We start from the raw sequence: 72,089 nt of genomic DNA on the forward strand, positions 1-72,089 counted from the left end.
GTATGTTTCTGGCCTTCGCAATCAATAGAGTCTATCACATTATAAGACTGTTTCTGGCGAGTACGCAGTACCAACTGTTTTCCTACCCTCTCCCCGTTTTCATAAATTTTAGTTTGATTTCTCTGGAAGATTTCCGCTGCCCTTCGAGTGAGAGCGCTGTTAAACTCAGTTTTAAGAACTAGTATTTTGCGCAGGCTGTTTCCCCCATCTTCCCCTCGCATTATCTGAGTGGCGTGTTGTTCTTCTAGTTTTGCTAGCTCATAGATATGTTGATGATTGAGTTTATCCTGAACTTTCTTGCGCTTGGCTACAAAGCCAATAGTCTCTCCCCTCAGTGCCGCTTTAAAGCAGTCCCAGACCATCATTCTATGCGCACTATATTGGTTATAATCAAAAAATTCCTGCGCCCAGACAGTTATATGCTGTATATATTCTCTATTGGCCAGTAGCTTCCTATTGAATGACCACTGGGAGTAAGGCCTATTAAAATTGGCAATATTAAGTGTGAGAGCAAGCGAATGATGGTCCGAGATTGTTTTTGGAGATTTAGTTATCTCCACATATATGGAGTATTCCTTTGTTGTCATAACATAATCAATCCGCACATATTTATTGTGGGGATACGAAAATTAGGTATATCCCGGGTCATTTTTGTGTTTATGATCCCATATATCTATTAGGTCGTAGCTATCCATGAGTTGTTTTATTGCCCTAAAAACTTTAGGCTTGCGACCAGTGCATTTCTGCTGTATTTGACTATCCCACATCGAGCCCAAAGATATATTAAAGTCCCCACAAACAATCAGTGTTTTAGCCCCGGAAGCCAACTCCAATTCCAAAACTTGAAATATCTGAGGGTTGTCCTGATTCGAGCCATACAGTGAAAAAATAGTAATGCCCATCTCTAGTTCAACTATGACCCATCTACCTAAGGGATCAACTAACCTGCGCTTAGCTTGTCCAAGAAAAGTTTTTGCTAAAATAGCCACTCCTCGTATTTTAGAGGTTTGTGGCTATTTTGAGGCAGAGGCAGTGGACATCATACGAATTCAGCCTAATTATTTCGCAAAAGCGAGCCCTTTTTCCCCTGTCATTCAGCCCAGCAACATTCCAGGAACATAGGCTTAGCTTCCCCATTGCAGTTTTTTCAAAAACAGACTATCAGCAACATTAGACCTGCTTCTTTTACTTTTAGTATCTGAGATCAAAATCTTAGTTCTGCAGTAAATTATGTTTTCACGTGCACTTCTTTTTGCAGGTCTTATTACGTATCTCATACCTCTGAGATTGCTCTTTTTTTAAATTTCTTCCTCACCTTCCACCCACCCCCCACTCCATCCCCCCCACAACACCAACCTACCCCCTCGCACCCAGAAAAGGGCAGTTAGACTCCATCAGAGTCTGTAATGATGGAAAAGTGCTTCCTAACCGGTGCTCAATTGAATCAGAGCATTTGTCTTTACTATTGGGGGTGGGGTCGCACACTACTCACACACCAGCGGTATCACCCCTAAGGACTACGGTAAATGTAGTTACGTCTTCCGCGATGCATCTTCTTTCGATTCTCTGCTATCTTCGCTGTCTTCGCCATCCCTGGACACGTGTTTCAGGGTATCACCACTCGTCAGCAGGGATAGGCCGTGTTCTGGGGTTGCCGGTGGCTGCCAAATATCTGCCAGGTTTAGTACCACTCAGGCGCGTAGGTGCGGGGTCCCAGGCTCGTCAGCCAACTGCTCGAGGGAGCTTTAACATGACAATTGGGGGTGGGGTCGCACACTACTCACACACCAGCGGTATTGCCCTTAAGGACTATGGTAAATGTAGTTACGTGTTCCACGATGCATCTTCTTTCGATTCTCTGCTATCTTCGCTGTCTTCGCCATCCCTGGATACGTGTTTCGGGGTATCACCCCTCGTCAGCAGGGATAGGCCGTGTTTTAGGGTTGCCGGTGGCTGACAAATATCTGCCAGGTTTAGTACCACTCAGGCGCGAAGGTGCGGGGTCCCAGGCTCGTCAGCCAACTGCTCGAGGGAACTTTAACATTACAATTGGGGGTGGGGTCGCACACTACTCACACACCAGCGGTATCACCCCTAAGGGCTATGGTAAATGTAATTACGTGTTCTGCGATGCATCTTCTTTCGATTCTCTGCTATCTTCGCTGTCTTCGCCATCCCTGGACACGTGTTTCGGGGTATCACCCCTCGTCAGCAGGGATAGGCCGTGTTCTGGGGTTGCCGGTGGCTGCCAAATATCTGCCAGGTTTAGTACCACTCAGACGCGTAGGTGCGGGGTCCCAGGCTCGTCAGCCAACTGCTCGAGGGAGCTTTAACATTACAATTGGGGGTGGGGTCGCACACTACTCACACACCAGCGGTATCGCCCCTAAGGAATATGGTAAATATAGTTACGTGTTCCGCGATGCATCTTCTTTCGATTCTCTGCTATCTTCGCTGTCTTCGCCATCCCTGGACACGTGTTTCGGGGTATCACCCCTCGTCAGCAGGGATAGGCCGTGTTCTGGGGTTGCCGGTGGCTGCCAAATATCTGCCAGGTTTAGTACCACTCAGGCGCGTAGGTGCGGGGTCCCAGGCTCGTCAGCAAACTGCTCAAGGGAGCTTTAACATTACAATTGGGGTTGGGGTCGCACACTACTCACACACCAGGGGTATCGCCCCTAAGGACTATGGTAAATGAAGTTACGTGTTCCGCGATGCATCTTCTTTCGATTCTATGCTGTCTTCGCTGTCTTCTCCATCCCTGGACAAGTGTTTTGGGGTATCACCCCTCGTCAGCAGGGATAGGCCGTGTTCTGGGGTTGCCGGTGGCTGCCAAATATCTGCCAGGTTTAGTACCACTCAGGCGCGTAGGTGCGGGGTCCCAGGCTCATCAGCCAACTGCTCGAGGGAGCTTTAACATTACAATTGGGGGTGGGGTCGCACACTACTCACACACCAGCGGTATTGCCCCTAAGGACTATGGTACATGTAGTTACGTGTTCCGCGATGCATCTTCTTTCGATTCTCTGCTATCTTCGCTGTCTTCGCCATCCCTGGACACGTGTTACTGGGTATCACCCCTCGTCAGCAGGGATAGGCCGTGTTCTGGGGTTGCCGGTGGCTGCCAAATATCTGCCAGGTTTAGTACCACTCAGGCGCGTAGGTGCGGGGTCCCATGCTCGTCATCCAACTGCTCGAGGGAGCTTTAACATTACAATTGGGGGTGGGGTCGCACACTACTCACACACCAGCGGTATCGCCCCTAAGGACTACGGTAAATGTAGTTACGTGTTCCGCGATGCATCTTCTTTCGATTCTCTGCTATCTTCGCTGTCTTCGCCATCCATGGACACGTGTTTCAGGGTATCACCACTCGTCAGCAGGGATAGGCCGTGTTCTGGGGTTGCCGGTGGCTGCCAAATATCTGCCAGGTTTAGTACCACTCAGGCGCGTAGGTGCGGGGTCCCAGGCTCGTCAGCCAACTGCTCGAGGGAGCTTTAACATGACAATTGGGGGTGGGGTCGCACACTACTCACACACCAGCGGTATTGCCCTTAAGGACTATGGTAAATGTAGTTACGTGTTCCGCGATGCATCTTCTTTAGATTCTCTGCTATCTTCGCTTTCTTCGCCATCCCTGTTAGGTTGTGCCTAGAGTCAGCGCGCAAGCGCTGCTCTGGTGAAGATCTGCTGTAGTTCAGTATGTGAGGGAAGCCCCACCCACTCCCCCGCCCATATTTTTCATTGGTTTGTGTCCTTGTCCTTTGTAAATGCTGCCTTTAGATTCGTTTATAGGCTTGTTAGTCCCTCCTTGTTATGGCCATGTCATCATTTGCATCCTCCCATGGCTACTAGCCCCTTTACTTCGAGTGTTACACAGTATGTGTTATTTTGACTGTGAGCACTATTTTCTCAAATAAGGTTCTCCTACTGCCTTCGCTACCCCCCCCTCCCGTTGTCCATGCATTCTCACCCCCTGCCCGCACTCCCATTGTCGGTGCCTTCTCGCCCCCTCCTCCCCCTTCCCCTCGCCCGCACTCGCGTTGTCCATTTCTTCTCCCCGTTGTCTATGATGACTACCATTTGCAATGCGATAGGTCTCTCGTAAATGTCACTTAAATGTGAGTTCTATTGCATTGCAAATGCTTGTTTAAAGAGCCTGTGGCTTTAAAAATCTGGCATTCCTAACAACAGCCAATCTTTTTCCATACATCGTCGGGACACTGATGCTCCGCCAACGACTTTACGGCAGCCCGCTAACAAGATTCCCAGTGCTCTGTCCTCTGATGCGCTGCAACCTAACCTCTTCCATTTTTCAATAACACCCACCAGGAAATTTGAAACTCTTAATAACTGCAGCTCTATCAATATCTTATTAGCACAATACAACAAATTGTTTCAGGAACATTAGTTCTGCCTCTTCACCAGTCAAGAGCTGAGGAGACGGGTATTTGTCAAAAGGGGTAATGGGCTGGATTACTAAGGAGCCAAGATTTGTGGCCGTGGCCAAATGGGTTAAAATTATCAACGCTCCCTGATGGGCTGCATAAAGCTGGCACCCCAGCCCCCCTAAAATGTCCTGAAAAACTGCATAATGTACTTTTACCGAAAAAGTTGGAGGAACACAAACGTGAGGGTGAGGGGGGTGACTGGGCGAAGCGGGAATGGTGACAGTCCTGACAGCTAGTACCAATAGACCCGGTTTTTTTGCATGGTCCTGACTCCACGAAAACCATTCCTTCCCCGTGCTCAAGGACCCTTAAAGTTTTAATAGAAATTAGTATATTTCATTGTATGCTTTATGCGCTATGTATATTACGTGTAACACTATCGCAGATATAAAATATTAATTTTTTCAGTTTGCTAAATTAGACAACTATCTTCTATTTTCTATCATACTCAATTCAATAATAATTGTTGAAATGCGTTTTAATGAATTCTATGTGAAATGTGAATAATTATGTTTTTGTGTTCATGAAATGATACATTATATGTGAAACGAGAATAATTATGTTCTCTGTTCATGAAATGTGATTCAAGTGAATCTTTTAGCAAATGGAAAAAAATATAGATATCATTATATATTTTTTTATACATAACTACTGAAATGCCATTTATAATGCACAATGCATTCAGTACAAATTGAATGCTAATAATTTTTTTGAACTTTTAAGGGTCCTTGAAGTCTGAGGGGAACAATTTTCGTTGAGTGATGAACCTGCCCCTTTCGGTTTAGAGGTCGTACTCTTTTTGTAGTTGTTTGTTCATCACACCCTACCTGTATTCATACGCATATACATGATTTTGAAATAAAATGTAAGAAAAAGGGAAATAGTCTTTGCGAAATTGTGATAGCATGGTTTGTGGCACAGGGAATGCTCTATAGTGGAGACAATATAATCACAGTGGCAGAAGGATCTCCCATTGCTCAAGTACATTTTCTGGGGTGGTGAACACTGCAAACTAAGCAGCTTCTAGGCACTCTTACATTCTTAGCAGGTCAGGGAGCAGAGTTAAAGTCAATAACTTAGGGGCATATTAACAAGGGCTTTATCTCCGCTTTTTTGGCTTTAAAAGCCAAAAAAGCAGAGATAAAACTATCACCCTATTTACAAGAGGGTGCTAACATGCATAATTGCATGTTAGCACCCTTTTCTCGATGCTTCCCTTTGCATGAGATGCAAAGTGGGCATCACTGGGCAGTACATCCTTGCAAATATCGCTGATGTGCACATCGTGATATTTACAAGGCTGACCCAGCATTTTAGCAGATGTTAGTTTTTGGAGAAAACTGGTGTTTTCTCCAAAAACGAACCTCTGCTAAAATCCTGACTTACCCATCCCTAACATAGGGGGTGGATTATGCTGCTACGACCACAGGGTCGTATCAGCAAGGTTATCGCCCTTTTGTAGGGAACATCGCTGGAAAACCAGCGATGTTCCCTGCAAAGCGACGATTTCCCCCACTATCTCTGGAATTTGTATCACCCTGGAGCAACGCGTTGTTGATAACGCGCTACCAGGGTGATAAATTCCAGAGATAGACGGCGATGAATAACAAAGCACTAAGCACGCTTTGTGTTATTCATCGCCGTTCCTTGCTGATATGCCCCTTAGTTGCCCAAGGTCACATAATCTGATCTCAAGGGGAAGCCAGGAAAACAGGCTGCTGAAATTTTCAGTTTAGTAGCTAGATGGCTTGCCCTCATAAGCAATCCACACTTTGAATCATACTAGTACGCTTCAACCTTATACACTCATTGCACCACCTGCAACCATTAGTTCAAAGACTAATGGATTCACAGGGTTGATCTTTTTTGTGTGTAATGATTTCCTAATATTGTAGTTATGTATTTCACATCAATCCCAAAACAGTGAATGTTAACATTTTCACCAGATTGTGCACAAATTTCAGAAGCAAATATTAATCCAAAATTAACTGCTTATTTTTGTGGCTTGGTTGTAGCCAAGGTGCGTGCAGGTAACAGTGGTGTGGCCGTGTGGTGGGGATTTTGTGGACGATGCAAATGGAAAATTAAATAAATAATTATTTTCCCTCAGCATCTTCCCTCGAAATTCCCCCCGCCCCAACGTGGCCCCACCGATGCTACCTGCATGGACTGCGGCTGCTTGGTTGAAGAGAGCAGGGGCCTTATTTATGAAAGCCTTGCGCCACCGGTGCGTCACTTTTTCCCATGTTAAAAGTGACGCACCGGCGGCGCAAGGCCTTCATAAATAAGGCCGCAGGTATATAAAAGGCCTATTGCTTACAATATACACAGGGTGTGTTTAGGACCAGTTGTCTTCAGCAACTGGTTTATTTGGATCAGCTTTATTTTGACCATTGTCAATCACACCATAGATGAGTCCACAGGTGAATTTCCCTCTCATGTCCTCCCGTTGGCAGTTAGATGTAACATTCCGTCATTTATAGAGTAATTGTATTGCAGTGCTTGAAGTAGTATTTAAAGTAAAAATATAATCCCACCACCATCACCGATAATAAAGCTACAGTGCCTTCTGAGGATTTATCTTTGGTGGCAGCTCCTCTGAAAGCACCGCAGTGCTCTCTCCAGGCAGCCATAGATCTCTAAATATGGTTTGAGGGTGGGATGCCTGCCAAACCGTGGAAAAGGTGCAGACTCCTAGTCTCCAGTTGAAGTTGATGATTAAGGGCATGTCCAAAACCAAGACAATTCAAAGCATAAGCGATGCATGAAGGGAAAAAGTGGAGGGTTGGAAGGAGATCAACGAAATTATAAACGATAACTGCAAAAGAAAAGGAGATTTGTGCAACTTTTGAATAAGAGGCACAGTGATAAAGATCAATTCAAAATGGTCAGGCGATTTAGTTGATGTTTCCTAGGTTAAATTTGCCCGGCGTAAAACGCCTCTAATACCATACGAAGTTATCCAATAAAGAGGCAGGCGCTGGAGACAGGAAGACAGGAAGACAGGAAACAAGTTTTATTCCGACGGATTGGAACACGTCAGATCGGACAACAAGGTATCGTCTCGAGGTGCTCTCTCAGCCTCTCTGGGGCCTGGTCTTTTATACACTGGTTTAAGACATGTGAACGTTCTTTATTACAACAAAGACATTGTGAAGTATGAGGATGACATCCCCGGCACCCCCCCAGTTCCGGCCCACTCCGACACATGACAACAGTAGAGGCCCTTACCCCTCATACAATGGGAGGGGGCCATCACGTAGCTGAGTGTTCTGCCGATTCCTTTGGAATGTGTGCGCCTGATCGAATCTCAGGGGTTGGGGAGGTCATGATCAATAGTGGCTCCTTTCAAGAGAGGCGAGTGCATACAGTAGTGGGTAATAAACTGTATCCTCGGGCTAAGGGATGACCAGCGGTCCGTGCAAACAATCGGGCTCAGAGGAAGGGGTCATCAAAGGAGAGATATTCATGAAAGGAAGGATCGGTGTGGACAATCGAGCGTGGAGGAAGGGTTTATCCAAAGAGGGGTATTCATGGAAGGAAAGGAGGTGTTGGTCAGGCGCGGGGTGTGATTCATTCATGAAAGCGTCATGCAGAAGGAGAACGGTTCATGACTTGTGCATGTGAGAGCGGGGGCGGTCAGGGTGCATGGGGGATGCTTGCAGGGTCAGGGAAGTGTGCTGACGGGTGATCGTGAACAGGGAGGCCATGGTACCTAAAATGGCTGTCGTGTATGTTCATACGTGAGTCTGCAAGATGGCGTAGATGATGTTCAGTACACGAACTAAAATTCCACAGTCCTCCCTTTTAACATGTCTCGCCAGCTTGTCAGTTCGGATCGATCCCCATGAGACCACGCACCTCTATCTCGTATAGGGGACTCATGTGCTCAGTTTTAAAGTCCAAAGTCTTAGGGCACATACAGTTGGAAACGAGTGAACACAGAGGTGGCAAACATTGAATACCCAAGCAACACCCACATAGCATCATGATTGGTATCAATATAAACGTAAACAATTTCCATCCCCAGTCCTTCAAAGTGTCCCAGAACCAGCCTCCAAGCGACCATCCTTCCTGCTCCTGGTGAACCTCCGAGGACAGTCTGTGGAGGTGTTCGATTGCTTTGTAGACTGAAGGTGAGTTATCTGGCACGTAGGTGCAACAGCTGGAGCCGATGATGCTGCATGCTCCTCCACGGTCGGCCAGAATCACATCTAGAACAAGGCGGTTTTGGAAAGCCACCAGGCGGACTGCCTGAAGCTCAGCCGTGTTGTTAGCGAGGATGCCAGCCGTGATGTTAATGGTTGTTTCTATTGCCTGAGTTAGGTGTCGGATAGCGCGGCTGTTTGCCATTGGTCCCCACAGAGGAACAAGTCCCTTTGCTGCATCTAGGAACTGTGCTCCGGTGGAGTCGGCTTGTTCAACATCTCCGGCGTGCTTTTGCCGATGGTGGTAGGCTGAGGCCACATACGTGGGAGGAAGAATGAAGGCGATGTAGCACGTACCCCTCCAACCTTTCGGGAGCCAGGTGTAAGCTTTGGTGCCACAAACAAAATACATATTCGGAGAAGCAACAAAGGAAGGAGGATCAACTGAGACCAGGGTTCTGGTGGTGCGGCAGGAACTGTGACCCACCAGCTGTGTTCCCTGGCCTTCAAGACACACAAGTCCTGTGACATTGATGACAGACAGAGCCACGGTCAGGGTGGCAGCTGTTTGCTTCCGTAGGTGGGAGAAGGTGGGTCTGGCTGGATTGTGGAGTACTTGCATTTCGACTCTTTCTTTGGCAGGAATGTTCATAAGGAAGGCGGAACCTGAGACCGCAGGACAAATGGGGGCAGACGTTCTTCCTGTTTTGTTCAGCCAGAACCCATAGTAGAAGTGTGAAACTGTCTGACCAGAAGCGGCGTTGTCCTTGTTGCTCTCCTGCAAGAGGATCAACCAGGCGAGGCAGGAGCCGTGAACTGAGAAAGGAGAAGGGATGAAAGGTATAGAGTGTTCAGTGGCATGCGGGAGCAACCCGCAGATCCAGCAGTTCGTGGCATTTGTAGCAAGGTTGTGCTGGTGCAGCAGTTGCACGAAGGAATTGTTCCAGAACTCCCTACGCCTTACTCGGAGCTGAGGCGAAAGGGGGATCAAATGATGCTCTTTCACGGTGATTGGCTGTACAGTGGCCAGCAATGTCTGGTGAGCGGGTGTGCTGTCCTCCAAGATCCAGAAGGAGGTCATGAGGAGGAGGCAAAAGAGGAAAAGGATGAAGTAGGCGATTGTCTTTGATTGGTGCAAATTGTCAGTCTTTGGGTTCCTGTAGTGGGTATTTCCGGTTGCTTCCGACGTCTTCTTATCTGGCGCTTCCATCATCTTCTTATCTGGCGCTTCCATCATCTTCATCTTCAAGGTGCTCGGTAGTGGGCAGAACCACAGACTTTGTTTAGTTTCTCTCTGGGTAACCCTTGGTTGCTTTGGGTCACCGTTCTGAGATTTTTAACTTAGTCAGTGGCCTACTTAGCCGAAGCTCCCTCCTTTCGACGCAGGAAATACCCTTCTCGGGATGGCACAGTGGGATCAGAGTGTTTTGCAAGTTCAAGTGCCTCGGTATCAGGATAACAGTTCAGTGATGGTCGGTCTTTGTTCAGGAGCTCCTCTTGGGTGCTGACGTTGTCTGTCGTGGCCAGGGTCGAGGAAACCTTCTTGCAGTGGTGTGCGTGCAGCCAGTGCTTCTTCCCCTCCACTCGAAGAGCCGTCCGAGTGGTGATCAGTACTTGCCAGGGGCCCGTCCACCGGGGTTCCAGACACTTCGCCCGTTGAAAATTCCGGACTAGGACGTACTCTCCCGGTTGGATATCGTGACCGGGACCCCTGGAAGCATCGGGGATGGCCTGCTGCACCTGTTGATGAATGACAGACAATGTTTTATTTAACTTGTATAAATAATCTGACAGCAGGACGTCGGGGACGTCGTGAATGGAGGTCGGTTTGGGGGCAGTCCACAGGTTCATTGGTCGCCCAAATACAACCTCGTAGGGGGTCAGGTGGTGCTTAGTGGGAGTGGAGCGCATCGATAGTAATGCCAGTGGGAGGGCATCTGGCCACTTAAGTCCTGTGGTGGCCACTATCTTTGACAGTTTCAGTTTCAGTGTAGCGTTGTGTCGCTCAACCAGGCCAGCGGATTGGGGGTGGAAGACTGCATGGAATCTCTGTTTTACCCCCAACCCCTTCAGGATCAGTTGGATAACTTCAGCTATGCAGTGAGGGCCATTGTCGCTCCATAAAATTCGACAAAGGCCGTAGCGAGGGAAAAACTCTTTCAGTAGTACTTTGGCAGTAGTCATGGCAGTGTTATCTCGGGTCGGATAGGCCTCCACCCATTTGCTGAAGGCACATACAATGACTAATACGTACTTCAAGCCTTGGCACCTCTCTAGCTGGATGTAATCCATCTGGAGGACCTCAAAGGGGTGGTCGGGGATCCCAAACCCTCCCCGGGGTACTACAGTTCCTTTCCCGGGGTTGTGTTGTAGGCAAATAAGGCACTGCTGGACCAGGCGTTTGGCTGAGTCGGGGATCTTGTTGTTGTGCCAGACTTTGGAAATGAGTTCAATCATGGGGGCAGAACCTATGTGTGCAGGGGAGTGTGCCATGGTCAGTATGGGGATCAAGTATGCATCAGGCAGCAACCATTTGTTTGTATCTTTTGTTCGCCAGCAGCCCTCATCGTCCCTTAGACCCACCCGTGCCCACTCAGTCAGTTCGTGAGGTGTGCTGGCCGACTGGATGTCCTTAATCGTTTCCCTAGCGTCAGTCCATTTTTCTGCTTGTGACCTAGTCACATACATGCGTGTCGTTGCCCTATTCTCAGCTGTGGTTCGGGCAGTGATGTCGGCCAGTGCGTTTCCCTGTCCAACTAAGTCCGTCACCTTCTTGTGTGCCTGGCATTTGATTACTGCTAATCGTTTGGGGAGGAGAACTGCTTCAATTAGGGCATAGACTAGATCTCCATGAAGGATCGGCGTGCCGTGGGACGTCAGGAATCCCCTTTCCCTCCACAAGAGCCCAAAATGATGAACCACCCCGAAGGCATACTGGCTGTCCGTGTAAATGTTTGCCGTGGTTCCCGCTGCTATGATACATGCTCGTGTGAGGGCAATTAGCTCTGCTGCCTGTGCGGATCGTTGTGTGATGCGAGCTGTTTCAACTACTGTTTGAGCTGTCGTCACCGCATAGGCAGCAGAAGTGGTGCCGTTTGGGAGTTTGATACAAGAGCCATCTACCCATAGTTCTCCATCAGGGTCTGTAAAAGCAACGTCTCGGAGGTCAATTCTACTCCTGGTCTGTTCGTCCGTGAGGGTCACACAGTCGTGTATAGGGGGCTCATCGGGGTCATTTTCAGGCAAGGGCAACAGTGTAGCAGGATTCAATGTCGTGCATCTCTTCAGGGTGATGTGGGGTGCAAGTAGAGTCAATTCGTACCCTGTCAGTCGTGCACTAGTCAGGTGTTGAGTCTTGTTCTGGTTCAAAAGGGTGTCAACTGCATGGGGTACTAGTACCGTGAGAGAGTTCGAAAGTACAATTCCCTCACTCTGGCGGATAGAGACGGCAACAGCGGCTACTGCTCGAAGGCAGGCAGGTAGAGCTCTGGCGACTGGATCAAGAGTGGCAGAAAAATAGGCACAAGGGCGTTGTTTGGTGCCGATGGGTTGAGTTTGAACAGACAATGCGCATCCCTCCCTTTCGTGAGTGAAGAGGGAGAAGGGCTTGGAGTAATCTGGTGTTCCTAGAACGGGTGCCGAGCAAAGGGCATCCCGCAACTCCTTAAAGGATGCTTGGCATTCGGGAGTCCAAGGGAGTGGGAAAGGGGCATCTTTGGTCAGCAGGGAAAGTAGGGGTTTTATGATGAGACTGAAATTCGGTAACCATTGTCGGCAGAAAGAGGTAAGGCCCACTAATGAACGGACTTGTTTCTGTGTTTTGGGAATGGGGGTGTCTAGGATGGTTTGGATTCGGTCGGGCGTAAGTTTCCTCCCTTCTTTGGACAGGAGATGACCTAGGTATGTTACTTGGGACTGGCAGAACTGCAGTTTCTTTTTGGAGACTTTGTGGCCATTTTCCGCAAGAAAGTGCAAGAGTTGGATAGTGGCTGTGATTGCAAGCGGAGTGGTGTCGGCCGCCAAAAGGATATCATCGACATATTGGATCAACACCACTCCATCTGGTAGCTGGACGGCGTCCAGCTGTCTTTTGAGGGCCTGGCTGTAAATGCTGGGACTTTCAGTGTAGCCCTGGGGAGCTCTACAAAATCGGTATGAACGGTTTTTTAAAGTGAAGCCGAAGAGATAGCGGCTGTCTGGATGGATGGGGATAGAGAAAAATGCATTTTTAAGATCAATAACGGTGAAGGTGGTGGCGGTGGACGGGATGAGAGTCAGAATGGTGGCGATGTCTGAGACTACGGGGTATTGTGGTACCACCACTTTGTTGACTTCTCGCAGGTCGATGATGAAGCGGTATGCTTTCTCATCTCCCTCACCTTGCTTCTTAACAATGGGTAGGATAGGGCTATTGCAGACATTACTAACCACTTCCTCTACCACTCCTGCATCCACCAAGGACTGAATAATCGCTACCAATGCCTTCTCGCCTTCGGGCGATATCCGGTACTGTGGGAGTTTCGGGAGTATCGCATCTGGTCGAACAGTTATGTGTACAGGATCGATCATCATTCGTCCTACATCTGAGTCGTTTCTGGCCCATAGGTACAGGGGTAGGGTATCGAGTGAGGATAGGTCAGCATCTGTTATGGTGTACATATGTCTTGCAGGGTAGGGTCTGGGCATGCTCGGGTTGTCGTACAGGATGACTCGGATTCCATCCGGGGAACACCTAATAGTGGCTTGGAAATGTTTCAGTAAATCAATACCCATAATGGCGTCAGGGGAGTTGGAGGAGAGCAGAAATGTTGTGTCAGTGGGGTTGTCTCCTAGGTCAAAGGAGATAGGTTCAGACAGGGGGTTGGTGGAGGGCGTTCCATCGAAACCTATCGATGTAATGTGTGAGCCAGACAAGGGTGCCCTTGGAATCAGTCGCTTTGATAATACACTACGTGTCGCTCCAGTGTCTACCAAGAATGGAGACTTTGTACCCAGGACCTTAGCAGTGACGTAAGGACCTTGCTGGTCAACACAGAGCTCGACTGGATCCCTCCCTTGCCCCTGGCAGTCCTATGCAGAGTCGTGAGCATTGTTGTAGTCGGACTGTTGGCACTGATTCTGTCGGGGGCGGTCAAATGTGTTTGATCTGCCAGGTCGGTTATTGATGGTGTCGTGGGCCTGCCCCCGCCCCTGCCCTCCAGTTTTGGGGCCATTTGTCATGTCCCTTGTCTCTTTATTTTTAATCATTTCCTGAAGGGCCAGGCATTGGGACTTCCAATGTCCAAATTCTTTGCAAAATGCACACTGGTTCTCATCGAGGTCAGTTCGTGGAGCACCGGGTGTGGGGTTGCGGTCTCTAGTGGGTGGATTCCTAGGGGCATTCGACTGGTAGTTCCCCCTATACCGTTCCCTTCCTGTAGTCACTCCCTGTAATTGAGCAATCATCACTCGTTCCTTTAAGTCCTTTTTCTTTTTCTCATTCGCCCTCTCGCTCTCGTTCTTTTGGTGTTCATAATACTGAGCCATCTGAAGGATAGCTGCAGGTTTGGGGCTCCCCAACTACTCTCACTCGTCTGTAACTTTTGGGAGACCTCTTGCGATAGCCCTTTTACGTAGTTTTGCACGAATAGGTGTTGTCCGGTTGTGGTGGTCATGTCTTGGCCACTGTAGTCGGAGAACACCGTTTCAAATCGGGAGAAATATTCTGATACGTCTTCCTGGGGTTTCTGATGGCAAGCCGTGACTACCGACCAGTCTACCTTCTTCTCTGGGATCAATGTCTTTAGTTTCTGCACTATTTTGTCCGGGAGTTCCAGTATGTCTTTTACAGGTTTCTTTCCGGGCTCTCGCTGCCCATCTAGTTCATTGAGTTGTTTCCAGGTGTGTCCGAACAGATCCGTGTGGTCGGCTTTCCGGATTTGCTTCCACACATCGGCCGGCAGACACAACCCGAAAAACAAATCAATGTCCGATAGAGTCATTATAGTTAAGCCCAAGGCTGTGCCTAGTTCGGTATAAAATGCTGTAGGGTTCTTTCTTAAATCGGGCAGGGTTTGCCTAAAAGTTAAAATATCTTGCCGATCCCATGGTTGGTAAACCCAATTATACACAACCCTCCCCTTTGCATCTGCGTGGTTGATATCATCGTTTGTTCCCTGACCTCTTGGGGGAACCCAGTAGGGGGCGGCTTCTCTGATAGGCATCATAGTGTTGGCTGCTACTACTGAAGGCTCAATCGTCTCAGGGACTGTGATCTTGACCTCTGGTTTCTGTTCCGCGAGGTGGCGGAAGACCTCAAGTGTTTGCATGAAGAGGTCCGTCACATCGCTCTCAGTCGCATCTCCAACATCGACCCTTCTATATAGAGTCGTCAGTTTTGCAGGACCCTTATTCTGGTACCTATCCTCGTATGCGTTCAGGGTGTGGTAGCTGAACCGCAGAATGAAATACCGTCTGTGACTACCGGCATGTGAGTTGTGAATATTCATCGTATATTCTTCGCTCTCCTTCCGTTCTACCAATGTTTTTGCTATCTTGTCGATTCCATCCCGCTCATCTTTGCTCAACCTATTTGGTCTGGCTGTTAGCTGTTTGCCAGTCTCGAGTTCATCTGGTGTTGCTACCAATGCGGCCGGTGCGAAGGCTTTAAGAGTCGGGGCACTAGCGCTATGGTTACCCTCAACTGCACTCTGAACTGGTGAGTGTTGTGCTAGAGGCTGGCAGGGAGCATAAGGAGGGGGCATGTAGATAATTGGAGGACCGAGCAGTAACTCGTCATTTGCCCGCTGTTTGGAGGGCATCTCCGGGTAGAGCGTAGGGGGGGTCCTGACAGGGCATTGGCCTGCCAGTCCTGATTCTTGTGTTTGTTTAACTTCCTCTCTTCTTCTTATTTCTTCATCTATTTCGTTTGCGGCCAGATGGGCTGCTTTTCGTAACTCTTTCACTATTTTTGCTTCTTCTCTTTTCCTTCGCTGTTCTGCTTCTTTGCGCCACATGCCAATACTATCGAGCATAGTGGGCGTTGCCTTATTTATTTTTACAGCTGCTTCTAACGTTTTTATTTTATTTTCATCAAAAGAACCTATCAGTGGCCACTGACTTTCGGGATTCTTTTTTGTATATTTATGCCATAACTTACTATAAGCTATAGCGACTAGTCCTTGCTTAGTAAACATGTCCTTATTAGGGGTGCCTTCCAATGGAGCTGGATGGTCCATCTCTAATAAGCGGTCCGGGTTGACCCAACTACTAACCAATGGGGAGAAGATAGGCATGACGGATTACAATGGGGGGCAAAAGCCTGCACTACCTATCTTTTCACTATTTGCAAAGGCTGGACAGAATATTCTATTCTACGCTGTTTGCAAACAAAGAATACCTCCAGAAAGAACCAATTCCAAACAGTCAATGTTTGGATAAACAATCAATCAATGAGGAATGAAGTAGGCACGACGGGTTACAATGGGGGCAAAAGCCTGCGTTACCTACCCTTCACTTTCTACAAAGGGAGAAAGAATATTCCTATTCTTCCCCGTTTGTAAGCAGAGAAGATCCTTAAGAGAACCAACTTCGAACAACTCAATGCTCGATTCAAACAATCAATCAATGGGGAGAAAAATAGGCACGGCAGATTACAATGAGGGACAAAAGTCAGCGTTACCTACCCTTCACTATCTGCAAAGACTAAACAGAGTATGGCGACTCTGTGCTTGTTTGCAAATAGAGAATCTCTCAGAGACAATAAAATGAGTAATGCTAGTATTTTCAAACAATCAAACAATCAATTTCGCAAGTTGTCGTGTATCACGACCTTACCCGGACCGCATGGACAGTTTCTTGTCTTCCGCTTCCAGCGCCCGATCGTCCTCTACTCTCTGTTGCTATTGCGGCACTCCTGGTGGTTCCCAGTCAGGACCGTAGATCACTCGGGAGAGGTCTGCTCGGAATCAGTGAAGTCCAGATGATCGGCTGTCAGACGAGGGTCTATCGGACAGGAGCTCTCCCGATCGTTGCAGTCGTTCACTCTGTCGTCGGGACCTCTCCCACTGGACCCACGTGTCGCTGATGGGCCCCGCGTTTGGGACGCCAATTGATAAAGATCAATTCAAAATGGTCAGGCGATTTAGTTGATGTTTCCTAGGTTAAATTTGCCCGGCGTAAAACGCCTCTAATACCATACGAAGTTATCCAATAAAGAGGCAGGCGCTGGAGACAGGAAGACAGGAAACAAGTTTTATTCCGACGGATTGGAACACGTCAGATCGGACAACAAGGTATCGTCTCGAGGTGCTCTCTCAGCCTCTCTGGGGCCTGGTCTTTTATACATTGGTTTAAGACATGTGAACGTTCTTTATTACAACAAAGACATTGTGAAGTATGAGGATGACATCCCCGGCACCCCCCCAGTTCCGGCCCACTCCGACACATGACAACAGTAGAGGCCCTTACCCCTCATACAATGGGAGGGGGCCATCACGTAGCTGAGTGTTCTGCCGATTCCTTTGGAATGTGTGCGCCTGATCGAATCTCAGGGGTTGGGGAGGTCATGATCAATAGTGGCTCCTTTCAAGAGAGGCGAGTGCATACAGTAGTGGGTAATAAACTGTATCCTCGGGCTAAGGGATGACCAGCGGTCCGTGCAAACAATCGGGCTCAGAGGAAGGGGTCATCAAAGGAGAGATATTCATGAAAGGAAGGATCGGTGTGGACAATCGAGCGTGGAGGAAGGGTTTATCCAAAGAGGGGTATTCATGGAAGGAAAGGAGGTGTTGGTCAGGCGCGGGGTGTGATTCATTCATGAAAGCGTCATGCAGAAGGAGAAGGGTTCATGACTTGTGCATGTGAGAGCGGGGGCGGTCAGGGTGCATGGGGGATGCTTGCAGGGTCAGGGAAGTGTGCTGACGGGTGATCGTGAACAGGGAGGCCATGGTACCTAAAATGGCTGTCGTGTATGTTCATACGTGAGTCTGCAAGATGGCGTAGATGATGTTCAGTACACGAACTAAAATTCCACAACAGGACAGAGCACTTTAAGTTTGTCTGGACGAAAGCTAAAAGCGTTTAATGTCTCGAATGTAAATAAGTGACTACCTGTCACGGATTTGACCCTAGGAAGCCGGGAATCGTCTCCGAGGTCAGCATAATTAGTGTCCTTGACGTGAGTGGTAATAAAATATGTTATTAGACATCCATAAAAGAATGCAGGTTCAGAAATGAGCTGTAGTAATACATTATAACAACTTCAGAAATAGCATAAGTTTTACAATGTGAAGAGTGGAATGACTCATATGGTTATTTATCAAGTCAATAATGCTCATTATTGGCCCTCACACTCCTTACACACCTTTACCTATGTCTAAGTTGTGATACAACAGGGTATGCTAATGACTAAAGTTCCTGTTTATCTTGCAAGCAATAACGCCACATTAAAGCCTCCATGCAGATAATGATAGCTGTAATTTGCAACCTGCATGATAGAACCAGGAGAGTAGTATGATGTGTATGCGGGGGACATTCAGCATAGTGAAGTAGCCAGGTGAGAGGAAAGTCTGGAGTAAGGATGGAGATAGAAGTGTGGCTTAGGAGTAAGGGTGGGAAGAGATAGATCTGTGTCTACTGTTCGTGAAATCATTCAGCACTGACGAGTGGGGGGATAGAATTAAATGTGCCATCTAGTGAAATAAAAAACATTCCTCACTCTGTCCTGCATCTCTTACAATCACAAACAATAAGAATTCTAAAGCATTGCTTTCCTTGCTGACAACTGCTTGGTTTTTGAAATGCATTCAATGGATGACCACTTTACGAGTAAGGAGTCAAGTAACCTCTCATATTTCTTTAGTACTGTGACCCATACAATCTGGTATGCCTATCCATACATTTATGCCGCCCAGCTCTAAGAAGCAGGGACTTTTAAAAACTTTTCCAAGAGGACCATTGTTCCATTTTAAGGTCGAGCCTAGCGGCAGCGCACATGCGCTGCCGCTCTGCCAGACTGCTGTAGGAGGGAATGGGAGAGAAGTCGTTCCCACTCTCCTCCCATATTTTTCATTGGCTTGTGTCACTGTCTTTCATGAGTGCTGCCTTTGGATTCGTTAATAGGCCTGTTAGTCCCTCCTTAGGATGGCCTTATCTTCATTTGTATCCTCCCATGTCGACTGGCCCTTTTACTTTGGTTGTTACACAGGACCTGTTATTTAGTCTGTAAGCACTATTTACTTTATTGAGTTTCTCTTACCGCAGGCTGGACATGCGCTGCTTCTGCTGAAACCGCTTGCGTTTTTTTACGTGGCACTCCACCCCAGTAACAAGAACGCCTGCTTTCAACCACTTTAACTTGGTATTATCTCGTGTCAGTGTCAACCCTCCTCCCAAGTAAGCAGCACAGCCACCCCAGTAACAAGAATGCCTACTTTCAATCTCTTTGACCTGGTATTATCTCGTGTCATTTTCAACCCCCCTCCCAAGTAAAATGGATTTAGAAATGATTATCGAAAGTTATGTGAATTCCAGGTAGCTCATAATCCTGTGCTAATGGTCTGAAGCTGACAAAAGCACGTCTGTCTTACATGTCATCTGTACTGAAGCCACCTGACGGGTTGTTTTCAAAAGCCTGTTTTATTAACAACAACACCACCATCAATACCACCATCACCTCTGCCAATACCACCACCACCAATACCACCACTGCCGCCAATGCCACCACCACCACCCCCAATATCACCACCACCAATATCACCGATACCACTACCAAAAATCCACCACCAATACCAATACCACCACCACCAATACCACCACCACCACCAATGCCAACACCAATACCACCACCAATACCACCAACACCACCACCAACACTACCGCAACTACCACCAAAACACCAATGCCACCACCATCAATGCCACTAATACCACCACCAGTACTACCACCACCACCAATACCACCACCAATACCACCACCAATACCACCCCGACCAATACAACCACCACCACTAATACCACCACCAATACCAATAATATCACCACCAATACAGTACCAGCAATACCAGTACTAGTGCCACCATCACCAATACCAGTAGCACCACCAATACCACCACCACCACCAATACGACCACCACCAATACCAATAATACCACCACCAACACAGTACCACCAATACCAGTACCGCCATCACCAATACCAGTACCACCATCACCAATACCAGTACCACCACCAATACCGCCACCACCAATACCACCACCTCCACCAACACCACCACCACAAATACCACCACCACCAATACCAGCACCACGAATACCACCACCCCCAGTACCACCAATACCAATACCACCACCACCACTACCAATACCAACCACCTCAGCGCCTCTCGCTCACTAGTAATAGCAGGGGCACTGTAAGAGGCTGGAGCTGCAACCAAGACCATCCCTCCCTCCCTCCCTCCATGCCTGCCATAAAGCACAGCCTGCCCTGCACTAGGGGGTGAAGCCAGGGCCCTACTACAGCTGGAGTGGTTTTTATTAGGCCAAATATAGCAATGACATTACGCAATGCCACAATTCACACTCAAATCACGGAGATGGGAGGCACTAGCCCCCTCTCCCACACTTCCTCCTGAGCTTTGACAGTGCAATCACAGAGCGAAAGGTGTTGGAGCACCTTGTTAGTGTTTGTAGCTCAGATCAGATGTAACTCTCACGACACACTTTGTGTCTGTGTAATTTATAACACTTACTCATCTTCTTCACTGCACTATTTATCACTACTTTGAAAATGACTCAGGCAGGGCTCTTCCTCTGATATTTACAATCTAAAAAGCAGTCGAGAAGGCCCTTTATTGCAATGCTATAGGTCTTGCATTTGCAAGAGTTTAAGCTATTAGTACTATAAAAGACAATGCTTTTTATTTATATTTTAAAACCCAAAACATAAATAAAAGGCATTGTCATTTACAATGCCAATAGCTCAAACTCGTGTGAATGCAAAACCTATTGCATTGAAAATGCTTGTTTTTTAATGCCATCACGGGGATGATAACTTACTCCAATCAACAGACTGCCATATCTGTGACTGCATTTAGATGAAATAAACCTTTTTTAAATGCAGTCCATTTTGCTTGAAGGAAACAGAGCTGGACTTTAAAGAAAAAAAATGTTTTTCTTACTTTAAAAAAAAGTTTCTTTGAGAGTTGCCAGTGGTCCTACCTGAACCACCGCATAACCCCCAACAAACCTTTTAGGACCCCTTGCTCTTTGAAAATGGGTTACCACCTCCATTGAGGTGTCCGTGACTTTTCTGTGGTTTGTAACCAAAATTGGGTCGGAAGGCAGTGATGCATTGCATTTCAACCCACAATTTGGAAGGAACTTCCTAAACTTGTCTGTAACAAATTAGGGTGATGGTAGAGGTGGTACACACCCACTTCAAGTAATAAACGCAATTCTTCTCAGGGTGATCTGCTAAATCCACTAAATAAACATCAGCTCAACCAGCTGGTAGCTCAGTGGTAGACATTGGGTTGTAGTTTGATTGGAGTATGAGCCCTAGTCAAGCAGACACCACACTCCTAGTCAGGGTAACAAAAAGGCAAACCCTTTGTGCAACACTTCAAACAGCAAAACAATGAAAACACCACACCAAAAAAACCCACACCAGCTTAGAAAAATAGATTACATTTTAATAAATAAAACAAGACCAAATGACAAAATCCGATAAGTAGAACCGGAGTTATGAATTTTGTAAAGAATAAATGGTAAATATCTGGTCACGTGGGACTGGCTCAAATCCAATAGTTCAGGTCAATCGCGATGGAGCGCAGGTCGGATACAATCCCAGGTTAGTCCCACTCAAGTTTTACCTTCTCAAGTTTTGAGCCAAGAGTCCCATTTGCGGCCAAAATGCCTATCCTCCAACCATGCTCTGTGCCCAAACTTGTTACAGGTGCGCAACGCCACATTGCCTTCTAACTTCAGACATGTGCTGCACAGTGTTTGTCGCAGGGCCTGGCCAGGCTCTGCACACAACTCAACAGCAGGCAGTTAAACTCCACTGTGCATGATCTTTTTCCATGTGCAGTGGGGGATTGGTTGCATACCCCACCCAAATGAGCACACCACCACCCTGTATTGCGGGCCCAACACTTCTCTGCTGACATGGAACACTGTTCTACATGTTTGAATATATTAGCTAATTTTTGATCATCATTTACAACTGTGTCTTTAAGATTCTCTATATTATCTAAAACTAAACTATATACAACATAGTTTACTGTATTAAGCAAGAGAACCACTGGGTAAATACAAATATGTCCTATAGCTGTGAAAAAGGCAATTGTGAAACATTTAGAAAATGTTGATTATACAATTTACAAGAAATCCTTTCTCTGCCAGTACATAACCTTATTATTTAATGTAACTTTTTTATTGCTCCATATTGAGAATTGGCCATTTTTCTATCTCAAAGAAATCCAAATTCAGAATAGAAAACATAAAAAAACAAGTCATCATAAAGAGTATTGGTGGTTCAACATCAATGTCACTACTTTTCAAGAGACAGGAGCAATCAAACATCATTCCATATCAAGGTAAATTGATTGATTCAACGCAGGTATATCATTGAAACAAATCTCAGCTTGATATGAGAAAGCTAAATGATATGAGTAAAAATCCAAAGATATAATACCACTTGTTATTTAAATGTTTTCAATTTAGCCTGTGCTATTTATTTTTCCATAAGAATTGAGAGAGAAATCTATCTACACTTATAAAAATGGATATCAAAATTGTAATCAGATGCAAGGAGACTATGTGTAAAATAATGATAGCTAATATCATATTAATTTAATCCATACTTTTCCGCCATGAAAGTCAAATACTGAAACGACCATGTATTTGCCAATATATCTATAACTAAATTTTGACATCTTAAAAATAAAGTTAATGTTATTTTCAATATTAATAGTGAACCGAACATGAAGAAAATTAATTTTAGAACTATTGACTTCTAAATTACAATCTTTGAACATGTATATGATTTTCAAGCAAAATATCTCATGTGGGAGGATAATTGATTTACCAGTATTCAGTTCATTTCATGCTATTTGAGAAAAAAATATTTACGTTTTGGAAAATGGCAGATAAAATATTTTACAGATTGGGGAAGTACAAAATAAGATCAGCATACACTGAGAATGTTAACCCCCACAGAAAAACTGTAACAATTTGGTTTAAAAGTAATATGAAATGCTCAACAGTCGAAATAAACAGTAACGAAAACAAGGGGCCCGATTCACAAAACTAACTTAAAATAAAATCTTAAACCTACTACCATTTTGGCATTCACAGACGGCACTTACTCATTTTGGTATTCACAGAAGGCACTTACTCATTTTGGTATTCACAGAAATAACTTACTCATTGGTAAGTGCCTTCGTAGGCCTCTTCCAAAGATAATGTATTACATTTTCATTATGTTTTTCAATGTGCCTTGGAAATTAGGTGTATAATAGGCTTGCTGTAATTTCTGAATCTGAAAAAATTGGTAATTTATTCTTCATTTAATGTCTTTTTAGGGGAGACAGAACACATAATAAAATTCCAGAGGATGCTTTAAATGCATCCCATGTAATTTGAAGAGATGCATCAGAAACAGAATTATGAGCAAAGAAATCTTTAGTAAAGCTAATAAACACCTCAGAAAATGTTGGTCTTTAAACAATAATGAATTACATCTTTACCTCCGCACTTGTGTTTTGCCACTTTAAAATCACAGCCAGGTGGGTGGGGTATTTGGGGGCAGTCAAACACAGTGAGGTCAGGCCCCCGTACAGATTGGGAGGGGGTGAGGCAGGTCAATTAGTGGCCATTTTGTGGGTTTTGGGTTACATAGGGAATAGCCTAATTGTAGCCAACTTTTATTTGTAGCCCAAGGGGTTTAAGTGCTGTTTTCCCACTTCCCCAGACACCATTTTAGGTTGGTGACCTGGTGGCTGGGAGCACTGTAGTGTTAGCGTTTTTTGCTTTTAGGCCTTGTGGCTGTGTTAGTCAGTAGTGGCAGAGTAGGTTATTGTCAGGCATCGTAGGGGAATTGGATTATGGCCGCTGAAGACTACTGTGTGTTGGAGGCGGTGAAATTGTTGAGCAAGGCCGGCCGGCTTTATCTCCTGCCGGAGACCTCGGGAGGTGAGCGCCCAGCGAGGCGCGCGTTGGTGGGTATGGCGGCTGCCGTGGAGGCTTGCTCGCCCCCCCCCGGAAGGCTCGTCAGGGGAAGGTGAGTGCTGGGTGCTGCACGGGTGAGTTGGGCTCGGCCCTGTTTGTAAACTCTGTGCTTCGCGGGGGCAGGGGGGTGACTGCAGAATTTTCAGAGAGGGGCCCGGCGGGGGAGTGCATCCACATCTCCCCGCCTAGGTCACGAGAGGCCAGGGGCCGCTCGTATGTGAGGAAAGTGGCCCGCCCGGGAGCGGGAATTAGGAGCCTCTGATTGAAGAGGCTCCTGCTTGCGGAGGCAGGAGCGTTTTCTGGGAGGGGGGCGGGCACGTTCGAGCGTGGGGGTGGTGCTGGGCAGACGGGAGAAGGGGATTATTTGGCCCCTGCCCAACCACAGACCGTGGAGCAGCTGGGGGCCGGTTCCCAGCGGAGGCCGGTAATAAAAGACCTGCATTAGGGATCAGGGATAGGCCACCGGGCTGCTGAGGTAGTCCCGGTCTTGGGGGTAGGGGGCAGTCAGACGCCCAGTGGGAGGTCATTGATTAAGGAACATGAGGCGCTGGGACAGGCCATTATGGTGGTGCAGAAGATGGTGGTAGGGGGTTGGGTAGGAGACTGGGGAGGTTTGGGGTATGCTCTGAGAAGGAGTGGATGGTGGGGGAAGCAGGAGGGAGTAGCCCCTGGGTTGTAGAGGAGGGCAGGAGGAGGGGGAGGTTTCCCCTATCGATTTGGAGTCGGAAGGGAGCATAAGGGATTGAGGAGGCCTGGATATTTTCTCCTCTTGGACAGAAGAAGTTAGGGGGACAAGGGGGTGAGCCAGCTAGAGGGGTGCAGTTGGCAAGTTGGATTGGGGGGTTTGGGAGAGGGGTATGGAGGGCAATCCGGGGCAGGAGGTAGCAAGGGGAAAAGGGGGGGCCATGTGGGAGGGTTCTGGGGCTAGAAGCTGGGCCGAGTTGGGCCGAGGTGCATGGCACGGCAGCTTGGGAGTGGAGTGATGGAGAGGAGGATCTAGGGGAGGGAGAGGAGGCAGTGGACCTGAGTGTGGTTGGGCGGGCGTGAGCGGCCACCACTTTGGGGTCAGGTAGGAAGAGGAGTTGGGATGGGAGAGAGAAGAGGGATAGGCCCAGCACACCAGACCATTCCTTTTTCTTCCAGGCGGTAGAGCAGCATAGGGGCCAGGCTTGGTAGGGCTGGGAGGGGCCCGATTGCGCCAAGGAGGAGGGAGGGTGGAGCCTCAGGCAGTATACCCAGTACTGGCGGGGGAACACAACGTGTCTGGCATAAGTAGGAACTAGATTATAACAAAGACAGCATGGAGCAAGGAGAGTTGAGGGACATGGATGATGAGGGAGCGGGGTGAGTAATGCTGTGTCTAGTGTTTTCCAGGTGTCACTACGCCAAGCTGAGCCCATGGGTCGCACATCGCACTGGGAGGAGCGTTCGGCCCCTGTGGCAAGGCAGAAAACGGATGAGCCAGGTAAACAGGCTGCAGTTTGCGACCCCTAATGATGTCAGTGGGGTGGGAGGGGAAGACAAGGAAGGGGGAAAGGGGGTAGCTTGAGGAAGGGAAAGTATGTGCTGGATGTGGGAGTTGTTAGCAACAACTCAGGGAAGGGGTCAGGGGGTGTGTGAGGCAGGGTTGCGAATGTGAGTGTGGGCATAGAGGGTGCAGGTAAGGCATCTGGGATCACAGGGGACAGCGCGACTGACAAAAAAGGAACTAGAAATACCGGCAGTGTTGCCAAAGTATAGAATTAAAGATACCGGCAGTGTAGTCAAAGTAAAGAATTAAAGATAAAAAATGTGCCTTACATGGGCGTCACTAAGCCATTGGGCGCACAATTAATGGTGACAACTAAGGAACAGATATGGAAGGGCGAATATGTGGAGATGCTTACGCTTCTGCACAGAGAAGTTAGGGCAAAAGAAGGGTCCAATGAGGAGGAGTACGAATTGGCCAAGAGGCTGAAATTACCACTCATAATTGAGAATTGGACAGCAGCATTTTTAATATATGTGAGTGTGTACTGCGAGAAATACCTGGAGAGGTGTGTGGCATGTTCAAGTACATGGATGTGATAAGGAAGGCCCAGATTACAGGGGGTGGGTATGCATGGGCCCAATACAATGAAGAATTTAGGCGTGGGACACAGAGGCCAAATGGGGTGAATTAGATACGCACTAATGGTAAACACACGATGGGGTTGTCTAGAGCGGAAAAGACTATCTTCACGGTCAGCGGCCTCGCACTCGTGTATCGGCACTTTCAGGGGCGCTCCACCCGGGGAGGGTTGGATGGCACAGGAAGGGCACAGTCGGGAACAAAAGGGGCCTGCCGGAATTTCAATAAAGGACTAGGAACTCGGGAGTACTGCAGATTTAGGCATGACTGCCCGAATTGCGGAGGCAGACATGCATTTGTCAATTGCTTTGGCGGAGGGCAGGGGCAGCAACAAGGGAACCAACAGTGACAGTCAGGGGGTTTTAGGACAGGGGGACAGCAGCAGCAGCCTTTCTAAGGTGGGTGAGGGGCTAAGGGGCTTGGGCCAAAAGGCTTGTACTCCGGTTAGAACAGAAAAGTTGATTACAGCCCTGCAGAGTTATAGTAACACAGGTGCTGCAGAACACTTGCAGGTGGGATTTCAAGAAGGTTTTTGACTAGGGTACGGGGGACCTAGGACATAAAGGTGGGCAGACAATTTACAGTCAGTGAAAGAGCATCCAGAAATAGTGCAGGAAAAATTGGATAAAGAGGTGTGTGAGGGCCGCATGGCGGGACCCTTTGAGGAATGGCGACTGGAAAATTTGACTGTGTCACCCATTTGGAGTGGTGCCACAGAAGGAACAAGGGCAGGTCTGTTTAATATAACATTTGTCATGGCCAGAAGGGGGCTTGGTGAATGGTTTCATCAACAAGAGTGAAGCTACTGTATCCTATTCATCAGTTGACATGGCCATGTCACTGGTAGTGACCGCGGGTGCAACGGCGATGATGGTAAAGTGCAACATAAAGTCAGTTTTTCGGTTGCTTCAGTACATCGGGATGATTGGGATCTTCTGGGTATCCATTTCAATGGTAAATGGTATGTGGACAAGGCATTACCAATGGATTGTTCTATGTCTTGCGCACTTTTTGAGGGCTTCAGCACGTTCCTTCAATGGTTGTTTTGGGAAAGGACGGGTCACCAAGGAGTAACACACTACCTGGATGACTTTTTCTTTGTGGGCACCTCAGACTCCACGGACTGCCAGAAGGTGCTGGACAGTTTCAACGAGATCATGAGGGAACTCGGGGTGCCATTGGCACCGGAAAAGACTAGGGGGCCCTGCACGGCTCTGTCCTTTTTGGGCATTGAGTTGGACTCTCAATTGATGGAGGAACTCCTTCCGGAGGACAAAAAGCAGCAAATGTTGGGGCTGTTGGCAGCAATGTTGTCGAAATACAATGTCACTGTGAAAGCGATTCAGGTGCTGTTAGGCCACCTCAACTTTGCTTATAGAGTGGTGAGAGTAGGACAGACATTTTGAAGGTGACTGGTCAGGGCGCCAGCAGGACAGAGACGTGTAAATGTAAATTGATACTTGTATAGCGCACTACTCACCCGCAAGGGTCTCAAGGCGCTTGTACGAATACCACTGTGGAACCCATCCTGGCTTTACCTGTGAGGTGTCCACTCCTGGGCACCCCCAAGGTGGAGGCAAGGCATCCTTAGCGTTGTGCGGGCCGTTGTGGAGATTAAGCAAGCTATTGCCCAGAGTTGCAGAGTGGGACTTCATGATTGGAATAGGCACCGAGGCGAGAATTATCAGGTCCGTGGAATTTTTTTTGAGCCCAAGACCCGCCGAGGCGGGGAATTGAACCCTGGTCCCTGGCTAGACCTCTGCATCAGGGTCTGCCGCTCTAACCATTGAGCCACACTTCTCCACTCTGCCGCTCTAACCATTGAGCCACACTTCTCCACAAGACCTCCTCATCATCATGTGTGGCTGTATGCGGGTGTGAGAGAAGACTTGCGAATGTGGCAGTTTTTCCTGCAGAACTTCAATGGCATTCCCTTGATGCGGGAGGGTGACATGGTTTGGGATGTCCAGATTTTTTCTGACGCGGAAGGGAGCAAGAGCTTTTGCCTCTATTGGCAAGGGAAATAGTGTGCAGAGCAGTGGCCGCTAGAGTGGGTGGGGGTGTTAGGAGCATAGCCTTTTTGGAATTTTTTACCACTGGTGGTGGCGGTCACACTATGGGGCGAGCAGATGACACACAGGAAGGTAACCTTCAGAATTGACAAAATGGCAGTTGTGGAAGTGGTGAACCGCCAGTCGGCTTGGGATGAACACGTTTTGAAATTGTTGAGGGTGTTTGTGTTGGGCTGCTCATGTCATGATATTGCCTTTCGAGCAGTGCATGTGCCAGGAGTGGACAATGACATAGCGGATGCTTTGTCTCGTTCTCAGTGGGGGAGATTCCGTGGGCTAGCCAAGGACACGGACAGGCACCCGACTGGTATGCCGCGGAATTTGTGGTCCGTAGGCAATACAGGATGTTGCCGATGGTTTTAGGGTCCCTTGCTCAATCTACAAGGATAGCGTACAGGACCGCATGGGAGGTATTTTTGCAGTCAGGTGCTAGGCGGCGGGACTCACCAGCGCTTTGAAGGGAAGACGTGATACAGTTCATCTTAGATCTGATTGATAGAGTACTTTCTAAGGTTGCAATTGCGGGTAAACTGCCAGGGATTGCATTAGTGGGAAAATTGTTGTGGGGTTATGCTCCATCCACAGGAGAAATCGGGACGCGGATGCTGGAGGGTTGGGCCCGGGAATGTAGCTGTGCAGGCAGGACCAGACCCATGTCTTGGGATATGTTGGGGAGGGTTCTTCAGATTTTGCCTGGGTTATGTACCGATGGATATGAAACATGTCTTTTCTCCACACTTATGGTGTGGATGTTTTTTGGGACCTTTTGGGTCTCAGAAATGTTAGGAACGAAATCTGGGGAAGGGCTACAATAGAGTGAGGCGTACCCATTCAGGGATAGGATCTGCATTTGGCTGTGCAAATCTAAAACAGATCAGAGGGGAGGGGGTAAATGTGTGCCCTTGCAGGCTGCCGAGCTGCAGCTGAATTGTCTGTGTAGGTGGGAAGCAAGGTGGAGGAACCTTGCTCCCGGCCCGGTTGGTTTAGTTTTTGTTCATGCGAATGGGCAGAGTGCAACAGTGTCCCAGCTTTTAGTGGTTTTGAGGAAAGCACTTGCGGTGCTGGGGATTAATGGCAAGGGCTTTGGGACACATTCATTCAGGATTGGGGCACGATCGGAAGCGAGCAACAGGGGCTGGGGCGAGGGGACATCATGAAGTTGGGTAGATGGTCTTCGGATTACTACCAGAGCTACGTGCGCAGTGCATGAGGGGGATGTAGCACGGTTCAGTTGTTTTTTCCTGATCATTCAATTTTTCTCGTTTCAGGTTCAGTGAGAAGTCCATTCACCAGGGAGATATCTATCTAGATTGTAGGACATTCCTTTGTGAAGTGAGCACAGGTACATGCCAATGCCAGGTATTTTGTGGAAAATCTTGTAAGATTTGTTTAAAGTTTCTTGGAGGGGCAGAGGGGGCATGTGATGGAAGGAGTTGCTGCAGGCTCTGAAAGGCGTCTTTGTGGCTGGTAGATGCCCCGATGTGCTGGTGATCCATCTTGGGGAGAATAACATGGTCAAGGAAATTGGTTTGGCTTCAATGAGGAGCATGAAGCGGGATTTGTCTTTGATAAAGCAGCACTGGTCAGGTTGTGCTGTCATTTGGGCAGAATTTGTTCCTCGTAGGGTCTGGAGAGGAGCGATTAATCTGGGAGCGGTAGACAAGGCCAGGAGAAAACTCAACACTGAAATGGTGCGTTTTTGTCGGCATCTGGGTTTGTCTAGGAATGCTCATAGGGACATTGAGTACGATACACCGGGTTTCTTCAGGGGAGATGGAGTTTATTTAGCCAAGTTGGGCATGGATTTTTACTTACTGGAAATCAGGGAAGTCCTGGCCCCGTTGCTGAATGTGCAACAACGCTAATGGGTCAGACCTAGGAGGCAGGGTGGGCAGGAAAATGGGGAGGCGGCGTTTCTGCCTACTCTCCCACCTTTTCCTGGGTGGCGGGGTTGTTGAAAGTTGGCCAGGGTTGGCTGAAGTTTTTAGTTAAGTGTTCGCAGTTTGTGAGCAGGGGCAGGGAAAGGGTAACTAGGTAGGCTAAGTTTAAACTAGAGGTTTGTTAGTTACAGTTTCACAAAGGCAGGTAGGGGTTTGGGTCATTGGAGGACAGGATTTGCAAATGCAATATTGTGTAAGATTGTGTAATATGGTTGTTATGTAATGTTATTTTGTATTCGGCAGGGAGGGGGATTTGATGTGGGGATCATAGGGGTGGGGGGAAAAAGGGGTCAGGTAATTTATGCATAGTGAGGTTTTAGTTTTGTAAGGCAGTTGGCAGTGTTAATAAATTGTGATATGCACCTGTTTCAATAAAGCGGCCTTTTACACACACAAATATTGGTCTCGGTTTGGCTTGCCCCCCTCCCTCTCAAGTTGTATGGAGCTATCATCATGTTCTGCGGTTAACAAATGCTTCTGGGGTATGTGAAAGAGTTGTAGTCTTCTGCGTCCTGAGCGGTTGGTTCAGCTTGCAGAGAAAATAAACAGAAATCCTCGACTTTGATCCTGCAGCGACCAACAAGAGGAGGTGTGCACCAAACGTCAGAGGATTGCAAGTTCGATGCCATGGCACTCAACATTGGTGAAGCAAGGTGAGGTGTGACAAGGCGGCACTAGTGGAGTTTAATAGGAGTCAGGGCTGAAGGATACCGTGCTAAAGGAATTGCATAGTAGGAATGTGACACGCTTCAGCAGTTTTAATCAAACCGTGAGTAGCAGACACTGAAAGGGGTCTGAAGCTTGTTCGCCTTAAAATAAGCGACACTTTTTATTGCTATATGTGTTCCAGAAGAAAGGAGAAGACATGTGTATTATAATTAGCTATACGTTGACAATTAGTAGCAATAGAGGGAGGTTGATCCCCTTTAAGTAGTGTACTAGATGCCATTTTTTAGGGCATTGGTACTCTGAATGGTGGTTGCAGTGGCAGCCCATCTAGTGGTGGATGCGGTGTGCGGCCCTTACCATTCCCTGCGTGCTCCCTCCCAGAGTTGACATAATTCATCTTCTGTACATATTGCTAGACCCCCTTTGAGGAGCTGGCAAAAACAGCTTAGCAAGGAGCCAATGAAAGATATAAGATGCAAGATTTGGAGGACAAGCTAAACCAATGAAGCAATATTTATTTTGTGAAAAATCAGCCAAAAATAGACTGCCTGTACAGACAAAGAAGTTTCAATAACATTGCATGGCAGCTATTAAACCAGGCAAAGAGAACCCTAACTTAGAACATAAAACTGAGGGCCATGTTATCAAGGAAGCTGCGGTAGTTTATCGCCGCTTTACCGGCAGGAAACTGCCGATAGAGCGGCGATAATGGCCTTGATAATATGCGATTCTAATTTCAATCGAAGCCCAGGTTAGATGTTCACACATCTAACCTGGGCATCGATTGAAATTCAAATCGCATATTATCAAGCCCATTATCGCCGCTTTATCTGCAGTTTCCTGCCGGTAAAGCGGCGATAAACTACCGCAGCTTCCTTGATAATATGGCCCTATGTTTTTATGGCACATTCGTGCCATATTCAATAAAGACCCTGCTGTGAGTAATAATGGTGCCCCTTTGGCAACGTATGATAACTAAGATACACTTGAGACCACTTGTTCACTCTCTCAGGACTCAGCATTGCAATTGATGGATAGAGGTGAAGATCGGAATATGTAAAGTGTTGTGTCACCATTTGACAGTAGCACCACTGACATAGATATGTGTGGGAACAGCCTAGTGTCAGCAGTGATGAAAGAGCCTCAACCCGTAGCCGCAGTGGTCACAGTCGCTGCAGTGTGACAGATAAGAAAGCAAGGTTCAGGGTCAGACCAAGTAGCTTCTATGCTAGCTCCTAAAACACCACATCCAATTTTTGCACAAAGTCCTCAAGGACATCTTCCTTGGATCAAAATGTAGCACCGCCTGCCATGCCCAATAGAGATTTTATTCCAGACAGTCTGATGCATGTGGATGAATTGATATCTGTGAGTGTTGTGTCCAACAGCAACAGCCTACAGGCCACGTCTAGTTCAGATGGTACCAATAAAGTAATAGAAGTCTTTTCTTTTCTTGTTCCAAATCTACAAACAGGAAACTGGGCACTCTAGCTCATCTGTTGACATGCTCTCTTCTCTGCCAATAGCTATGATAATATAACAAATATTAAGAGAAATTTGCGAAATGAGGACTGCCAAAACTCAGGTTAATATGGAAGTTTAGGAGCAATTGCTGACCATAAATGATAACTTGAATCAATGTAATGCACATATGGAACAAGCAGAACAGAGGACTTCTGATCTTGAAGACAGATATAAGCAGCTAAATCCTTCAGCCACAAAGTTCCTAGCTTTGTTCCTCTCAATGCAAAATTCCCTTGAATGATCCTAATCAATTTGGGGGATTATCGTATTAAGGAGCAAATTCTTACAGAAGCAATGCAAGCTAAAGCCTTTCAAACTATGGATAGCTATTTGTTTTGGATCTTTTACAATATGTCAGTGGCTACTGGCTGGAGATGCAAGTATTTCAATTCTATGACTGAGCTTTGCACGAAGGTTGGTGCACAGGGAGGCTTGGTCCAGGGGCAAGGATGAAAGCCATTCACAATGGAAGATTCCATATTTTTTCATCCGTTTTGCAAGCCAGTGAATTTTTGTAGAGCATAAGCTTTTCAAAGAGTTGAGGAATTGCAGTTGCTTATTTCTCATTTTTCCTTTTTTTCTTAATATCTTTTGGTGGAGGTAGTCTTGCTCTACTAGGCTTACAGGATTGACCATTGCATTGTTTAAATAATATGATTTTTTTCGGGAGTGATTAAATATATGCATGGTGATGATGAAATGTAATGTAATACAAATATTTTGGATGAAAATGTGGTCAGCCATATGAGTTAGTTATATGTGAACGCTTGGTGAGGTGCCCACACCTGGAGAGTTATCAATGTTGGGTGCAATAATAAGGCACTCAGCACAGTGGTGGGGTGGCAGCGGATCCATAGTGTGAGAGGGATTATGTGGGAGAGGGGAGGAGTGGTATCCTTTGGCGTTATGATGGGTCTGGCCCAGAGAGGGTACAAAGGCGAGGTGGGGTTTATTTGCTTGTGGGAGGGGGGATGCACTTTTAGTAAAAGCAAAAAAACAAGCAGCAAACCTTTGCTCTACAATCCCTGACAGACCTGGGACACAGGGGTGAGATGGGTTTGGGTTCAAGTTCTGTTACAGAAAGAGCCGATTCATTTTTATAAGCCACTGTTATATATGGGGGTCTCCAGTTGGCAAGGGTTTGCTCTTTTGTTCAAACGGAAAACCTTCCTTCTAGTCAGGATAAGGTTGATAGTCTTCTAAAATAACCCCTGCTCACTCCCTTGGTAGCTTGGCATGAGCAGTCAGCATTATATCAGAGATAATGTGTAAATCATTTGCGCATAACACACAGTTAGACAGTTGGTAGTTCTGTCTGGTGGTATAACGATGCGGAAAAAAAAAATCCAATCGGGCCAGTCGACCGCGTTGGTGCGGACGTGTAAACAGTAACTTTGTTGTTCTGGCTGACTGTGGCTGTGTGTTCCAGCTGCAGCGATTGTCGAGGTTATGGGTGTGGGCAGAGCGGTGCGGAGTAGGGTACCCTCAGGTCGTGATGCAAGCAGCAGCACAGTGGTGGTCGTCCAATGGCATCGGTGAGGCCAGAGCTGTGGTGCGAAGCAGGGTGGTGCTCATTGTGGTGCCAACGGTCACAGTGCAAGTGTTGAAAATGGCATTGAAAATGGCAATGTATATGCACATAAGCGGCGTTCATTTGTGTTCACTGTACCCCTTGTTGTAAGCAGAACGGATATCGCTAAACCCTGACTGTATTATCCCGCCAGCATAGACCCATGCACACACGTACACGACAGCCATTTTAGGCACCATGGCCTCTCTGCCCATTTGTTCCCGGCACCCCTCCCCGCGCGCACTGCTCATGCATCGGCCACAAGACCCTCTCCCTCTGCGTGACCCTGCTCTAGAAGTAACCCTCCTGCTTGACCCACACCCCCCATTTCCTCCCGAGAACACCCTTCCCCTCAGCTGACGAGACCCCCCCGGCTGCACTTGGCCTCTCGACCCGGTCCCAAGTCCTAAGACCAAGCCTTATGAATGTACACCCCCCCCTTTTCCTGCCCAGCATAACAAAACTGTGATACACCAACCGAAGTGCCCGATCTTATCGCCTGCCCAACCTTTGATCTGATCATCCCCTCCTGCCCTCGTGTCCTGTAGGAATGTCCGGCTGAGAGATCACAATCTCTTGTTACATTCAGGAGGGGAGGATGACATCTGAGCGACTGGTATGGGAATAGGCCTGAAGCTGGGATTCCAAGCATGCTTTTTCCTACTTCAAAGCGTCTTTATTGCAATAAGGAATGTTTTGTGCATCATAAACATGTGTATAAAAGACGAAGCCTCAGAGAAACTTGTTAGAGCACCTCCTGAAGACACTATGCGAGTGTCCGAAATGACAGGCTCTCCTCATGAGAAATAAACTCTGTTCTTGTTTTCCTGCTTCCAGCGCCCGTCTCTTTATTTGATAATTGTTCAAGATGGGAACTAAGAGGCGTCTTGCGCCAGCAGCCTGGGCATCAGGTGTGTTATGGGCTGACTTTTCCACATTTGGCGTCCCAACGCGGGGTCCATCAGCGACATAGGGTCCGGTAAGAGAGGTCCAGACGATGGGGTGAACATCTAAACGATTGGAGTATACCTGCCTTGAGAGGGCCCTCGTCCGGCTGCCGATTGAATGAACTTCACCGATTCCGAACGGACCTCTCTCAAGTGACCTACTGTCCTGACTGGAATCCCGCAGGAATGCTGCGGTAAAAACATGGAGAAAGAGAACGATTGGGCGCTGGAAAAGGGAAGGCGAAGAATTGCCCACACGGTCCGGTCAGGGTAAGGTTAAGTAGGACGTCTTTACGTCCGATTGGTAGGATGGCTTTATCCATCTGATTGATTGATTGATTGTACTTGAAGTATTGGTTCTCTTTGAGACATTTTCTATTTGCAAACAGCGATGAATAGGAACGTTCCTCTCTCTTTGCAAATAGTTAAGGATAGGTAATGCAGACGTTTGTCCCCTATTGTAATCCGTCATGCCTATTTTTCTCCCCACTGATTGTTTGTTATCGATTTTTATCGATTATTGCTCTTTGAGATATTCCCTGTCTACAAACAGGGAAGAATAGAAATATTCTGCCCCCTTTGCAGATAGTGAAGGATAGGTAATGCAGATTTTTGTCCCCGTTGTAATCCGTCATGCCTGTTTTTCTCCCCACTGATTGATTGATTGTCTGGACATTTATTGTTCAAGGAATAGTTCTTTTGAGGTATTCTCTGTTTGCAAATAACGTAGAAAAGAAATATTCTGTCTAATCTTTGCAAGAAGTGAAGGGTAGGTAATGCGGACCTTTGTCCCCCGTTGTAATCTCCCGGGCCTATCTACTCCCCACTGATTGGTAAACTAGTTCCACCCGGACCATTTATTAGAGGTAGGTCATCTGGCTCGACCAGAGGGCACCCCTAATAAAAAAGGACATATACAACAATAACGAAGTAATAACCGTATCCTGTTAACAGAAACTTTAGCATGAAACACGCTAGAAAAAAAAAAAAAAGGGAAGAAAGAAATAAGAAAGCTAAATCAGTAGGCCACTGATGAGTTTTTTGATTGAGCTACAAATAAGAAAACGTTAGAAATAGCTCACGACGAAACACATGATTTCGCTAGAAATAAGAAACGTTAAGAAATAAGTCCGTAATAAGAAACATGAAAATGGTGAGAGAAGCCAAGCTTGGCATCACGGCAGCCACAAGGCAACTAGGCTTCGCCACCCCTCACTGCTCCAAACATGTCTGTCCCACCGCCTGCCACGCCCCAATAACGGTAACATGAGACAGATACAAGTCAACAGATACCTACCCCCATTCTGGAAACTCCCGAAGTGCAACAGGTTTGCGGCTACGCCCATCCGGAAGACGAGATCTTCGGCATGTGTAGGGCGGGTCCTGCTGCCAGCCATCGGCCGGAGGTCATCGAGTAAGGTGGGCCAAAAGAGGAGCCGAGGCCGAGGGGATCCGGGCGTCCCCTCTTCTTTCTTCAATAATGGCTGCGACAACACGGGGGGATGTCTTGCTCATGCCACCGACCCCCCCCCTCGCATCTCCTGGTCCAGCCACGGCTTGGTATGAGCTCCCCGTTCGGCCCTGAAGCGGCGCTCTGCAGGCCATCGGGGGGGGGGATGTCTTGCCTATGCCTCCGACCCCCCCCCTCTCATCGCCTGGTCCGGCCATCATGAATATTAGCGCCGAGAAAAACGGCGTGGGGTGCGCTGGGAGGGAGAGGCGGTGCGAACGAGCCTCTCCCACCTCCCCAGGTGGAGGCCCCCAGTGGCACCCCCAACGCTCCACTCACCCGGCGAGGGTTCGCCCACTCGTAAAATGGCGGTCGACCCTGCTGGAGCGGGCCCGGCGTGGAGAGATGACCCGGTTGCTTGTTAATTAAGAAATGAGTCCCACCATCATAAGTGTTCTCCTCGACTTTGAAGATTCTATAAGAGCCACGGGGGCCCCCGACCCCCGCAGACACCCCCGATGGGAAATGACTGCCATGATTGCCCGCGGAACGGTGAAAATGTAGCCGCGAGACGTCGGCGCTCCCATGCTGACGCCAGCCTCAGTTTGAATGACTAAAATCCTGCAGGCTACAGTTCGGATCAGTTCCGGTGAAAACCCAGTATGACCCGGTAGGAAACAATTGTTGCCTCCCTCCCCCTTTGACTGATGGTTCATACGGCCGATCCTTTTTGTTGCCCTTTAACGGAACTTTTGGACTGCCGAAAGAGGCTCTGGGCCAACCACGAGTAGGTGCAGATTTTGACTATGCCTGGATCTGCCTGGCTGCTCCCAAAATGGCGCTGGTACAAATGAAACTTTCAACTCCTTGTTGTACCCCGATTGCTCAGCCTTGGTGTCATGTAAATATGTATGCAGTTTTTTAAACACAATGAATTGATATGGGATGGGTACTGATTATGTGTTCGGACAATGAATTGAAGTGAGATGGGTACTGATTGAACATTCGGACAATGAATTGTTGTTGAGTTGTGGCGCACCATGATTATTGAAAGTTCGAATTTCAACACTTATGATACTCGCTCACACTGAAGTTTCGATATGATTTTATTGCACCTGTCGCATTTTTATTTATGAAATCAACGACCACCGACTCCATTAGGTTTTCCACTAATAAGTATCCCCACATGTACAGTTCTGGCCGGCCCACAGGGTTGTAGGCCCGTATTTATGCACCGACATTTTTATTAAAGATTTTTGGAAAAAAGCAAACGTAGTTGTCACGCGTAAATTGGTAAGTTTCGAATAAATGACAACTATTTCCGATATAACTAAATTACAGGTGAAATGGCTCAGCTCGACTAGTTAAGGGTTAAAAAGTATAGTCCGCAGAAATATTGCCAATATGAATGGTCCAGGTTTTTGTTGTATGTGTTTTTCATTCTTGTACAAGCCTAAAGCAACTGCTAAAGATCCTGGTATTTAGCCTATACTTTATATGCTACCTGTGTCAGGGAAGTTGTTTTAAAAAAAAATGCCCCTAAGTCGCCCCGAAGGAGTGCCACCTAACCCCCCCCCTGGTACGAACGACAAACGACCCCGTGCCACTGTAGGTTATCACTTTTCCTCAAAGGAGAGCACGAGCTCGCCCCCCACGTTGCACCGACTGCCCTTTGTTCTGACCCCCCCCTGCGCACGATCCGTAATACCACACTTGGGCGACCTATGCTATCCACAGGCTTCCGATAAATCATCTCTCCCACACTAAACGGTCCACCTGGGCTTAAACGCCGAGTTGGCAGGGACTGCGTCCAGTGGAGATAGCCCGAGTATGTAGTAAGTAAAAGCCTTTTCGAGTTTATGCGCGCTGATGTGTTTTTAAAATGCTGCCCCCGCCCCCCCCTTTCTTTTTCCCTCTTTCTGCAGGTCACATCGGAACGTCGACTAAAGTACGAAAAGGAAAATGGTGATCTAGCGGACAAAGATGGGAAAAAGGGGTCCGATTATGGTACCTACACACGACGAGCGAACCATGACTAATTCTCTCCCTGAACTTAGCGCTTGGGAGGACAGCCTGAAGCGGAAACTACGAAATATGACTTTGCTTGGTACCCCGAATAATACAACCAAGAATGACGTGCACTAATGAATAAATTCCTACGTTTAATTAAATAGGAAAAGTTTAAGGAATATTCCGAGGTGAGGTTTACCCAAGTACCCTCCGTTCGGAGGACTAGGAATGTTGCCAGTGTTTAAAATCTACTACCTCCTTTCGCACCCTCATAGACATGAAACTCAAAGCTGCCCCATTGTTCTCACAACTGACACCCACTGTTGCCTCAGCCTGGAAACATCTTAGCCCGACCAGGTTAATTCTTGACCAATTGCCAAAGGCATATAAGTGTATATAACTAAAGCCACCGGTGAAGGCAGCCGACGATAAAAGAGAAGAAAAAGGTAAAAAGAGCTTAGGATGCTAAGGATGCGCAGCATACAGGCAGAGATCATTTTGGCCAATAACTGTTCTATGTTTTGTCTTGGATTTTTGTATATAATACCAGTCACTGTTCTATGTTTTGTCTTGGATTTTTGTACATAATACATGTACTGTCTCCCCCGCCTGAGTTTGTGTGCACGTAATGTATGGGTCTACGTCGTCCCTCTGCCTGTGTTTCCGTATTACTTGACCCCTGCTGTTCTGTGTTGTGTGTGCACTGAATGGCCCATTATTGTACACGTTTCTCTCTCTCTCTCTCTCTCTCTCTCTCTCTCTCTCTCCCTCCATGTCATACGTGTACCGAATGGTACGTTTAGAGTGTGGACTCTCTCTCTCTCTCTCTCTCTCTCTCTCTCTCTCTCTCTCTCTCTCTCTCTCTCTGAGGATCCCCCTGTTCCCTCCTCCCTTGTATGGTAACGTTGTGCCCCACCGGCACAAACCTAATTGGGTCTCTTCGAACACAAAGGTGTTCGGCAAAATTGACAGGAACTAAAACGATTGTAACTTGCCATATTACTACCTCTCCTTTCTGCGAAACGATAGAACCCGAGTTGGTAATGAAAGAAAGGACAGGTAAGACGACTGATGTCCCCTAATCTGGCCTTTTTATAGGGGGACTATAACGTCAATGGTCTTCTGTTTTTCAGTTCATTAGAAATGCAATCCCCAATGCCCAGATTGCCTCACCCCTCTGCACTTAAGTGCGGATGTCCAAAGCGTCCTCGCTTCTCCCGATTGACCCCAGCTCCCTGTCCAAAGCGTCCAAAGCATCCTCGATTGACCCCAGCTCCATATCAGCTATCCCCGAAGCGTAATTGATGACCTTGATTAGCCGTCGCTCCCCAAGAAAAGCATGTTTAACCTCTGCCCCCCCTCATGATGATAACCCCTGCTTACAAGAGTTAGCCGACCCCGAAGGGAAATGTAAGATTGTCAGTACTTGGGTTAGGAAAAAGGGCGAGTCTCTACCTAAGGACTCGATTTCGAGTTTGATAGAATACACTGTCAATGGGAGTCCTTCTCTCCACGTACGTCACGAATGAACGCCAAAATAGGTATACGAATTCAATAGAAATGACCCTCCTACATACTCCATAAGTGATGACTTCTGACTGTGACTGATGAACATATCCCCCACCTACTTAGGATTGGGGACGGAATTGAGATGTATAAATGTCTTCTCCTGCCAGTTTTTCTAAAACTTGTTTTTGTACCCATTCAAAGATACAATTACCGGAGGAGAGGAGCTGGACGTGACGCACAGCCTGGCCACAGATCATGACGCACGTGTGACCTCAACCAAAGGTGGAGTCGCAGAGCAACGAGACGCGGGACGAGGCACCACTCTCAAACTTGGCAGACGAAGGAATGAAGGGCTGCCTTGAAGCCCTTGATTTGCTGACCCACTCGTGCCTGAAGTCCCCGTCCCTTTTGAGCCCGACTGATGGGCCTGCCTGCTCGTCATCCTTTGCTCCTTTGGTCCCTTGGTGTGTTCAAAGATCTGATCCCACTCCGCCCTCTCTTCCCTCGATTATTCAACAACATCACCCTTTTCGCATAACTTTTGACTCAGAAAAGAAGAGCAACATTTAGATAGAATAAGGTTTTGCCACGGAAGAAGAAAGACACGCAGGTGCCCAGCATGAGGCACCCCTAAGAAGATCAGTTAGGAAACAGGACTGTGATCTAACAGCAGAGGACTGATCGCACCCTGCAACGCGTAAGGATGAATCCGAGCTGGACCTATAGCTCCACCGCCGGTGCTCAACAGTGCCAACGAAAGAAGACGGACTCTGTTAAAAAGACACTGTGACAAAGACCCCCCCCCTTCCTGAACTTTCTGCCCACCCCTTCACTAATTGCTTGTATCGAACTGAATTCCTCCCTCAACGATTTTGTGTTGCTTTCAAAAATGTTTCATCGGTCACTCATGTATTTAGTTTTCCAAAAGTCTCTTATAGCACTGACAAAGACCCGAAGGTATCAGAGCACTTTTTACTGTATTTTGATGTCACCGGAGAGGAAGTCAGAACCTGATTCTATAATGTGTCGGAACATTTCCTTGATTGACCCCGACTAAGTATTATGCCGATCTCTAGACTTGTATGAATAACCCAACAAATGTAAAATCACATGTACCGCATTCCGCCAATCGTATCGACTGTATAGAAATGAACTAGCTTATGTAAAAAAGCGGCGACTGTTGAAAATGGCAATGTATATGCACATAAGCGGCGTTCATTTGTGTTCACTGTACCCCTTGTTGTAAGCAGAACGGATATCGCTAAACCCTGACTGTATTATCCCGCCAGCATAGACCCATGCACACACGTACACGACAGCCATTTTAGGCACCATGGCCTCTCTGCCCATTTGTTCCCGGCACCCCTCCCCGCGCGCACTGCTCATGCATCGGCCACAAGACCCTCTCCCTCTGCGTGACCCTGCTCTAGAAGTAACCCTCCTGCTTGACCCACACCCCCCATTTCCTCCCGAGAACACCCTTCCCCTCAGCTGACGAGCCCCCCCCCGGCTGCACTTGGCCTCTCGACCCGGTCCCAAGTCCTAAGACCAAGCCTCGTGAATGTACACCCCCCCCCCCTTTTCCTGCCCAGCATAACAAAACTGTGATACACCAACCGAAGGGCCCGATCTTATCGCCTGCCCAACCTTTGATCTGATCATCCCCTCCTGCCCTCGTGTCCTGTAGGAATGTCCGGCTGAGAGATCACAATCTCTTGTTACATTCAGGAGGGGAGGATGACATCTGAGCGACTGGTATGGGAATAGGCCTGAAGCTTGGATTCCAAGCATGCTTTTTCCTACTTCAAAGCGTCTTTATTGCAATAAGGAATGTTTTGTGCATCATAAACATGTGTATAAAAGACGAAGCCTCAGAGAAACTTGTTAGAGCACCTCCTGAAGACACTATGCGAGTGTCCGAAATGACAGGCTCTCCTCATGAGAAATAAACTCTGTTCTTGTTTTCCTGCTCCCAGCGCCCGTCTCTTTATTTGATAATTGTTCAAGATGGGAACTAAGAGGCGTCTTGCGCCAGCAGCCTGGGCATCAGGTGTGTTATGGGCTGACTTTTCCACACAAGCTTTAGCTGCTGTCGACGATCGGTTGTCAATAGGCTGGCGGTGGTGGGCTGCGTGTAGTTTATGAGCTGTGTCCCCAGACCACGGTGCAGACCACGGCGGCGATATCAGCTGGCTACAGTGTCATGAGTGAGACCAAGGTGTAGAGTGAGGCAGTGCAGAGTTTGGTGCCCCAGGTCGTAGAGCAAGCAACAGCTCGGTGGCAGTGGTGGGTAAAACCATGGTTGTGGCAGTGCCCTCTGCGGTACCTTCCAGTCACAGAACCTCCGACGGTCTTGGTGACTGCATCGGTTTGCAGTTTCTCTCTGTGGCAACTGAGACATGTGGTCCCAGAGGTGGTACCCAGAGGTAAGTGAAGTATTTGCCGTCCCTGAGACTTCGTGAACAGGAGGCAAGTTCTATCTCAAGCCCTTGGAGATACTCAGCAACACCTGAGGAAAAGTTCAGTTCAGCAACTGCAGGCCAACTCAGTCGACATGGCAGTAACAACTGCATGTAGACACTCCAGTGGCAGGTATGAGAACCCTTTGAAAGGATGTTTCTGTGTGTTGCAAAATCAGGGCTGCAGGACCATTAGCAGCATTTTATTTACAGGCCCTGGCACTCTCCCATTTTACGAGGGACTCACCATTAAATCAAATATGGCAATCATGGAAACCCCAATCCATAATACAATTTACAATGGGAGCACTTGCACTTTAACACTGGACAGCAGTAAAAAGGTGCACAGAGACACTAAACCCGCAAAAACAGAATCAAAACCAGGAGGTCAGAAAGCAAAATACAGGGGAAACGTGCCAAAAGATGCCAGGTCTAACAGCTACTATGGTTTTATAGATGGTGATATAACTGCTTTGGAAGAAATATATAACCTTGATAAGGGAGCAAGGGGACCAATTGTACTTGGTGGAGATATTAATATCATTCAAAATGTAAGGCTTAACTGCTCTCGGACAAATGAACAACGAAAAAAGCCCCTAAATGTGCTCGCTTTTTGTGAAAGATGAAAAGCGAGTTAGTATTATTAGAACCGTGGTGGGTTTAGCATGCATTGTCGACATTTCATACCTGTTTTTCAAAGCATTTCAACTTACCTTCTTTCATAAATATTTTTGTGTCTTATTCCTTGTCTAAGAACAAGGTAGAAATGTAGGCAGTGCCTTTTCCAATTATTTGGCTCCCAGGATTGAATTGACAATAGAAGATCCTAGTAGAATTCATCCCAAATGGTGTTTTGGCAAGTCTTCTTTAAGCAACATGATTTCGGTTGCGAATATGCGCATTGCTTTAGATGCAGTTTTGGAAAGATATATTGGTACTGCTGTTTCCTTTTCTGCATGGGCCACTTTGAAGGCCTTCATTCGGGGTAAAATTATCTCTTTCAAAGGACAGGATATTAAACAAAAGAAAGTGGCATCCATTCAATTGCAGTCAGCTGTAGATACTGCAACCTTAGCTGTCATGAAGTCTAATACATACACAGCCAGAGTTAAGCTAAATAAAGCTGGACAAAGCTTAGAAGACTCCTAACAGCTATGGAAATAGTGAATCAAAACACCTGCTTTAAAAAAGCTATGAGGAAAGTGAGAATGTAGGTCGCTACTTAGCGTGGTCAATAATGAAAAAGAACAACATTATTAAATCAATTTCTGACGCTGCAGAAAACAATGTTGTTTTGCAGTCAGATTAAATCGATGTGCTCTTTCTCAAACATTCTTCAGAGCTATACTCTGTAATAGAAGAACATGCACTTGAAAGTTTTAATAACTTTTTGAAATCCATCCAGATACCGGCTCTTTCAGCAGAGTCACAAAGAGCAGTTGCGATATCTATTACATTGAATGCAAACGTGTGCAGGAATGAAGACTTACCCATAGAAGTCTACAAGCTATTTATGCATCAATTAAAGTAAATTTATGGTTGTTCTTTATAATAAAATTCTCAAGGGTAAAAATGTTCCTAGTTCTTTTACCGAGGCAGTGTAAGCTTTTTGAAAAAGGGAACACCATCAGAAAGATCTAGTAACTAGATCTAGCAGGGCCACTCTACTAACAGTTATTTTCTTGTAAATGAGAAAATAACTGTTAGTAGAGTGGCCCTGCTAGCACTAACCTTTGTTTACCCAGATCAAAATGCCTTTTAGCCCACAAGGCTGATATCAACTAATACTAACTATTTGGTACAAGCCATTGATTACAATACAACTAATAAGACCAAAGCAGGTATTATTACGCTTGATGCAGAAAAGCTTCCGATCAGGTGCAGGCGAGGTACTATTCGCAATCTTGATCACATTTAGGTTTCCATTAAGAATTGTTGACCTGCTGCATAATTTATTTGAAATGACCAAAGCTAAATTCATGATCAATTCCAAGTTACTGGGGTATTTGACGGCTAGGTGTGGGATGAGACAGGGTTGTCAGCTAGATATTTGCGATCTATGTTATATCCAATTTGGCCAATTTATTTAAATTAAATTGTACCACAACTTTGATTAAAGTGCACAGGCTATTAAACCAGTGGCAATCGCTAGCCCTTACTAACATCATTTGGGTTGCATTAATTAAAATGATCCTTTTATCCTTGTTCAGATTTATTTAACGTGATGATTACGGTCCAGCAGTCTTTTTTAGATGAACCTGATCGCTTGATTCGCCATTTTGTGTGGCACAGCAGAAAATTTCATATGAGCCTAAAGACAAAACAATTGGATTTAGAGGAGGGAGGACTTGCACTGCCAAATATCAAAATGTATTATCAGGCTGTCTTGCTAGATTGGTTAGCTCGAGCCACTATACCCAGCAATCACTCCAATTATACTCACTTAGACATGAGACTGATAGAAATAGGCGTTAAGCTCTTTACATTTTTAAAAATACCCAGGTTGCCAAAGCACGTTTTTGCCAAAAGAATTGAGAAAACATGGCAGGAGTTCAAAGTCCCTTGGTTACATTTATCTCTATGTTTGAGAGACTGCTACCAATCAGGTTTCCAGCTAAACAAATCTGCCATATCGAACTTGGAAAGGGACGGATGTTTTAAACTCAAAAGATTTGTACACACTGGACCAGTAGTATCTTGGCATCAACTAGCCTATAAGCATCCAGTAATAGCTCCTAAGCTTTGGTTCAGCTACAGACAAAATAGAAATGTTCCTATTGCAAGTAGAAGGGAGCCTTCCACATCAGCACAAAGTGTAAACATAGCTCATTTTGTAATAGGTCTAAAGGGTATAGGTAATTGATATTGTTTTTTTATAGCGGAAACTGGTGGAGGAACCAATACCTTTGCTGTTAAATACTATTGCTGTCTATACAAAGTGTAAGATTGATCAAAATTGTTGGGAAATTGTTAACAAAATGTTCTGCTCATCTATTCATGCTGTAAATGACAGAAGAATGCCTTTTTAGCAAATGGATGCTATAGAGTGTTCTGCAGGTTATTCACAAAAAGCACCCCACAGCTTCAGTGGTATGCTTCAGGGGCAATAAGGACAATGGTGACTGGCTGCTTATATGCTTCTGCTGCCCCGGTATCTACTACCTTTGGGACCAGGTGCTTATATTTATTAGTCAACAGCTTCAGTTTGCAATACGGCCCGACCCCTATGGGGCTCAATTTGGATTGCGATCAACTAGTGTTACTGTAAGACAACAAAGTTTGTAATGTATGAACGCTTTGTGTATTATATATAAAATTACTTTTCTACCTAGTCAATAACATATAATATTTTTTTTTAAAGAAAGTAAATCAAATTCTGAAGTATCAGGAACATGATCAGATAGTACAATAGTTGAAATCTCAGAATGTAATAAATTATTAACTAAGTCAGAAGGCAAAAAGAATATCTGTTCTAGTTATAGATCCATGGACAGAGGAGAAGAAAGTATCTGAAAGAGCTCTTTGTGAGATTAATCTTGAAAACGTCTTTTGCACTCCATTGGGTAATGTTTCACTTTCTATCTAAACATTGATCCAACGTTTGAATACAATCACCTCCCACTAATAAATTTTGGATGGAATTATTCAATAAAATAGAATTAACATTATCAAAAAAAGAACGATTGAAATGAGCTGGAGCCTATACATTAATAATTGTTAGAAGTAATCAATCAATAAAAGCCTCAACAAAATCCACCTACCTTTCCAGAATACCTTTTTGGTCAATACTCTCAAAAGATAAGTTTTTATTAAATAAAATAATCACACCATTTTTGTGAGACTTCTGAACATGACCGGCCCACCATTTTTCAATTTCAAAGCTTCATCTAATGAGGTTGCATGGTTTAGAGTAAACCTATCTTAACTTTCAACCTAGCCAAAAGTGATAATGCTTTGCCTATTTCTGGCAAAACCTAATCTCTTAATGTACAAAAAAATCAACCTATAAATTTAAAATTATCAATAAGTATGATTATGGATGTAATAGCTAAATATATATACTGAGAAAAACAAATCTATTGCAAACACCTATGACTAACATGAACAATGAAAAAATACAGAGATAATAAATGAAAGTAAAAAAAGAGATAAAGAGCAATTATACAAATATTAAGACAAAATATTTTGAAACATTCAATCAATCAATCAGTGAACTTGTAAAGTGCACTACTTACCCGTGAGGGTCTCAAGGCGCTGAGGAGAGGGGTGCCCCCTACTGCTCGAAAAGCCAGGTCTTGAGGAGCTTCCTGAAGGTGAGTAGGTCTTGGGTCTGCCGCAGCTGGGGGGGGAGGGTGTTCCAGGTCTTGGCGGCGAGGAAGGAGAAGGATCTGCCGCCGTAGGTTGTTCATTGGATGCGAGGGACGGCGGCGAGGGCGCGGCTGGCCGAGCGGAGCTGGCGGGCGGGGGTGTAGAAGTTGAGTCTGTTGTTTAGGTAGGTTGGTCCGGTGTTGTGGAGTGCGCTGTGTGCGTGGGTGAGGAGCTTGAAGGTAATCCTTTTGTTGACGGGGAGCCAGTGCAGGTCTCTCAGGTGGGGGGTGATGTGTCTGCTTCGAGGGACGTTGAGGATCAGCCGGGCTGAGGTGTTCTGGATGCGTTGCAGTCGTTGCAGGTGTTTGGCCGGCATACCTGCGTAGAGTGCGTTGCCGTAGTCCAGCCTGCTGCTGACGAGGGCCTGGGCCACTGTTCTTCTTGTTTCGGTCGGAATCCACTTGTAGATCCTGCGATGCATGCGGAGGGTGTTGAAGCAGGAGGAGGAGATGGCGTTGACCTGCTTCGACATAGAGAGGGAGGAGTCGAGGATGAATCCCAGGTTGCGTGCGTGATCCGTAGGAGTCGGGCAGGACCTAGGAGGAGGACCTCTGTCTTGTCCGAGTTCAGCTTCAGATGGCTGCTTCTCATCCACTCGGCGACGGCCTTCATTCCCTCGTGGAGGTTGGTTTTGGCGGTGTGCGGGTCCTTGGTGAGGGAGAGGATGAGCTGGGAGTGGTCGGCGTAGGAGATTATGTTCAGGTTGTGCCGACGGGCCACTTGTGCGAGGGGGGCCATGTAGACATTGAACAAGGTTGGGCTCAGGGATGAGCCTTGGGGTACGCCGCAGATGATGTCGGTGGCTTCGTATTGGAAGGGCTGGAGACAGACTCTCTGGGTTCTGCCGGAGAGGAAGGCTGAGGTCCAGTTCAGGGCTTTATCCTGGATTCTGGCTTCCTGGAGGCGTGTCCTTAGGGTACGGTGGCAGACCGTGTCGAATGCGGCTGACAGGTCCAGTAGGATGAGGGCTGAGGTTTCGCCATTGTCTAGCTGGCGCCGGATGTCGTCTGTGGCGGCGATAAGGGCAGTCTCGGTGCTGTGGTTGCATCTGAATCCAGACGGGGATGGGTCTAGGATGCTGTTGTCCTCGAGGTGGCGGGTGACCTGTATGTTGGCGATTTTCTCGATGACCTTCGCTGGAAAGGGGAGGAGGGAGATGGGACGGAAGTGCTTGAGGTCTTTGGGGTCCACCTTGGGTTTCTTGAGGAGGGCGTTGATTTCAGCAATTTTGGTAATAGTCAAGAGCCAAACAGCTGCAACTTTATATAGATAAGCAAATAAGACTCAGTGGTTGTGAGATCCATCACTCACCTATGAGGACATATACAAAACAACAAGTTAACAAGAATTATAACAGGTAAGAATGATGGGGAAACTACGCATAGCACGAACCTACAAATAAAAGTGAATAAATGGTATAACTGAAAGATTTGCTTGAAATGGAGGGCACAAAACCTGTGGTATATAGAATAATAAAAGTGAAAAACAATTTCCAGTTTAACATAAGACCGATGAAATGAATTTCAAGTACTTAGAATTTCATCCTGTTATTTTGTAATATATTCTATCAGTTTGACTGAATGAAAGTACATAACAGTTTTATTATTATGGCAAACCTTAAAAAGGCATTAACGAATAAGACCACAGTGGGTATTCATATGTTTCAAGAATGGCCTTATGTCAAAAAACGGTTATCTTCTGTTCTCAGGAGATTTTTCCACATCTTGCGAAATTAAGGTTTTATGAACCAGAACAGATTATTTATTTTGTCGTAGAGATGACCCATCAAATCAGTATGCTCTACAAACAAAACAATTATGCATCCTGGCTTGACATTTTGGGTGGAGGTTTGAGATTTACTATTCAATCTTTGAGCTCTCTGTGTATTCAACGTAAGTTCTTCAAGACCCAACAAATCTTTAAACAATATGTTTTCATAACAGTTATTGCATCATTAACACTGTACAAATATTCCTCTTATTTTGCATTTCTAATTCTTTAATTAGCTGTTTAAGTATTTTAATTAATTTTAAAGTCCGATTTAGATACTTTCAACACCACATTCTCCACATTACATTTATATTGCTCCACCTCCTGAAGTATTTTATTAATCTCAAGCAAATTAACATAATATTCGGCAGCTTCCCATTTGTCTCCTCTATAAAGAGCTCCAGAGACATAATTTTGTCCAAAAGAACCTCCACTGAAAGTAGCAGCGCATGTTATGATTGAAGAGGAGGTTCTTTTTTTTCCAGATGTTTTTTAGAGGTGGAAGACACACTGAAGAAGATGCTCTAAGGAGTTCCACTTGTTCCTCCTGTAATACTGGGCCCGCATTCATGTTGATTTTCAGATACGCCCTACTTGTAAAATTGGATGAATCAAGTGTGTAGGTACACTAAACAATTTACTGGAAAACTCATTAAATCCATTCAGCTTCTTTACTCTCCATATAGACTTAGAGAGAGAGGTAAGGTGTACTCCTGGTGCAATATGTATATAAACTGTGGACTTAGACCTTCTGGTATATGATGTATATATACCGAAACAGTATGTGATTTTTTGTCACTTTCACTCAACCTTCCCTTCCATTTCACTACTTAACAACCTTCCTCCTCCCCCGTTTTTCCTCTTGACACCACACATTTTAATGTGATACCTGGTTAAGGTGTTCTTTGCAAATTTGTTCAAAAAATGTGTTTTGTTCTCCCAAAGTGTTTTGTTCTCCCAATGTGATTAAATAACATTGGTGATACAGTGCTCTTTCTCCTTTCATGTTTTTTCATGACTTGTGCTTTCTAAGAATACTTTTTCTTTCCCCATCACTTCAAAGCCAGTAACACACTGGGACCATTATTATACATACCGTCGTGTACCAAGGTCCCAGTGATTCCGGGTTTACCCTTTCTTGTAACTACTCCTGGTGCAAAGGAAGCAAAGCAAAAGAATACAGCTAAATACTTTGAAAATGTAGAGTCCATTACTTTATTCTGACACAATTTTGAAGAAATATAAATCTCTCAGAATACCAAGTGCAGAATTGCCAGTTCACTTCTTTGAGGCACTACAGTGCTATAAAAAGGCTCTTGGTACTTTTCTTTTTGCTCTGCACTGTGAAAGAATCACAAATCATATTCTCTATAAGAAACTCCTTCACATTTAAAAAGAATCTTGCATTTCATTTATGGTTTGCTTTAAACACACTACAAAAAAACATGTCTTAGCACGTTTATGAGGAAAAAGATTATTAACATAACACACACCAGACGTGCACATTAATCATCAAATAAGGAAACAATCCTTTTTCTCAGTGTATTTATACAGTTTCAATATGCTTCTGCTTTACTGAAAGGAGTTGCACTGTCAGTGAAGAAAACCAGGCCATACAGAATGTTAGATGATGTTCACTATTAGGAAGTATTGCAAGCCTATATGGGACAGGACATGTCAGGTGCTAAAGCAGATAAGAAGACTCTGTGGAAGACAAACTAGCAGACAGACACAGACAAACCTGCAGGGGTTTATTCTATTGTTTAAAATATATTCTTCTCCCCAAGAGTCACTAAATCAGCTGGAGAAAACAGCACCATTATGTAGCTCTCAAATGAGCAGTCATTCACCTTGTCATCCAAGCTGTACCCTGAGATGAGGGGTCTTTAACTATGGTTCAAGGTGGTTGGAATGGCAGGGCTCATTTAACAGGAAAGACAGTGCTTGAAATAGAAAACAGTAAGTTGATATATTTACTGTCTTGGAGTACATGCTCCCTGATCAGAAGGGCATATACTCTACCTCTGAAATTCAAATGGTGCTGGGTTTAGTATTGCTGCTCACTGCCCTACCTGTTGAAACACAAGAGACTCTTATATGTTTTTCTTCACACAAAGACTACCCTCCAAGCAATCTGTAAACATAATCACAGACATAAATCATAGCTGAGTTATTCATCATACTCTGTGCCAAATACTTTACTAATGGTAATACTATTTAACACTCTGCCACTGCAAAACGCTATTTGCTATGCTGCAAGTTTAAGTATGAGTTCTGTGTTTAGGGACACTTTGTATAATCATAATAGGGGCTCAGCTTTTGCACTTCCAATTGGTTTCTTTGGAGACTTACAGCCTGATTCATGAAGCGAAATAGCGCCCGCAATGGCTGCGAAAACGCAATTGCGGGTGCAAAACACGGAATCGGCATTCAAGTACGAAATAGCGAAATCGCTAAAAAATAATAGCGAGCGGAATAGCGATTACGCTGTAAAAGTCGCAGACTCCGGGAAGTCGAGCATTAGCGAAAATGAAATAGCGACCAACCACGGAATCTGCGAATTGGATAGCGAAACGCAATATTGTCTCAATCGGCATTCATGAAAGAAATACATTAGCGAAAAATCGCTAAATCGCACATTAGCGCGGCGCAATTTAAGGACAACTCAAAGCAGGTGGTAACCATAAAAGCCATGATTAACCAAATTTTGAAAAACTGTTAGCCAATCACCAACAGGTCCAGGCCTGACCAATCACACATAAGGACATTCAGCAGCAGCAATAGGCGTTCCACAATGCCTGGGATGTACATGGTGGTGAGGCGGCGAAGGCTACAGCGAGCAGCACGGAGGAGACGCATGAGGCAGGCACGGATTTACCGGCAGCGGGTCACCTTGCTGGGGCAAACCAGAGAACAGATTTATGCTAAATACAGGCTGAATGGGGAAATGATCACCTGGCTGATACAAGAACTCGACCCCATCATGCAGCACCCAACAAGGCGAAACAATTCTGTGCCCACACATGTGCAGGTATTGTGCAGCCTGCACCTCCTGGCATCCGGCAGTTTCCAGGGCATAGTAGCCGCTGCTGGGGGGATTTCCCAGCCCACCATGTCACGCTGCCTCCACACTTTTGTTGACGCCATGCTCACCCAGCTCCACCGGCACATCACATTTCCCACGAGCCAACAGGATTTGGACCTCACAAAACTTCAATTTTATAATGTTGCCCATTTTCCCCATGTCCTTGGCTGCATAGACTGTACCCACGTCGCCATCTGCCCACCAGCTGCCACGGAGCATATGTACCGCAACAGGAAGTCGTACCACTCCCTCAAAATACAGATGGTCTGCAATGCCAAGACCATCATCACTGACATTGTGGCCCAGTACCCAGGGAGTACCCATGACTCCTTTATCTTCAGGCACAGCGGACTCCACACACGACTGATCAGGGGAGAGTTTGGGGAAGGACACCTACTTGGTAAGTACACTTTGTCAACAATGTCACATTGCTATGAAGTAACTGCGCTGCACAGGCAATCAACATCTGCATCCTCTCATTCAGGTGACAGTGGCTACGCCCTACGGGAATACCTCCTGACCCCTTACCTCAACCCTGCCACACCTCAGCAACGCCGCTACAATGTTGCGCACATCCGGACAAGGAACTGTATTGAAAGGACATTTGGCCTGCTCAAGAGCAAGTTCCGTATACTGCACAAGACAGGTGGGGCCATGTATTACAGTCCTGCAGCGTGCTGCCGCATTGTGGCTGTCTGTGCAATGCTTCATAACATTGCAACCAAGCGCCGGATACCAGTTGACATCTCAGGCAGTGAATCTGAGGGGGACGACCGGCCACCAGCACATGCGCACCATGCACGCGGGAAGAACCCAGCTGAAGGCCACAGACGTCGCAACCACATCACAGCTAACAATTTCTAGCCCACCCCCTTCCCCCACCCCACATATCACAATTGCATGCAAACTGTAATGATTACACAAGGCGTATGTGTGCACCAAAATAAATGTATTTGTTTGAATCACAAAAAAATAAATGGGTCTTCGTAACAACTATATACAAAAAGCAGTATTCATGCATACTGCATGAGACGCTCCATTGCAGGCTTAAGTTCAGCCTGCGCCTGTGTCCCTGTCACAATGTCATTGGCGTCTCCGGCGCACAATTCCCAGGCGCCTGGGAGCCTCTTCCTCTTCCTGGGCAGCTGGAGGTGGGGCAGCCCTTGCGCTGCGCCTAGGTGGGGGGGCCTGCGTGGCAGAGTGGCTGCTGACACTAGAGGCACCCTCACTAGCATCATCACCCCCCACAATTGCCGGAATCACAGGTGCGTGCAGTGCGGTGACCGCGGTTGTCAAATGCTCCAGCACCCGGGTAATATCCTCGCAGCACTGGACGAGTTGGTGCTGCTGGGTTAAGGAGCGGCGCGCAAGCAGGGTGGTGGCATTTGCCGAGGCATAATTGGAGCGGCTGTAGGTGGACAGCCGGCTCAGCAACTGGTGGTGGCGCCTGCTAGCAACACTTCGGTGCTTCACCAGCGCAGCAGTGTTGTGTTCCATAGCCGTCGTCATGCGGTCAATGGCCGCCGTCATGCGGTCCACCCTGTCACCCACTCCCGCAACATTGCGGCCGATCTTCTGCAGCTGGAGCTGGATGGCTCCCTGCTGCTGCGACTGGCGCTGGTGTAAACGCAGCATGCGCCGCTCCACACTCATGCATGCGTGGAAGTGGCCATTGCCCCTCCTGGTGGTCGGCCGCTGTGTAGCCGATGTGGCTGGCCCAGATGGTGGTGGACGAGCTGCAGGTCTTGCAGCAGCTGGTGTTGCAGGTGCGGCAGGTGTGGTGGGTGGCCTGGCCTTGGCAGCCGGTGGGCCTGAGGCGGATGCGGCAGGTGTGGTGGGTGGCCTGGCCTTGGCAGCCGGTGGGCCTGAGGCGGATGCGGCAGGTGTGGTGGGTGGCCTGGCCTTGGCAGCCGGTGGGCCTGAGGCGGATGCAGCAGGCAAGGTGGGTGGCCTGGCCTTGGCAGCCGGTGGGCCTGAGGCGGATGCAGCAGGCAAGGTGGGTGGCCTGGCCTTGGCAGCCGGTGGGCCTGAGGCGGATGCAGCAGGCAAGGTGGGTGGCCTGGCCTTGGCAGCCGGTAGGCCTGAGGCGGATGCAGCAGGCAAGGTGGGTGGCCTGGCCTTGGCAGCCGGTGGGCCTGAGGCGGATGCTGCAGGCAAGGTGGGTGGCCTGGCTGCTGGTGTTGGCGCTGGCGCAGGGGCTGGTGGCTGGGTGGCAGGTAGGGATTCCTCCTCCTGGGCCTCCTCGTCGATCAGCAGCCTCTCACTGTCGCTGCTATCTCCTGCACCTGTGAGGGTAAGTGGATACTCATTAGGTGCATGTGACTGACAGACGTGCAGATGTTACATGCATGCTGGGTGTCATTCCCTGGGTGGCTGTGTATTTGCGCACTTTGGAACCTTTCGGGCCGCATTGTGGTAGTACTACATTGTGGACATACTACGTCTCCCACAATGCTTCAGGGCATTTCCTGATGCACGGCATGACTAAGGGCCAATGAGTGAGCCTATTTGGTCATGGGCGGTCATAGGGACAGGGTCGCAGTCGCATGCCACTTACCTTGGGTGTCTTGGGTGGGGCGGGAGGAGTCCAGAGGGGTGACGCCAACACACGCCTCCCTCTCCAACGTGTCCTCTACCTGGTCCTCCAGGGGGGTGTTGGGTGGGACAGTCGGGCCACCTCCTCCGGTGCCTGATGCCTCACCAAGGCGCTCCGCAACCCTCTCCTTGGCACGCCCTCGGAGGTCGTACCACCGCTTTTTTAATTCCTCCAGGGACCTGTCCGCAACTCCCACAGAGTTCACACTTGCGGCAATCCCCACCCAGATCCTCCTCTTCTCCTGCTCGGGGACCCTCCGGGAGTTTGCACCGAACAGCTGGTCGTGGTTGGCCACCACACCCTCTATGAGGTTCTCCAGCTCCTGTTCAGAAAATTTCAATTTGCGCTTTCGGCCAGCGCTGTTGCTGGGTCCGGGCTGCGGGTCGTCTGACATAGCGGTCGCTATTTCGGCGGGGTCGGGATGCGCAAACGGCGGGTTGGTGGCAGCTTTCCGTCGTGGACAGTCGACTGTTAGCGTCACTGTGGTGTTTGGGGGTGGGATTTGGCTGCTTCCTGGTTGTGATGTCATCACGGTGCTCGGAATGCGTCTTCCCGTTTTCCTGATCCCGCGAGAATGCGACTCGCAATCCCGTGCAATCGGGATTGCGAGCGCAATCTCGTGCGATCGGGATTGCGAGTCGCAATCCCGATCGCAGGTAGCCGGAAATAGCGATTATTCTGCGTTTTTTGTGGGTCGCTAACGGCTTTAGCGCCCGCATGCGAGTCGCTATTTTTTCTCAGAAAAGTACATGAATGCCGTTTTGCGTTTCCTCAATAGCGAGTCGCTATTGATCGCTATTAGGGACACGCAAAACGGCCCGTACATGAATCAGGCTGTTAGTTCCAAACGTGGGAAGCCATTCGGGGTAGGAGAATGTCCACATATATGACAGACAAGGTTTACCGTGGTATATTAATTCAATTTTTTGTAGAGTTATAGAGCACAAACATGGGAAGTCCTCCATCCTCTGTACAAGAGAGTTGTCTCCTGGACAAACATCAGATGTTGAAAACAATGCAAAGGTATTGTATGTTTTTAAATGCAGTATGAACAGAACAATACCTAAATAAATGTGGTTAACCAACCTCATTTGTTTATGTACGACAAGTATGAGACCAAATCAACTGTCCCATTGTGGTTTGAATTATGTTAGTGCCAGAACTAAAACCCAAGGATTCCACATCCTACTAGGTCTATTTGCCCAACGTATATCAAAAAATGTAATTTGTTATTTATTGTGGCTCTCTTCAACTGGGACTAACATAATTTTCCCTCATCACATCCACATCCACCTAAAACATGAGACTGCCAGAGCTGGTGGACCAACACTTTAGGGTCAATAGTCTCCATTATTTATTCAGTCCCTGCTTTAACAATTTGTGTTTCTTTTAAAAGACATCCTTGTGTTTTTTAAAAATGCTTTAAGACGATAGTAATTCAAAGTTAATTGTACCTTCTCCTTAAAAAAATCATATTTAGTTTTCTATAATATACCTTAAAACTAAATGGGATTTGTATATGTATGTTTAATACAACTTACTTCTAGGAAACACCTGGAACTACTTTGGCAAATGGATACAGGAAGTGTTCATGTAGGAAAGTAGGTTCTGCTTTCAGGGTTATCCCAACTTTTTTGCTGGTGTTCAACTGTTTTATGAATAGTCTGACAGGGACCCTGCTAATCAGGACCCCAGTCACTGTGCTTCCTCCCTTCTTTGGTTATAGTTAGCACCTTGGAACATTCCTAATTGGCTGTTTTTGGTTCTGAGGTACATATGGCCTAAGTACACCATTGGTCCCCCATTGGCTGCAGCATGAATTATGCCACCCATAAGGCACCCTCCAAACTTTCACTACAGGCCTGCCAGTGCAGCCTGTGTGAGCTAGTGCATGCATCTCTCACGAAAGATGTACGTTCCCCTATATGTTCAATCACTGCTCTTGAAACCTAGAAGTTTCCCCTTCTGCAGGCCTTTCAGTCCTAAAGGCAGGGTGCTCGGTTCCAAGTGTGAGGGTGGCCCTGTATGAGCAGACCACCTCTAAAAACCCTGGAGTCCATTCTCCAGACTTTGTAAATGAATCAGCCATTATGATATAGAAAGGCCCTGCATCGTCACGCGAGGACCATCTCTAAACTGGCTGGAACTAACCTGGGCATGTTTGTTACCGTATTCAGTGTTGGAGGTTTTATTTCATCCACGGTAGGGCCCCTCTGGGAAGCCCTCCATTCTCCCAGGACCTATCTTACAGAGGCTGACAGCAACCTAGTGCTGCTGCCGATCACAGACACAATTCTGCCGCCCTGCTGATGGACTAAGACCAAACAGGAATAGGTAGGACAATAGGTTTGCTGTCACAGGGAGATGTAACCACCTCCCAGACAGGATTTAGTGTATTGGGCCAGGGTGGGTGAGATTGCCAGGGCCACATACTCTGCTGGAAGGGCACATTTGGTACCCTCCTTGCATACTCCACTTCTGACCAGCACAAGGAGATGTTAGCTCCCACTCTGGCTCAAAACTGAACAATGAACAGGGCAAAATCCTTCCCACTGTCCAACCCCTCCCTGCATCATCTCAACCTTTTCCTGAGGGTACCTAAGAGCTTACCTGTGGGTGGGACCCTAGATTTGTGGTGGGATTTGATTCAGATGAAACTCAGCTTCTTCTTTGACCATCTGGACAAACTGGCTGACTCATGCTGACCATGCCAGACTGCTTGCATCTTCCTTTGCTTTGGGACTGAGACTGCAACTGAGAAGACAACGTATGCTCTGGACCTCGTTGTCCTGCAAATCTGCTGCACCATCGGTGTGTGTGCTCCATACAGGGTCTGTCCTGGGCCTGTAGACATCTGAAGACATCCAAAGGAATCTCCCTTGGAGTGAGGGAGCCAATCCCCTGCCTCCGCAGGCATAGCAACACTGTCAACTACTCTGCTGAACCTGGGCTCCAACGGACTCCACAAGGCTCAGCAACATAGGTGGTGGTTCTGCATTCCTTCGAGGCCTAAGCTGTCCTCTCCTCGAGTTGAGGCCAGCATACCTTGTAGAACGCCCAGCTACAGAACCCCTGTGCACCACGTCACTGCATCGCTTCATCACACAGAAACCGCATCAGTTACCATGACCAACTTGTGCCAACAGAGTTGGACGCATCAAATCGTTCTGTTGACGAGTTTTTCCCCACTATAACTGACCTGTGCCAACGCAGTTAGTTGGACGGATGGATTCTGTTGTTGTAAACATCACGGGGGCTCGGGCAGAGCTACTGATTAAGTGTACCCGTACTTGAAGGCTCTTCATCAACTGACCTGTTTCATTGACCTCGATTGGACTTTGTCTTCCGTGCCTCCTGGACGTCCCAGAGTGGCATAGACTCTGTCCCCTCTGCTTTCAGGTACTTTTTGACACAAATCAGTGCCTGGGTTCCAACAAACTCATTCCTCTTTCTGGAACAGCGGTCTCATCATGAAGTCCTCAATTGGGCTTGAGAGTGGTTGTAGGTATCCTGATTTCAAGGGTATCCATGGGTGGGGTGGCTCCTCAACCATCTGTCATCCACGGGGTATCTTCTGTGTCTCCTGGGAGGGTTCTTTCCTCTTCAAGACTACAACTGCAATGTACCCTGAGTAGTATTGAGTACGTGGTCAGGTATCCTTTCAGCATACGACTCTCTTGGGGTACCTAGACACTCACCTGGGGTGGTATCTTGGGTCCCCGACACTCTACGTCTCCTGGCTTCAGTCTCATCTACTGTTGTAGTTCACATACCACTATTTTGATATATGGTTTAGTCTCCCCCTGGGGACTACTGTTTATTGGTGCTGCTTCCTGTTTCATCTGTAAAGATTGTGTGCATTTGTCATTATATTTCCAGGTAGGAGATATTGTAGAATGTTAGGAAGTAACTGTAATAAATGTCTATTTCTATAGGTACACGGTGTGGTTATTTTTCACGTAGCCTACACTAAAGATTAGCAACTGGTAAACTGAGCTGCTTTACACTCCTCCTAGACTAAGGCTGAAAGCTGCTCTCCACAGCTACCACTTAGAGAACCTTTCAAAGGCTTTCTAAACCACAAAAAAATCACCATAATGGTCGTCTGGATTTGTTCAGGGTACTACAATTACATAAGTGAGCATCATATCCTAAGCCAGCCTCTCACAGTTCACAATAATTCAACATGTCTTAAATGTTCAATATTTTCTTGTCTAGGTTGTTATGTCCACTAGAAATTTGACCCACTCAGATTGATACCCTAAATTGTTAAGTTAAAGACATTGTCATTCCAACACAAAGAATGGTGAGCATTACAAAAAGAGTTGTAGCTAAAAAAATATATATACGAAGGCTAAACATACTTTTGCCAATAGGCAGCTTAATGTCCAAGTTCTGCAAATTTAAATGGCCAACTAGCGATGCACAGAGGCCACAAAATCATAGGAACAATCTTCTTTAAATTAAACACAGATGCAGTTCTATCAGTATGGAAGCCTCTGCATTCTGGACAGTTCTGAAAGCTACCCATCAGAGAACCATCAAACTTCCTGCTCTTTGGAAAACATGTGAAAAATTGATCAATTCAGAATTCATTTTACTGTTCGCTAGAACAGAGGAATGAGAATGCGAAACAATGAAGGGGGGGAGGGCCTCGCCCTTCCCAGCTTCAAATTTCTCCCACTTCTTGGGCCAAACTTGAAACATCCCACAGCTATCAAGTTCATCTGTATGCAGAAGCCCAATATTTAGTTGTAATGAAGTGATCTAGAAAGTGCCTCTTTTTGAGTGGTTGGCCTCAATTTCGGCTGACTGGTATTGCTGTTTTAATTCTGCACACTATGGCACTGATTTTCAGGCCTCAATGCATGTGCCCTGAGACTTAAAATATGGTAAAATTGGCTAATTTCCAATTGACTCATTCAACTTTGCAGTAAGGTCATACTAAATGGGGAAGTAAAATACATCAATGGCATGGAAAGTTAAATGTTACATGTGAACTGCAGCACTTATTGTGGCATCCACTGGAGTGAGAAGGAAAGCCTTGCTTCAGGCCTACCCGTGTGGCCTGACTCCTGCAGCTTTTGAACCTCCATGAAAACCTGTCAAAATAACCCTCTAGGGCAGGAAAAAAAAACAGCTTTTAAATAATAAATAAACTACTCCTAGGCAGGCTACATAGCCACAAGATAGGGTGCCTAGAATTCGAATGTGGTACTTGCAGTAATTTAGTGTTGGTATGGGCCTACAGTGACTATTCCCTAAACATTAATTTCACTGTAAAGGGCTGTAACTGTCCTATGAGAAAAACAACAGTTCAGAATAAACTTACAACTCTGTTATCGCTGGTTTGGGACAAGCTACTAGAATAATTCAAACACTATTTTCCTATTTATTAAAAATTAAAATCAATGGTAAATTTAGATTTTGAATATATATGTAGGAAAAGTGGCATTGAAAAAGTTACACTTTGCCTGCCAAAGCCTCCAGCAAGCTATGTAGCATTATCCTGATGGCTTTAACAGTGCTGCACCTTAATGAGGTGTAAACCGCTCAGGGAACAAAAGAAATTACTTATACCTTTTCACAGGAATGCTCAAATTTGGGGTATGTATGACACATATCAGCTCAAGAAGGGCAGCTGATAAAATTCAGGAACTTCATTACCTTAAAAAGGACCAGGGGGAAGCCTTTATATTCGTAGTTAAGCATAAATGAGACAAGGGGAAGAGAAGCCTTTTGTCCTGTAAGCAGTCTGTGGCCAATTTGACACCAGCACAGTGGGAGATGGAGCTGGTTCCTGAACCAGTTTGGTATAGCTGAGAAGGGGACAACTCATTTCACGAAACGCACCTCTGGCTAGCATACAAGCACCATTAAGTTGCAGAAATATTCTGCCATGTTGGATTTTCATCTGAATAGTGCACTGTGGAGTACTTTGCAATAAGGCAAACAGAGTGTGCTGCAAAAGTGGGAAGGGTTGCACCTATGAACTTTCTCTTAGGTTAGGGAAGGCCATAAAACACCTCGATCCACTGGCTAGTGAAACCTACAAAGCTGGAACCTCACCCACAGATCATCAGAACACATACTGAACCCGCTGAAGAACAGAAGAGGCCTTAACCTACAGTTTGAAACCTTTGTGGAGACCTAAAGGGCTGGATCTGCTCCCACTTGTACCCAGGATAAGAAAGTGGACTCCAAAGTCAGCTGATTGGCCTCCAATATGGCTACACAGGCACAAAAAGCTTCAAGAGGCCTTTTTACTGAAGTGGCTAACTGACTAGTATCAAGTAGGATTGGACTGGACCCTCTTGGTGGCCTATGCTTGAGTGAGTCCTAGCCTCTAATTGTTGTCGCTGAGGGCCTTAGAAATAACCAAGAGGAGCTGCTTCAGAAACTCTGAAAAGATGGGATTCCCAAGACCTCTGTATGATCAGCGGGTCTTCACTTAAAAGGTGTTTGATTTGAAGAGATTTAGTCAGATGCAGTCTAAGGCTCGCCCCGCTGGAGGATTTTAAGCTGCATAAAAAATTCCAATGTTTAAAGTATAGACCAAGTGAAGAGGTGAGAGGTATCCAATGGACAAGATGACTTTGTCAGCTGCAAATGTTTTAATTTTCACGTCCAGAGCAGTTTTTTCTGCCAAAACCAATAGCTTCAGCTAGAACCTGTCTAGCAGTTACGCAGCTCTGAGAGGACTTCAGTGGATTCAGCCTGCAACCTTGCCCTGCTAGAGAATTTCAACTTACATTTCAGAGACTAAGTCAGAATGTAATATTTTTTACTGGGATTAATCCACTTGGCAAATCTGACCCATGCTCCATCTCAGTTGACCTGATTTTTCTTGTGTTGCATTATGACTTTTTAGCTGTTATGTTACAGCTAAATTACTTTACACATTTCCCAAAGCTAAGCCTATCTGCTCTGTGCCACAGTTTCCAGGTGGTTGAGTCCCAGAATTAAATTACATAAACTGTGTTTTACCCTAACAAGTTTGTGGCCTTATCCCATGTGGTTCACTCCCACCCACCCCAATTAATAATGTACTTTCTTATAAAGTGGACTTCTTACAAAGGTGACTATTTTGCCTCCATAGAAAACCAGTTGAATAAAGAGAAGAAATATGTGGTATTCATGGTAACTTGAATTACGCAATACTCTGGTAATATATGATGTAGTAGTGTTGACAAAAATGTACATTAAGTAACACAAATTATGTGGCATGACAAGAAACAGATGGCAAGAAAGACAAATTAATGAGAGTGCGGTGTATATAAGTAAAGAATGTGGGAGAGGGAAGAGAAAATGAGATATAAACGAATAAGAGAGAGAAAGAGAGGTACATAAAGAGGGAGAGAAATAAGAAATAGGGCATGGAAGAGGGCGAAAGAGAAAGTGTGAGAACGAAAGCGAGGCAGAGAGGCAGAAATAAATAGACAGGGAGAATGAGAAAAGAAAGGGGAAGACTTTGATAGAAAGAGAGACACCAAGAAAGCTAAATAATGATAGAGAGAGAAAAAGAGAGAGAGAGCGGAGAGAGAGAGAGCGCGCATCATTGCGAACATGCAGTGCAGACAGATGCCTCATCTTAAGCAGCGGAGAGGCAGCCTGGACTCCTACATTTATACACTCAATGCTAAAGATCCCAACTCAGCTTCAAAGCATTCAAAGTTTCGAGTGCACTGCACACTAGGCTAATTGCTCATGGTTCAACGCTGAGCAGTGCATATGGCGCCGAAATACAGTGCACAGTTTTAAAAGAGCCCTAGACTTCGCCATGTCCCTGCGCCTCCGCGTGAAAAGGAACTCTGATAAACTCAGTGCCCACACGCTGCACTGTGAAGTGCCTTTCCATGGGGCAAGAGGCCATCGCTCTCTACTATGCTGTCACCAGACGGAAACTGCTGGATACGCGATCCAAGCTGTCGATTAAGTAAATACACGGTTTCTCCAAAAAGTAAATTCCTGTCTGTGATGTTTTTAGTGAAAACCATGGAGACGGTGATTACTCAGATGCCGCACATGAGCACATCTGCAAGGTAAACAGCCTGCCAAAAGGTAATTTATTCCATGGCGGTCCATGGGTGTGCCGCAGACACGCAACACATTCCACGCGGGGGCTGGGGAGGCTTCGATGACTCACACGGTCCTTCCCCGAGGCTGGAGCCCTCCCTGATGGTCGGCTGCTTTGGTCTGTGCCAGGGCCGACGCTTGGCTGCGTGCGGAGGGAAGTGGTCTGACAGCACGCCTTTTAATGTGGAAAAAGCGACTTAAACCCCCCCCCCCCCCCCCAAAAAAAAAAAACAGGTTAGGCTCACAGAATACACATCCTTCAGATATGTCCTGCACTCTAATGATCCCTAAACAACTACTAACAAATAATGACTAACCCTTCCCCCATCCTCTAAACACTTTTCCACCCCTACAAATCCCCACCTCCTTGATTGTTTACTCTATAACTTCTAATAAGAGCTCTGCTTTCTCCTAGCGACACGTATTATGCATCAGATTCAGAACCCCCGCCCAATCATCTACCAAAAGCCTATGCCTTGCACAAGAGTGGAGGTGGGTTTCGCGACACACAGTGGGGAAAGTGAAAGTCCCCGCTGTTTGTGGACTGCGTGATGACGAGGCGTTCCGGTCCCGCATCTGCCCCTTCCAAAACACCCTGGGAAGAGAAAGCTGTTACCTCCCCTCTACCGGGGCCCGCACTGGAAGAGGAGGAAATCTGACGCTACAGCTTGGTATGTGAAAAATGCTGCAAAAGGAACTAATTAAGCTCACAAAACACACATCCTTTGGCTATGCCCGTACACTCTAGTGATCATACATATTCTTACCCCTCTCATTCTAAACAATGTACCTTCTAGCCAACGTTTGATCTCCTTGTGCCTCTAAACTTTTCATCTTTACCTACATCAGTTTCTCTCTTTTGTTTATGCTGCCCGCCAGTGCCAGCCTTGGGCATGGGCGAGCTGTGCCCCGGGCCGGGGAGCCAATATTCTGAAGAGCGCAGCAGAGTGCTGTCTGACTTCATGGCATGCAAACAGCAGCTCGTTCATTCCACCTGGTCTCAATCGGATACTGTTAAATTGTATTCAGCCCTCAATGTGGAAAGAATTCCAGAAAATCTATGCTGTGCCTTATCCGTCTCCAACTCTCTGCCAAGGTTCCACACATCAGCGACCTCTCCGGTACACTCCAAAAACCCCTAGCTAATACATGGGAATACATTTCCACCGTCCAATCCATCGAGTCATCCTGAAGTCACAACATCTCACCATTACACTGCTCCACAAAAGCAACCACATTCCCATGTCTCTCCTCATGTTTTTGTAATCCATGTCCTGTGATGGAGCAGGGTTGCCCTTTCATGTAAATTCCGGCTGCCTGTAAAATACCTCACCTGGAGCAAATACAGCTACAGGCAAAATCCATGCCCTAGCATCTGTTGAATGCACCGCAGTTCACAGTTCTTCCTCTCTACAAATCCCTTTAACATTGTCCCCTGTCTCTCCAGCTTGTCTTCAGGTGGTCAGGACACCATGTACTCATCTTTTCTTGAGCGAAGGTACCCCCAGGTTTTTCGCTAACTCCTGAAACAGATCTAAAATGTGCTTGTTTTCACCTGTCAATTTCACCCTCCTGATGAAGGCAGAATAGTCAAGGCAATGCAGCACTTGCTTTGACCCCTCCACCTGCCTTGCTGCCCTTTCCAGGAATGTGCTAACCTTTTCAATAAGCATCACAAGGCCACTGAGCACCTCATCGGCATAGCCGTGTCCACAAACAACTGGCCCACGAACTGATTGCCCAACAGTTGAAAGTCTCTCAAATGCACCAATAGCAGTCGAAATGCAGATTTTATACCCAACTTTCCCATTTCTGCTATTGGTATTGCTGTGTCAATATTTGAATATTTCACCGTACAGTCATTGTGATCTATGAAGTATTTTATGGAATTCCGTTCTGTGCACGATAGTTGGTGTAATACATGTAATTCACCTGTAGCCTTTTTCTGCACTGTACCTGAGGGGTATTATCAGATCTGATTTTGTTAAAAGCGTTATGCATCCTTTCGACACCCCATCAGTTCTTTACATACGTACTACTTCTGCCCTCCCCATGCAAGATTTGAAGTTTTCCTCGCAGCGCCCCATGTGCCCTAGTAAGGAATTCGTAATCTCTGACAAAAACTATCAAGTAGCAACTAAGCTGCTCTTTTATCTGGATGCTGCTGCAACCAGCCTCTCATTTTCTACCCTACCTGCAGTAAATGTTGCCCCACACTGGAGCTACGTATGTCTGCCCCTGCATTTGGAATTCACATGCTGGAACTTGCAGGTGTACCTCTTTTGGAGTTCCAATGTGCTCCCATTGGCCCTGGCATGGGTGTTCCCCACACCCAACATTGAGTGGATTGCCCTGGAAAGTGCAAAAACTACAGTGGAAACCAGCTTGCTGTGTGAAAAATGTGACATGGTCCTTGTCAGGGTCATATACTGCAGCCCCAGTTCGTTGTTCTAACTCCCCCATGACTTGCACGGATTCACACTTCTTCTAGACTGGAATTCTCCATCATATCCCAGCCATGCCAGTCCACCAAAGTTAACACAAGGCATTCTTATAACATTCAAGTACTTAAACAATGCCACGCCACACATAGGTGTCACTTTAAACATTATATTGGAATATATCATAAATGCCAGTGTCCAAGTATCAATATTAGTCGGGGCTCTAGGGTGTGTGGTCAGTTCCCTCCCATTCACAAAGGACCTTGCACTTTGTCTCTTGATGTAATAGTTTGAATATATACCTATCCACGTTCCCTACAGTTTATTTCTAAGATGATCTGTTGAAAATGGTCCCTAATGGGTCAGTGGCATCCATATAGGGCAGCTTTACATACTTCTGCACCTTTCTCCCAGTCCCGCTTCCCTTCTCCTTCACACTCTTCCTCAGCTCGTTTCACCTCCTTTGCCTATTTCCACCTCCACTTTCTCCTCAATTATCAAACTCATTCAGACGCTTGTTTCTTCAACCGCCTCCAATTCCACTCTGATGTGGCTATGGAAGGTCCCTTCCCTTAGGAGCTCTTGCAGCTACTGCAACACCCGCTGAAAGAGTGTCTTCCCCTTCTGTCCTACAATTCCCTGCTCTTGCTTCTGACCACTGATGTTAACTGCTCCTTGTCATCTGTCCTTCCAGCGTTCTTGCCTCCCCATTGTCACTCTCCTTTTGTATATTGCTGGTCACACCCGCTCCTGTTTTATGACTCCTGCCCTCTCCTGAAGAAACAGCCCCCCCTGCACCAGGGGATGACCAATCTCTCCTTTTTGCCCCCAATCTCCTACTCCTGAATAGGGGGGGGGCTGTTTTTTACTCCTTTCAGAAGCCCTCTAAAGCACATCTTTTTTATTCTTATAATCAGGCCCTGAATCCATGAATCAAGGATTGTTCAAGAGATGCTAATACCGCCTCCAAAACCCCTGCTGACACTGCCCTTTTGGGCCTACCTGCCATCTTGAGTTGCGTAGGATATCTGCACCATTTGGGCAGCCTGCCTGCCTCCCTAAGAAGTGTGATAGCTGGCTCTTTGTTGGCCTGAAGCATGAAAGTAAATGTCCCCGCTGTCTGTGCACAGTGTGATGATGATAGCTGAAGCCCCATGACTGACATGTCATTTCCCCATGCCCTGCCTGCTTCCTTCCAAACACAGTGGGACACCTGGGTGGTAACCTCCCCTCTGCCTGCGGCCCACATGATGTATACGTTGTTGAGGCACTGGAATCTAATTGAAGGCAGTGCTGAATGGGTTAAACAAAACAATGCAGTTGTCTGAGTGGGTCATACCACAGCTGGGCAAACACCTTTCATGCTCACTTCAGATTTGAAAGCATACAAAGACAAGCATTTTTCAATGCAATAGGTCTTGCATTTACAAGAGTTTGAGCTATTGCCACTGTAAATGATGAAACCTTTTATTTATGTGTTGTTTTTTATTTTTTATTTCTGTAATTTTTATTGAAAATAAAGAGCATATTTACATGGTACTGGGTGGAGAACACATGGGGAAAGAGAAAGAAGAAAAAACGCACCGGGGGGGGGGGGGGAGGGGGGTTGTCAAGCATTGTATACATTGGCTTTAATTAGTTTGGCTCTTGACAGTTCGTTCTGCAATTTGTTACATCTTCTTCTCTCCGTTCTTGCAATTCCAGTTTCCCCCGTGTCCCTTTGCCACCGGCATGGTTATCTTTCCGCCCCCCTGGTGATGTGAGGAGATAGAAGATCAAAAGATGAAGAGAGACGTAGGCATATTATGTTGTTGAGTAGGGTGCATGTGTGCGTTCGGTGGTATTGTCTGGTCTGAGTGTCTAGGGTGGCTTGTGAGAGGACAAGTAGTTGTCTAGTGACAGCCATAACTCGCTCTTTTTCCCTGAGTCCCTTTGGCTGTTGGACGTTATGGTGTCGGCACCCCTTAGGAAAATGACCCAGTTGAACCAGGCCTTAAAGGTGGCTTTTGCTGTGTCCTTCCAGTTATTCAACACCGTCTTGACCGCTGCTGTAAGCAGGAGGTCAATCAGGTCTCTGTCATTTTCGGATGTTATGGAAGGGTCCGTGTATCCCAGTATTAGGTGGTGGAAGTCCATTGATAGTGTGGCTCCTGTCATGTCATTGATTAGAGTGATTATGGAGTGCCAGAACTTCTTTGTTTTGGCGCAGTGGAATAGGAGGTGTGCTAGGTCTCCCTTCTGCCTGTTGCAGTTCCAGCAGGAGTCAGTCTCTCTGATGCCTATGTTGGCGAGACGAGCTGGGGTCCAGTAGGCCCTGTGTACTAGCCAAAATTTTGTCTGATCCAGGGTCGTTGTCACTTTCCTCCTTGATGTGGAGGACCATAAATCTGCCCTATCCTTCTCGCTTAGCTCTCTCCCTGCTGCTTCTTCCCATTGGCTTACGGTTCTGTTGTTCAATTTGGACGTTTTGGGGGTCATGGCTCTGTATATGTGTGCTACCTGGTGTCCCGTAATGTTCAGGCTATTGGCGTATTGTGTTATTGATGGGGCGAGCGCGTTTATGTTGGCTTTGGCTATTGCTACTCTTATTTTAAGGAAATTATAGAGCTCTATGTTGTCGAAGTTGTATTGTTGTCTGAGTTCGTCAAATGATGTCTGGTTCCCTGTCTCATTCAGCTGGCTCACCGTCGTTATGCCCTGCCTGTACCAGGTGTGCATATCCAGTGTTTTATTCCTGTACTTAATTCTGGGGTTGTGCCATAGCGACTCTAGCTGAGATTGTCTGAAGCTGATGTCTAGCAGTTTGTCTAATTTTAGTAGGGCCAGTCGCGTGTTCCTGAGGATTGTGTTCTGTTTAATCGCGGGGTGTTTTGTCGCTGTGAGTAGTGCCACGGGTTCCATTCCTCCTAGAAGTCTCCGTTCTAGGGAGAGCCAGGCCGGGGTGTAATCATTCTTTGGTGATATCCAGTGTAGGCCCTGTGCTGCCAAGCAGGCTGTTTGGAAGGTTCTGAAGTTCGTTATGTTCAGACCACCTAGAACCTTGGGAAGTCTGAGTTTCTGAAGGCTGATTCTAGGCTTCTTTCCCCTCCATAGAAATGTGTTTAGTAGTTTGTCCAGTTTTTTGTGGAAGTCAGGTGTGCTAGTTAGTGGTAGCATGTTGAGCATGTAATTGATCATAGGGGTGACTATCATTTTGATGGTCTCCACCCTTCCCCACCATGTGGTAAATCTTGGTGACCATCCCTCTAGCTTCCCCCTTATTTTGTGCAAGATTGCTTGTTCGTTCTGGTCTACTGTGGCCCGCAAGTCTCTCTCGAACAGGAGGCCCAGGTACTTGATGGCTTTCTTCTGCCATGCTATACCCGAGGTCCCCAGTACTGTCTTGTTGGTATGTATGTTCAGTGGTTTGCATTCAGATTTCTCTCTGTTGAGTTTGTATCCTGACACTTGTGCAAACTGATCTATGGTTCCCATTAGTGCTTTAATGGAACTTTCAGGGTTCTCCGTTACTATGAGGACATCGTCCGCATATGCTGCCAATTTGAAGGATTCACCCTCTATAGGTATGCCTCTAATGTCAGGGTTTGAGCGGATCATGCACAGTAGGGGTTCAATCGCTAGTAGGAAGAGGCCTGGGGATAGAGGGCATCCCTGCCTCGTCCCTCGTTTGAGATCTAGTAGCTCCGATGTGCCTCCATTCACAACCACACGGGCTTTGGGTTCATTGTACAGTGCCATTACCATCTTCCTATACTGTTGGCCCAGTCCGAATTTTTGCATACATAGCTCTAAATAGGGCCATGACACTCTGTCAAAGGCTTTTTCGGCATCGAGGGCGATCATGACCGCCGCGTTGTTGCTTTTGGCCGCGTGGTTGATTACGTGGCACAGCAGTCTTGTATTATCTTGGGACTTCCTATTCTTCAGGTATCCCACTTGTGCGCAGTGTATGAGGGATGGAAGGTAGGTGTTGAGCCTGGTGGCTAGGATCTTGGCATATATTTTGCAGTCAACATTGATAAGTGATATTGGTCTGTAGTTCCCTGGGTGTTGTGCGTCTTTGCCTTCTTTGGGGATCACTATAATGTTTGCTTCCGCCATTGACGGCGTCATGCGGCCTTTGTGTATGCAGTTCGCAAAGACTGCTGTCATTGCCGGCTTAAGTGCTTTGATGTAGTGTTTGTAGAACTTGGCTGTGAAGCCGTCTGGCCCAGGGGCTTTTTTATCTTTCAGGCTGTTGACTAAAAAAGAAACTGAGATTTATGTGTTGTTTTTAAAACCAATGAATAAATGGCATTGTCATTTACAATGTCAATAGCTTAAACTCTCGCAAATGCGAGTTAAATTGCATCACAAATGCGTTTGACGCGAGTGGTATAAAGATTTTTTTGGAAAGCATTCAGAGAGATAGGAGAGCATGTCCTGCCTACAACAGCAGGCAGGACAAAGCTTTTTGAGAAAATAGTGCTCAGAGGCTGTAATTAAAGCCTACGGAGTAACAACACATGTAAAAGTGGGTGTCCTCATGGGAGGTCACAAAATAAGACAAGGCGGTACTTTTGAGGGACTACTAAGCCTATTGACCAATGAAAAGCCACAGTTTACAGTGGACAATGTCACAAGCCAATGAAAAATATGGGCAGAGCTTCAAGTCCATACCTGAATACAGCATGCCTCGCATAGCAGCGCATACACTGACCAGGCTCGACCTAAAGAATTATGGAGGGAATGCTTGAATTAATCTCAGCCACTGGTAATTACAGGGCCGCATCCCAGGAAGTGGCTGGACTGTTCCCATTGGAGCAGGGTCAAGGCTGATTTGCATATGGGTGTGTCCAAACTAAGGTGGAATGGTGTGCAAATAATGATGAACTGGGATAAGCCATGAGTAATTACCAATGGCTAAGATATATTCAAGCATTCCATCCATCAATTTATGTATACTTCTGTGTGTCATTTGAAGTGAAGCATGTATTTCCAGAAGTGGGTCTCATGAACACTGGCTGATGAACCCTAATCAGGGTGAAACTGGTCCTAAGTTGTTTATGTTCTGGTTTAGGGAGGACCTGACCTGGCAGTTTGGGCTGATTGTTCCCATTGGAGCAGGGTCAAGACTGATTCGCATATGGCTGGGTCCAAACTGAGGTGGCATGGTGTGTAAAATAATGATGGATGGAAAGCAGCCCAGAGTAATTATCAGTGGCTGACGCTAATCCAAGCGTTCCATCCATCACTTTTTGTATACTTCAGCACTTCAGAGTCCAGACTCACTTCAAGTTTTAAGAAGCATATACCACTGCTCCCCTCTTATATGACAACTAGCAGCCCGCCCCGACTTCGTCCAGGGGCAATGAGGCTTTAGGGCCAACCGCCTGCCCCGGCCCCCGCCCGCCATGGCCGCCGCCCGCCCCGACATTGTCCATGTCTCGGAGCCGGAGCCTTACCTCAGCCGCTGTTCTTCAGGGCCAACCGCCGGCCCTGCCCCCTCCCACCCCAACATTGTCCGTGTCCCGGAGCCTTACCTGAGCCGCCGCTCCTCCCGGTGCTCCTGACTGCACCGCCGCTCCTCGCCGCTCGTCACCGCTTCTTCCCGCCTGTCCTCCTCTCCTCCCCGCCTGTCCGCCGCTCCACCCCGCGCTCATGTCTGCCGCTCCTCCTCTTCAGCATGCACGTCGTGGCCAGCGCTACGTCGCGGCCAGCGCTACGTCCCGGCCGGCGCTACTTCCAGGGGACTATTTTTTTTTTTAAGTTACATTTTTTAAATAACGTTTAATTTTTACTTTATATAGCCGATGTCCATCTGCACACCCTGACAATTTCAACGATGTATCGGGTGTGTGGTTTGGCGCTGTGGTTCCCGGATTTACCCGCCTCAAAGCTTCAAACTTCTTCCTTTATTATAGTAGTATAGATAAAAAAACTGTTTTCTTTCCAAAACCAATTGAAATTGTATTTGCTCAAAAAACTATACTCATTGTTTAAAGAGCATTACGACTAAAGTTTCTTTTGTTGACTGAAGTATTGTTTTTCTATATTTTTGATACTAGAGCGCTCCAGTTCCACCAGGCTAGGTTGGCTCACACAAAATACAGTAATAAATAAACAGGCAAGTATCTCTGTGAAACATGTGAACCTCCCGAATCATTCTATGCAGTAAACTCTCTGGAGCTCTATGAAGTAGAAAAGCTGCCATGTTTGTATCCATCACCCTAAGGAATTTCTTACCGGAGAGGCTCAAATGAATGTCTGGCCTCTCTTTCAAGTAACTCATCAGTTTGTATCCGAAATTGTGTAGACATAGATTGGATCATCTTATATTCACCCATTTCAATCATTGAATGTTTTCAATCACCACTTGCAGCCATTGGCTGAAGAATGTGTCAGTCATGTTGTGACAGACCCTAATTTTGCATTTATATTTTACATAATACTGTTGGCTATTTGGGTGTGTTATTCCACCTCCACTCTAGTGCTTGTACAAAACTGCATGGGAGACAACTTCACAATTATAGCTCTATCTGCTAGCTCCCTCCCAGCTGCCTCATTCTAATGTGCTAATGCTGCACATGTTAGCAGATTAAACCCAGACCTATTGGCTTTATCAATGTGTGTTCTCCTATGCATTTGATCATAATCTAGGTTAGTACGTTTTAAATGTCGAAAACCTTGGTTTATATGTAATATTCAGCTCATTCATGTATGAAATCATTGAGAAATTTTGCAGGAGGGGTGTGTGCAAGGGATGTTTCTACTTCCAGTGCACCCCCACTTTGCTCTGACGCTGTGTAGTGAAAGAGGCACTCTTGTGGTTTGGCACCCTATGATGACCTTCAACTACCACTATTTTAATTGACTTTAGTGTGCTATTTGACCCTAGCTTTAATGTAGGACGGTCCTGCATATGCCTGCTTCTCGTCTTTCTTGTAATCTTGCTGTCTTTTAGTGGGAGCTGTCACGGAGTAGAACAGTCTTGCCAAGAGCAGAGTGTGTGGGATGTGCATTTGAGAGGGAGCGAGAGATGTGGAATGTACACTTCGAAGTGCAGTGTTGTGGGCAGTGATGCACACATGTGCTCGGTGTTGTACAATTATGAGTTCTCACTATTGGCTTTGACATGGCCTCATGTCATCTTGTTTTCTGACTTTGCCTTGCTTCTGCATGCACAGCAGTGCTTGCAAGTTGTTTGGGTTAATTATGAGTTCTTACTATTGGCTTTGACATGGCCTCATGTCATCTTGTTTTCTAACTTTGCCTTGCTTAATTATGAGTTCTTACTATTGGCTTTGACATGACCTCAAGTTATCTTGTTTTCTGACTTTGCCTTGCTTAATTATGAGTTTTTACTATTGGCTTTGACATGGCCTCATGTCATCTTGTTTTCTGGCTTTGCCTTGCTTTTCACACGTAGCTGCAATGTGGGGAGGGCAGGTTTCTGCTCTTCACTTGTTTTTCGCTCCTCACTGACCAGAGTGAACTGGATATTATCTGTAGAATGTGCAACTCTGCCTCAAAGTCAAAATACGGAGCTTGGCCAGCTTCCGTCTTGGCCTTGACGCAGACTAGTTCAGCCAGCTCGTTTTTTTTCCAATGAGAAGAGGGCGAGGTTTTCTACAAGCTTTGCCTCACGTTGCATAATGATATTTAAGCTGGGAGCCTTTGGGGGCCAGGTGGAAGCTTGCCACGGAA

The sequence above is a fragment of the Lissotriton helveticus genome, chromosome 3_1 (genome assembly GCF_964261635.1).
Source record: "Lissotriton helveticus chromosome 3_1, aLisHel1.1, whole genome shotgun sequence".
Classification (NCBI taxonomy): Eukaryota; Metazoa; Chordata; class Amphibia; order Caudata; family Salamandridae; genus Lissotriton; species Lissotriton helveticus.